Source organism: Vulpes lagopus, chromosome 5 (assembly GCF_018345385.1).
Source record: "Vulpes lagopus strain Blue_001 chromosome 5, ASM1834538v1, whole genome shotgun sequence".
Classification (NCBI taxonomy): domain Eukaryota; kingdom Metazoa; phylum Chordata; class Mammalia; order Carnivora; family Canidae; genus Vulpes; species Vulpes lagopus.
This window is the reverse complement of record NC_054828.1, coordinates 46,283,094-46,354,215: the sequence shown is the minus strand read 5'-3', so window position 1 is coordinate 46,354,215 and position 71,122 is coordinate 46,283,094. Positions and strand designations below refer to the sequence as shown.

At 48.3% G+C, this 71,122-nt stretch overlaps 2 protein-coding genes and 1 long non-coding RNA gene across 3 annotated transcripts in view; 1 reads left to right on the top strand and 2 right to left on the bottom strand.

Annotated features, from left to right (window-relative positions):
• Nucleotides 1-13,155: 13,155 nt before the first annotated feature.
• Nucleotides 13,156-42,822, bottom strand: LOC121490525. Its single transcript, XR_005987706.1, has 4 exons — nt 42,362-42,822; nt 20,383-20,988; nt 14,920-15,054; nt 13,156-14,040 (listed from the first exon to the last, which is right to left on the bottom strand). It is a non-coding gene; the product is annotated as an uncharacterized LOC121490525 (long non-coding RNA).
• Nucleotides 37,482-39,614, top strand: LOC121490521. Its single transcript, XM_041754264.1, has 2 exons — nt 37,482-38,213; nt 39,022-39,614. Exons 1-2 carry the CDS (start codon nt 37,495-37,497, stop codon nt 39,026-39,028), a joined length of 726 nt encoding a protein of 241 aa, XP_041610198.1. The 5' UTR covers nt 37,482-37,494; the 3' UTR covers nt 39,029-39,614.
• Nucleotides 42,823-43,717: 895 nt separating the features above from the next.
• LOC121491764 overlaps nt 43,718-71,122 on the bottom strand; it is a 123,349-nt gene continuing 95,944 nt past the window's right edge. Inside the window, exons 3-4 of the mRNA XM_041756943.1 lie at nt 45,039-45,111; nt 43,718-44,434 (exon numbers count right to left, since the gene is read on the bottom strand). Coding sequence (XP_041612877.1) covers nt 45,040-45,111 — 72 coding nt within the window. The 3' untranslated portion in view covers nt 43,718-44,434; nt 45,039. The remainder of the gene's footprint in view (nt 44,435-45,038; nt 45,112-71,122) is intronic.

The following is a 71,122-nucleotide window of genomic DNA, read 5'->3' as shown; positions in this document are numbered from 1 at the left end:
CAACAGACGAGAGCCCAGCAGCAGGCAGACACCCCTGTCACTGCCCCGGGCCCCTAGGACCATCCCTTGCTGCCAGAGGCCCTGCCACCTGGCCCTTGGGGGTCTGGGAGCCTCTGGGAACGCGTGGCCTCTGTGCTTCTGGGGTGGGGGGGGGCAACGGCCTCTTTCCCCAGCCCCGAGGCATCACAGCCCCACCTGGCCCTGCAGAAAAGAGCACTTCAGCCCCGGGGGACTGAGAGTTTGAGAGGCTCCAGGCGGGCCCTTAAGGAGCCTCAGTCTTGGGATGAGACTAAGCAGAGCAAAGTGAGACAGGACTGCCGGGAACTCTGATCTGCAGTTGGCCCCTGGGGCAGAGGCCCGTTCTGCCTTTGGGAGTCCTTGGCTTGGCACCAGGGTGAGGCTTCCCAGAAGTATTTTGACAAGAATACTCCAGAAGTCTCTATGGTGCTTCCAGGTTCATGTGTCTTCAGAATGTTAAAATAGGAAGAGACCTTTTGTGGGATTTTTGGAAGTCCTTTCTCCTCCATGGGCCAGTTTGCTTATCTGTACCATGAAGGCCTTGGACTGGGCCCAGGGATCTCAACTCCGCGCATGGAACTCCCTGGGGAACGCCAGGATCATGAGCTTGTGCTTTCTGAGTGTGCTTCCAAGTAATCCAGGGCCAGGTGTCGGGGGAGTCGGTGGAGGGAGTGCTGTCCCCAGACTAGCCGAGACTTGTTTAAGTGGGATGAGGGGCAAATGGAAGAGCGGTATTATTCTGTTCACTCAACTGTTTTTCTGAATAAAAAGAAAAAAAAGAAAAGAAAAGAAAAGAAAAGAAAAGAAAAGAAAAGAAAAGAAAAGAAAGAAAAATAAACTACTGGTGCCCCAAAACTACCTATTCCTGATTCTCACCTGGAATCCATTAAGTTGGAATGTCTAGAAGCTGAGGCCCCAGCATTGGGGTTTTAAAAACAAGCCCCCCGGACAGTCCAGTGTGTAGCCAGGATTGAGAGCACGAGCTGGACCCTCGCCGTGGCTCCCGCGTACAGCTGAGTCCCCGAGCCACCCACACCTTCAACCAGACACAGCAAGTCACATTCAGATCTCATCGGCTTTACCTGCTCCCTGCTGGAGCTCCGGCTCTCAGAGGGGACAACATGGGAGGGCCTCAGACAAAGGCCCCCAATCGTACCCAGGTCCATGCTGCCCTGAATGCTGAACCCTCAAACTGGCTGCTTCCTGAGGCCTCCAGGGCCACCTGTGCCAGCTCAAGGGGGATGGGGGGCTGCCCCTCCAGGTGCATCAAGAAGTTCTGGACAGGACTGAGCCCTCTCACCGGCACAGTGAGCTGGAGCCGGAGCCCCATTTTCAGTCTGCTCCTGTGGCCAAGCAGCCAAGCCTCCCACCTCTCTGAACACAGCAAGTCGCATTCCTATTGCAGTTGGGTCGACTTCCCAGCAGACGCTGAATGTTCCTGGACCGCGTCCCAGCATCCTTTCTTTCCCTGTTGCTTTTCAGCATCTGGGACCAAGCAGCAGCAAACAAGCTCGGTTTGGATTTCCCCTCAGGATGCCCGGCTTCCTGGGGCCCCTGAGTGGTTCCCCCTGCTTTTGCTGCCCCCCTCACTCCAGAGCACCAGCTGGAGACCCCTGGGCCTCCCACCCTCTGCGATTGATCGGATCCTACAGGCTGAGTTTTCCCCTCCTCTCTGCCCTGGTACAGACCTTTACATGCCAAACTTAGCAAACTGCTCAGAAGGTTCCCCCGCTGTTGGGCCCTTTGTCCTTTGTTAATGACGATCAGCTCTGCAAGGCAGCCGGGGGCTCCTTTCTAAAACACAGGAACTTCTTAGGTTATATTGCTACTTTTTTACATAGGTACCTCTTCCTGTCTTTTCTGTAGCTGAGGTTGGTTCTCCAGTTTGGCATTTGAGGCCTTTCCTCTCTCATTTCCCACCACTTCTCTACTGGGGGAAAAAAACCTTTTTTTAAGCCTTCTGCTTGGGTCTTTCTGGTCTGCTTCTGTCTCCCAAGTGTTCCTTTACCTTTAGGTTTCTGCTCAGCCTAATCCTCCTGCTTTGCAAAGTGGACTGCCCTTCTCTCTACCTGCCATCCTTAGTATTTGTCAAACCAAATAACAACAATAATAGAGGTTACAACTTCCTGAGCACTGTGCCAACAGTGCTAAGCACCATATACGCATCATCTCATTTATTCCTCATAAATCCTCAGTCACTTCAAAAACAACAACAAAAAGCAAACAAACTTTTGACTTACAGAAAAGCTGCCAAAAATAGTACCGAGAGCTCTGTGTACCCCTCACCTAGCTTGCCCTAATGTCAACATCTTATGCAACCATAGTGCAATTATATTTTTTCTCCCTAAAGCCCCCTTTTTGGTCAAGGATCTCACATTTAATGTAGTGGTTGTGTCTCCTGATTCGCCAATCTATAAACAGTTCCTTCATCTTTCATCATCTTCTGTGACCTTGCCTTTTCGGATGGGTGCTGATTAGTTACTTTGGAGAAAGTCTCTCACTCGGAGTTGGTCTGATGTTCTTCTCACGCATAGTTGAGGTCACGTGTTTGTGGCAAGACTACCCCAGGAGCGATGTTGCGTCCTTCTAAGTGCACCATACTGGGGGGTTTACGATGTTGATTTATCTGCTTACAGGTCACATTAACCTTGAGCGCTTGATGAAACTGCCAGGTTTCTCCACAGAAGGTTCCTCTTTCTCTCTTCCTGATTCCTAAGTACCTTGGGGGAGATACTTTGAGACCACGTGAATATCCGTTTTCTCCTCTGATTCCTGACCACTGAGTTTATACCCATCCATGGATCTTGCCTACAGCAGTTATCACTGTGATGTGAATCTAAAGAGGATTTTGTATTTCACGAGGATCCCTGTTTTACCCCCCTTCATAGAGGACAACACGGTGGCTCAGATCTACAAAGTAACTTGCCCAAAGTCCTAATGCTCCTTACCACAGGGTCAGAACTCATGCCAAAGCTCTGCTTCTGATGCTAAGCTCTTTATTCTCTTCATTGAGGGGTGAGCCATGTGCCGTCCCATGACGCCCCTTGAGGCCACTCAATCTTCCATGAGTGGGCTCCTCCCCTAGACACAATGCTGGTTTCTGGCAGGAACTGTGTCTCCCATCTGATTTCCCCAGGCTGCTTAGGGCAGGGTCTGGGGTCCAGCTAGTACTTGGGGACCAAGAGATCCTGGAAGATTGACGAGGTCATGCGTATCAAGAGGAGGAGATAGAACCAAAAACGTCTGGCTTCTTTCCTTTCCCCAGCCTGGAAGGTACTATGGCTGCACACACTCCCAGGTCTATGAACAAGGAGAGAAGGGTGGGCAGGGTCTCCCGGAGGGGCGCGGGCAGAAGCCTGAGGCCTACCGGGAGGAGGGAGCGGGAGAAAGTTAGAGAGAAGGCAGAGAAAGGAGAAGGGCCCATCTTATCAGGTCCAAACAGCCAATTCCATGTTCTAGGGTTTCACTGGTTACAATCAGACCATCAAGAGCAAAACTACTCAGGAAGTTTACTGAACCTCCGGTAGGAAGTGCAGCCTGGAAGTTCAAGTGTTTTCCGTAATTACTAGTGTCTCTGTGCCTCTGAGTTCACATGTGTCCACAAAGCAACAAATATTTACTGATCGCCCTCTAGGGAGCACCACGGTGCTAGCTACTGGGAATACAACTGGGAGCAGAACCAGGGCAGTGGGAGCGGTGGGTTTTGTCTGACTGGTCTTTCCTGGGCTGTGGGTGGAGCAACCAAGCTAGAAGAGGAAGACGCAGGGACAAACACGCTAAATGATTCTTGAACAGGCCAGAGAAGGTCAGGGGCTTGCCTACGTTCACGCAGAGCTAGAACTCGGGTCTTATGCCAGTTTCCAGGCTTTCCCTGTGCCAACATGAACCCCATTCATCTTTGTTCACTTTTTCAAAGGTTTTATTTTATTTTATTTTATTTGAGGGGGAGGGGCTATGGGGACTCCTTGCTGAGCACGCCGCGGACACAGGACTCGATCTCACCACCCCAAGATCGCGACCGGAGCCGAAATCGCGAGTCAGACACTTGGCAGCCCCAGCCCCGTTCACTCTTCGCCGCAGGGGGCAGGAGGCGGCAGCCGGTCAGGGAGCCCGCAGCACCTGAGGGCGTCTCGGGAGATGTGCGGGCGCACGGGGCCGGGGCCAGGACCGGGCCGGAGCGGGACACGTGGGAGGACGGGGGCTGAAGGGCAGGGGGGCCTGTTCATAAGGAACCACCGGCTGGCAACGCTGAGAAACAGCCTGGTTTCAGGCTCCGGCTTCCAGCTCTGCCCTTACAGCAGCGCCGGCCCCCAGGCCGAATGTCCAGGACCTGGGCTCCCGCCCGGTCTTCACAGTGAGAGGAAAGCGGAGGTGAAAACCAACGGTACTGCACGTGGTGACAAGCGCTGGACCAGGAGGGGTCCTGGGGGGTCTCTTCCTAGCTCAGCCGGAGGGTCTGTCCCAATCCCTTCACCGGTCAGGCGCCAGCCCACTCGTTGGATGCAAAAGGAGGGCGGGCACAGAGGTTTTCAGTCTGAATCACCCAGGGAAACTGAGGCCCAGTAGATGGCAGGCCCATCCCACAGATGGGGCACAGGGGGCCGGGGAGTAGGCTCAGGGACACGCCTGTGCCAAGTACCTGCAAGTAGCTGGGCCATTCTCAGGCCTGGGCCACACTTCAACTAACAGTGCCCATGGTCACCTCTGGGTTCCCTCCCAGCATTTCCCGGAAAAAGCCAGGTTCCCTGGGCCAAGCAGGAAGGCGGCCACATTTTCCAGGTGTCCCCTACCTGTTACGTAGGGTAGGCCAGCAGAAGAGGCTGGGCTTCCGCCACTGACCAGGCAGGGGTGGCCGAGCTGGACACCTGCCTACAGGGAGCGGCACCAGCAGTCAGGTTCCGGGAAGCTCCAGCGGCAGCACCTCCGGATGAGGACACACTCCACTGTCCGTTCACAGCAGAGGTCACGCTCACCTCCATGTCCCCTTCCCTGGCCACTTTACATCCCAACCAGACCAAAGCTCATTTGAACATATTTGTATAACCAGGGAGCAGAGTTCAGGGCCTGAGTCCTCACCGTACTTGGTGTTGCGTCAAACTCCAGGAGATCAACAAGCTGAGGAGACCTACCAGGAGTCCGAGGGCCTCGCCAGAGACCCCAGGGCCCAGTTCCTTTGTGGGACATCACCTACTTACCAACTAATAGCTCTGAATCTCAGTCTGCCCTCAAAAGCTCCATCTTTCAAGGGTTTCTTCTCCTATAAAGCTGTCCCTACACCTCTGGCCATAATTACCTACTTTCTCTTCTACAACTTGGCCAGTCATTTCAGGACCCATCTCCAACACCAGCTGGACAGTCCCATTCCCCCCCTCCCCCCCCTCCCAGAGAGCCTTAGGAGGTGTTCAGCAAATCGACAATAGAATTGAATGAGGCAGGGGTTCCTGGGTGGCTCAGCCGGCTAAGCGTCTGACTCTTGGTTTCGGCTCAGGTCATGATCTTATGGGTGGTGGGATCAGACCCCACACTCAGCAGGGAGAGTCTCGCCCTCTGCCCTTTTCCCCACTTGCTCAAGCTCTCTCACTCTAAAGTCAATACATTAAATTAAAAAAAAAAATTAAGCTGCACAAAGTCACACGATTGCACACACAGCTCGTAATTATGTTGGAAGAATGACCCAAGAATAATGGAGTTCCCCTCGATTCCTAAGGACTCATTTCTCCCACAGAAGACAGAGACCATTCAGAACCTCGATGTGGCAATGCTGGCGCAAGGCAAAACCTGTCCACATCTGGGTGTGAGGTGGCCCCCAGCGGCGAGCGAGGGTTTGAGACACAGAGTTCTGCAAACTGATGGTAGTGCCTCGGGTCAGGGAGACCAGGCAGGGGCAGCTGGAGCCCACATGGAAAAGGCTTATCAAAAATAAATAAATGAAAAAAATCTACTATCAAGAATGTTTATGGGAAGACAACATTTTAAAGATAATGTTACGGGCCTGAGACGCTCAGTGGTTGAGCGTCCGCCTTGGGCTCAGGTCATGATCCCGGGGTCCTGGGATCGAGTCCCGCATCGGTTTCCCGCAGGGGGCCTGCCTCTCTCTGTGTGTCTCAGGAATAAATAAAACTCTTTTAAGAGTGTTACAGTGACATCGGGACTGACTGTGAACGTGTCTTTCCCCCTCTGCTCGAGAGTTTATGCAGACCACATGAAGACGTGCTGTCTGCCTTGTAAGTCTGCTGGTGTGTAAAGCGGTTTTGGCACCGTTGGTGGAAACGAAGCGCTGGCCCTGGCTGGCCGCTTACAGAGGTCCCTCGTTGTGACCGGCTGGAAAAGGAACCAAATGAGAGCGTTTCTGTTCCCCAGGTGACCTGGTCAAGGGAAGAGTCAGGAAGCAGAGCCCCGGGCGTGGCTGAGCCCCGCGGGTCTGCCCCAGGGCCAGTCTGCAGCAGGGCGCTCCCAGAGTCTGAGTCACTGAACCTTCCACGTGCGGACAGTGAGGGGTCCCAAGGCCCTGGAGCCCACACCGACAGAGGCTTCAGCGCTCCACACCGGGGGCTGCCTCTCCACAGCTGCAGGCCTCCTGCAGAGCTGGGGCGCCCCGCCCCACGCGTGATTATTCCCAGCACCCACCCCAACCCCCCAGCCCTGGGCACTCTCCCTGCTGCCACAGCCCACTGAGAGCTCTCGGGAGGCAAAGCTTCCAGTAGCTTAGGATGTTCCGTCAGAAATCCTACAAGTGGGGAAACCACGTGGCCTCAGAGTCACACCCCTAGATGTGGATGAGACGGCTACCACGTTGTACGTGAATGTTCCTAGCAGCTTTAGTTCGCGCCAGGTTGTGCATTTTCTTTAAAGACTAAGGTTAAGGGATGCCTGGGGGGCTCAGCGGTTGGGCATCTGCCTTTGGCCCAGGGTATGATCCCAGAGACCCAGGATCGAGTCCCGCGTCCGGCTCCCTGCATGGAGCCTGCTTCTCCCTCTGCCTGTGTCTCTGCCTCTCTCTCTGTGTGTCTCTCATGAATAAATAAATAAATAAAAATCTTCAAAACGAAAAAAAACAACTAAGGTTAAAAAAAAAAAGAAACAAAAACTAAGGTTAAGTTTACTTTAGAACCAGAAGTTAGTTTCTCTTCAAACCAAACTGCGGGATTCCACGCTGGCAGTGTCTGAAGACCCAGACCTGGGCATGTTGACTTAGCAGTAGGAGAACCTTCTCCAAAAAGGCCCAACTTATCATGGATTTTCAACTCTAAACCTCCTCTGGCCCGAGCAGCACAATCCGAGTGTTCATCCTTCCAGATCATCAGCGCCAGGTTTCTGAGGGCCGGGGGCTGGCCCTGCAGCATCGCACACGTTACCTCTTGATCTGTGTGATGTGACCAGACGGGGGCTATGGGATACCCATTCTGCAGATGAGGAAACCAGTGCCCGCAAGGCGAAGCCACCGGCCCAAGGCTGCACAGCCGGGCCATCGGGGCGGGGACTGAACCCAGGTGCGCCGGTTCCTGCGATAACCGAGGCTGCTCCCGGATGGGCAGAAGGAACCCGGGAGGTGGACGCGCAAGGCAGGCCTGACCCGCACACACCAACGACGCCCTCCGGCTGCCCAGGCCAAGACGGGCTCCGAGCCCGGGGTCCTGACCTCGGCACCTCACAGGCACCGGGGCCCCTCCCGCAGGCCTGGGAGCAGGGGCGGGGGGGGGGGGTGGGGGGGCAGCATCCCCACTCAACAGCCCGGACGCCGAGGCCGCGGGCCGCGCCCCCACCCTCCACCCGGGAAGCGGCCAGGTCAGACCGAGCCCCGTTACAGAGCAAGCCCGGGAGGGGTGAGGGGGGCCAAGGCCTTGGCTCCGTCGCCTCGGCAGGCCCTTGGGGGAGGCCACAGCGACGTGGCAGGGAGGACGGGCCGGAGCAGACTCCGCAGCCCAGCCCGGCACCCGCCGGCCCCGGAGGCCCCCACCGCGGCGCCCAGGAGGCCGGCTGCACGGGGCAGGGGGGGGATGTGCTCCGCGGACCCGAATCCTCCTGCCCGGCGCTGTCGGGCGACCCCCGGGCGCTGTCGGGGCACAAAGACGTGGGCGCCTCCGGCCCCTGCGCCGCCTCTGCAGGCTGTGGTCCCTGCACACCGCGCTCGGCCTCCCTGCCTCCCCCCAGCCTCCCCCCCCCCCCGTGCTTCCTCCCTGCCTCCCCCCCAGCCTCCCCACGCTCCCTGCCTCCTCCCTGCCTCTCCCCTACCTCCTCCCGGCCTCCCAGCCTCCCAGCCTCCCCCCACCCTCCCTGCCTCTCGGCCTCCTCTCAGCCTCTCCCCTACCTCTCCACCCCCCCCCCCGCCTCCCTGCCTCCCTCTGGCCTCCTCCCCAGCCTCCCTCTGCTTCCCCTGCACCTCCCCGCCTCCTCCCCACTTCCCCCCCCCCACCCCCCCTCCCCGTGCTTCCTCCCTGCCTCCCCCCTGCCCTCTCTGCCCCCCCCTCCTCCTGCCCGTCGCGGTCGGGACGCCCTCCTGGGTGCTTTGGGAGCACAAAGACGCGGATGCCTCGGGCCCCTGCGCCGCCTTTGTGGGCTGCGGCCCCTGCACAGCCGGGCGCTCGGCCTCCCTGCCTCCCCCGCCTCCCCCGGCCTCCCCCCTGCCTCCTCCCAGCCTCTCCCTACCTCCCCCAGGCCTCCCTGCCCCCCTTGCCCCCCACTTCCCCCCTCGCCCCCGGCCTCCCCCCGCCCTCCTCCAGGTCCCCCCCGCCCTCCCCCCGGCCCTCCCCCAGGCCCCCCCCCCGGCCTCCCCCCTGCCTGCCCCCGGCCCGGTGGGGAGGACGGCCCGCCCCTCGCAGCCGCCCCGCGGGCCCCGCCCTGGCTGCGCCTTCTCCAAGGCTCCCGCCGGGGCCCCGACGCCGAGGGCCGGTGGCTCCGACCGTGACGCGGCGACGCGTGCGAAACCGGAGGCGCCGGGAAGCCGTGGCGGCCGGACGAGCGTTAGCGCGGGGAATGGCGCCCCCTGCTGGCCGCACGCGGGGACGCAGCCGGCGGCCGCCCTGCCCGGACCGCGACCTGGAGGGCAGGTGCGGGCGGGGGGGGGGGGGCACCCGGGCACCCCTGGGCGTCACCAGCCCCGAGTTCTAATTCGGCCCGAGACCACCTCCCGGCAGTGCGGCTGCCTCAGCCCTTCCCCGCTCTACAAACGCCGTCAACGCTTCCAAAGTTCCAGAAGGTGAGCAGGAGGGGGAGGAGGAGGAGGGAGGGGAGGGAGGAGGAGCAGGGAGAGGAGGCTGCCGGTACGCAGCGGCCCCCCCTCCCGGGCCTACCTGCGCTCCCAGGCGCCTCCGGGCAGGTCCTCTCCGAGCCGCCACCTCCAAGGCCTGCGCCCGGGAGGCGGCGGCCGCCACTCACTCCCCTCAAGGCGGAGGCCTGGGCCCCGGCCAGCCCCTAATCCTTGGAACCTGTGAATGTTCCTTGAAATGGCAAAAGGGATTTTGCAAGTGTGATTAAATTAAGGGGCTTGAGATGGGGAGATAATCCTGGATTATTCAGGTGAGTCTTAAATGCAATCACAGGCATCCTTACAAGAGGGAGGGAGATTTTGCTGCAGAAGAGAAAGAAAAGCGGGAAAAAAAAAAGAGAGAGAAAAACGTATTACAAAGGAACGGGGCCGGGGAGGGATGTAAGAGGCTACTGCCTCCTTTAAGGATGGGTAAGGGGCCAGAGGCCAAAGAACGCAGCTCTAAAAACTGGAAAGGCAGGAAGTGGATGCTTCCCTGGAGGCTCTGTTGATACCTTGATTTTGACCCAGTGAAATCGATTTCAGACTTCGGATTTCCAGAACCATGAGACAATAAACGTGTGTTGTTCTGAACCATCCGGTTTGTAATAAGCAGCGTCAGAAACTGGTGCACGGCCTTCTACCCTCAACTCTCGTGCTGGGCAGTTGAGATTAGGCAGTTAAAAAAACAGAGACCCCCCAGGGAGGTTCATAATCTCCTTCTCTTGGGAGTCTAAGAAGCAACAGCCAAAGAGACATTTCGCCACAGAAGATAAATGAATGACTTATCCGCACATGAAAGATGTTCCATCAGTAGCATTAGGGAGGGCAGGAGATCATTAAAACCACAAGGAGATACCACACACCCAGGATGGCTATAATGGAAGTCACTAACAAGCTTCGGCAAGGATGGGGTGGGGGTCTGCGATCCTCAGACACCGCTGGTCGGTTGGTAAAATGGTGCGACCACTTTGGAAAATAATTTGGCAGTTTCTTTAAAAGTTAAGCAAAAATTACCATATGACTCAGCAATCTCACTCCCAGGAATCTATCCAAGACAAGTGAACATTTATGGGGCGCCTAGGTGGCTCAGTCTGTTCCACTCAGTGTCCAACTCTCGATTTCAGCTCAGGTCACATTCTCGGGGTTGTGAGATCGAGACCAGCATCAGGCTCTATTCTGGACATGGAGCCTGGCTAAGATTCTCTCTCTCCCACTCTCACCCTGCTCACACCCTGTGTGTGCCCTCCCTCTCTAACAAAAAACAAACAAAAAAGGTGAGTGAACATTTATGTCCAAAGGCATGCATGCAGATGTTCACAGCTGCATTATTCATAATAGCCAAAACCTGGAAATAACACGCACGTTCATCAACAGTGAATGAAAATGTGATAAATACAGTGAAATATTGCCAATAAAAAGGCAGATTACAGACATGCTACAATAGAGATGAACCTCCAAAACATTATACTAAGTGAAAGCAGATCCAAAAGACCACATATTCTGTGATTCCATTTATATGACATCTCAAGAGATAAACCCATAGAAATGGGAAGGTTATTGGTTGCTGGGACTGAAGGTGGAAACAGAATGACTACAATATACGTAGAAGGGATCTTTTTGGGATGAGGACAGTGTTGTAAAACTGGATTGTGATGATGGTTGCACAGCTCACTTAAAATAGGTGAATTTTAGGGTATGTAAATTATACCTTAGTAAAATTTATTTAAAAAAGAAGGTGCAGCCCAAGTACATAGGTTGATGAAGGCTCAAACCTCTTAGGAGTGTTTCCATTTTCTTTCTTTAAGAAAGACACAGAGAAAGAGGCAGCCACAGGCAGAGAGAGAAGCAGGCTCCCTGCAGGGAGCCTGATGTGGGACTGGATCCTGGGTCTCCAGGATCACACCCTGGGCCAAAGGTCGTGCTAAACCACTGAGCCACCCAGGCTGCCCAGGAGTGTTTCCATTTTAAAAGAGGCTCATGGGGCACCTGGGTGGCTCAGTGGTTGAGCATCTGCCTTTGGCTCAGGTCATGATCCCAGGGTCCTGGGATCAAGTCCCTCATCGGACTCCCTGCAGGGAGCCTGCTTCTCCTTCTGCCTATGTCTCTGCCTCTGTGTGTCTCTCAAGAATAAAAATAAAATAAAATAATAAATAAATAAACAAACAAACAAACAAACAAATAAATAAATAAAGCAAGCTCATTAAAAGATTTCAAAACCTAGAGTATGGTGGCAGGCCAAGTGACAACTGGCCAGCCTTGTTCAGGTCATGCTGGTAGGCGGCGTCCTGCCACACCAGCAGGTGATCCAGCACTACTGGTGGCCTCCTTTATATTCTGGGGCACAATGAGAACAAAGCTGCACACTTCCCTCTCCCCACCCCTTGGCTAGGGCCCCAGGCAGAAGCTGGTACCTGCCTTACAGAGCCACATTCACGCCACGGCACTCCAGCCCTCATGCCTCCACTTTCTAGAAGGCAGGCATAAAAGCTGCTCCATCCCACCCCCACAGCCAGTTAAGTCCAGCTGCAGCACTTAGAGCTTCCTCCTCTGGGAAGGGCTCCGTACTTCATCCCACCCAGCACTTCTCATGCTCCATACAGCTGACAAGCAAAAGGGAGCATGGTGAGGGCAGGAACCATAATTTAAGACTTCTGGCATCCTCTCCAATGTCTCCTCCACAAAATGCCAAGTGTGGACAAAGAGCTGAGCAATATACAATACAATGACTTATAAGTAATATATATTTGGTCATTCAGATGACCAAAATACATCTCTCAGGTGTATTTGGTCTTCATCAATAGTTCCTGAAAATGCTTCAGGAATGTGAAGGTAAAAGCGGTGTCTTGTTATTAATAAGGTAACTTTCAGACCCCACCCAAGGGCAGGGGTTGGTTGCCAGGAGGACCAACCATGTGATTATGGAGTTTGAATTATCCCACCTCCCAATGCCCCCCTGCCATCGCCCCCTCCTCGGGAGGGAAAAGGGGCTAGAGGTTGAATCAGCCAAAGCCCAATGAGTTAGTCAATCATGACTATGTAATGAAGCCTCTATAAAAACCCATGGGGACACCTTTCGGTCTTTTTTAGAGAGATTCCACACTTGGGAAACCGGAATGCTCCCATGTGCCACCAAGCCAGGCCCCAAGCTCCATGAGGAGAGAAGGTCCTTTGTTCAAGGCCTGGCCCTATGTAACTCTTCATCTGGCTGTTGTTGATTTGTATTCATCACATGCTTTAATAAACTGCCAAATGTAAATAAGACATTTCCTGAGCTCTGTGAGCAGCTCTAGCAAACTAATCAAACCTAAGAAGGAGGTCACTGGAGCCTCCAATCTGTAGCCAGTTGGTCAGGAGCACAGGTCACAACTGGGGCTTTCGACTTGTGTCTGAAGTAGGGGGTGGGGGGGCAGTTTGCAGGACTGAACCTTTAATCTGGGGAGTCGGGTGGCATCTCCAGGTAGGTAGTATCAGAATTCACTGGATTCTCAGATACACTTGGGTGCCTGAGAATTGCTTCGTGTTGTGTATGGGGGAACTCTGGCTTTGGAATTAGGCCTGAGAACCTTTAAAACAAATGGTAACCACCACGTTTTTGAAAGATAAAGAGCCAAACATTAGTGGTAGATTTTAAAAAGATGATCCAGGGCAGCCCAGGTGGCTCAGCGGTTTAGCACCACCTTCAGCCCAGGGCATGATCCTGGAGACCCGGGATCGAGTCCCACGTTGGGCTCCCTGCATGGAGCCTGCTTCTCCCTCTGCCTGTGTCTCTGCCTCTCTCTCTCTCCCCCTGTGTTTCTCATGAATAAATAAATAAAATCTTAAAAAATAAAAATAAAAAGATGATCCAGAGAGCTGTATTTCTTTTAATATACAAAAGGGTTTCTTTTTTATTTAGGGTCAAGCTCTAGGGCTGTAGTAAAACCTGGCACATGTGGTAATGCAAATGGAATAAGAACAGAAGACTCTCTCCATAAAAAAAATTCATAATCTAATTAAAAAAACAACCAGGTATGAAGGAAAAAGAATCAAGAGTTCTCACCCTCTTCTTTTAGGGGAGTTTAACAGTTCCCTAGCCTGTCCATTGATAAACTCATTCAACTTCGTAAGTTGGTACGATGTGCATGGTGCTCCCGTGGACACCTCCTGTGGACCACACTCATCACCTCAAGTGTCTGGGTCACCAGAAGTCTACCTCGGCCCTCTGCTGGGATTATAAGCTGAGTTTTGATACAAACCTCCTCTCCCCCCGCCCCCCAAAAGCACACAGGCCTCCTCCCCAGGGAGAGTCGGGAACCACAACACAGTTGGAATCATAAAAAACAGAAGTGACAGGCAAGATCAGAATCAAGGTAGTTCTTCCTAAATTCATGAGTGTGTGACCTGACAGTGAGGTTTTTACCTCCAAAGGATGACTCCACTCCTGCCCTCCTTTCTAGAGGCAGTAGCTATGCCCAAAGCCTCTCTGATTGCTCTACCCACACCTGCAGTCCCCTGTTTTGAGAAACATTCTTGCCTTGAGCACCATCTGGAACCTTTGCATGGGGCTTAGGCTGGTAGAGGTTGAAGGGAAGGTGTCTGCAGAGGTCCATCAGGTCAAAAGCAGGTGCTATAGGCCGGCGCTCCTGCGGTGCCACATTCTGACCCACAGAATTTTCCTTCTTAATGTAGGTTCTAGTCAAGAGCCACATTGAGGTCAACAGCCAACATGAGCAAGGCTTCAGTGAACACAACAACTCCAACCAGCAAGTCCAGGTAATTAAAGGATAACTCAACTCCTGAAATACAAAGAAACATTAAAAAAAAAAAAAAAAGATAACCAAATGACAGTCCATTATCTAACAGACTCTCAAAAGCACCTTCAGGGATTTATACTCTTATCCCCTGTCCCTAGCATATTGCCTGGCACGTTAGTAGGTACTTATTTTTTGAGAGAATAAACAAAGTAACTGACTGCTAATATTTTAGCAAAGCCAAAGCCAGACTTGTAACAAAATGAATCTGGTAATGTAATGACTTGTCACCAACTTTGGCTGTATACCTCCCTCAAGAATCCTACTCATGTACACAAAGTTAGCTTTGAAAAATGTCCCACATCCTTTTGCAATGTGGAATCTAAATTTCCTATGAGCTAATAACTAAAGGTCTTCCATCTTAGGCATACCAGAAATTAATTTTATCTATTTTTTAAAAGACAGAAACCGTTAAAGTTGAGACCATTCACCAAGAGAAGCACAAGGGCCAGTTGTACTCCAAAATATATCATCATCATGTAACTTACTATAGATCCAAAGAACTATAACTGCTTTGCATACCATCTAGAAACTATCTTTAGGGCAAAATCCACAGATGCCAGATTTCTGAAACTTCAAGGTGGCTGCCTCACAGAACTTATTTCACCTTGACTCTTGTCACTGCAGGCAATGGACTGAATGTTTATGTCCTCTCCAAATCTGTAGATTGAAATCATACCCAAGGTGATGGAATTAGGAGGTGAAAACTTTGGGAGGAGGGGATTAGGTGAAGAGGGTTGAGCCCTCAGTGGATGGGATTAGTATCCTTTTGAAAGAGGCCCAAGAGACAGCCTTGCCCTCCTTCCACCAAGTGAAGACACAGCAAGAAGACGGCTGGCTAAGAACTAGGAAGCAGGTTCTCACCAGACACTGAAGGTGCTGGAGGCTTCATCTTGGACTTCCCAGCCTCCAGAACAATTTCTGTTGTTTATAAGCACCCGGTCTATGGTATTCTGTAACAGCGGACCAAATGGACTGAGACATTGCCTTATCTAGTCACTTGGAGGGCACAGGAAGAGAAAAAACATGGAAAAATTTCAAATTGTTGGTCACAAGTAGATTCCGAGTCATAAGATATTCAGCTAATACATACTAAGCCCGTATTTTGTGCCAAACTGAATCTCCCTTTGAGACATAAAAACTAAGAAACACACACACAAAAAAAAAAAAAACCTAAAGAACTATGCAAACAGCATTGCAAGATCACCCACCTGCCCTTAGAGCCCAATAGCATCTTTGCTGGAGTTTCAACATCTAGCATGCAAAGAGCCAGACAAAACCTTTGATGTCTGGTTGAAGCTTTTGTTCAAGACCCGAGGACCAAGGTCACATAGCAAGTTGGCAAGAGGAGAAAGAGAAATCCTGTCCATCTATCTGCCTGTGATGGCACCAGGCAGTTTATATTAATTCAGAGGTGACCGTACCAAGTGGATCACCATCACCAGCAATAGCTCCTTTAAAAAGCTAAGGGCATCAGCTAGTTCATTACCAACTGCTCTATGGCAAACCGGCTCAGAAGAAGCTCACTTAATCCCGTGCAAGTCCCCGGCCAATTTTATCTTTGGTAAGAAAACGTCTAAAAGCAAGGGCATGACAGACAGAGCCTTGGGGGAGACAACGAGATGTTCAAGTTCAATGCTACATACACCCACTTCTGATCAGGGTCAGGACTGGCATCCTTAGGGAAGTGCTTCAACACCAAAGTTTGCAAAGGAGAAGTCAGCACAGCGAAGATTCTTATAGTAAATGGTTTTATGCCGTGTTCCAAGTTCTAGAACTGATTCTGTACTTTGTATCCTCCCGAGAATGTTTGCTTTTTGGTGTTTTGTGGCCAGAAGCATCAGAATGAGAGCTCAACCCTGATCTGAGGATGGTACAGATCTCACAGGAGATCCCAGCAGCTCGTAAGCGTACAAACAAGAGGGCATCTGGGCAACCAGTGCCTTTGTGAGGAGTGTGCACACACAGCGTGCCAGGCTGCGTGGGGTATGGTCTTCATACTCCTTTTGGCAGCGACATTAGTAAGAGCCAAATCTGTTCACACATTCTGCTCCATTATCACAGAACTCCAGGCCAATTTCACACTCGTTCGCATCTAAAAATAGAAGAATAGACTACTCTGGTTAGTCTCACTCTCTGGTCCCTTCTGCTGTACTATCCTCCAAACTATTCCAAAGACTGATCATCTGCCTTTTCCTACTCTTGCTGGTCTGGTGCTGTTCCTTGAACACATCAGGCCCAACCCTGCCTCATGGCCTCAACACCATCTGGAGGCCGGCCTCCTCCCCCGGCTGGCTAGCTGCATGGCTCTCTCACAGGGGTCTTCCCAACAAGCCTTTCCCTTCCGGCCTTTAAACTACCGTGATGACCACATTTCTCAGTAGAACCTATCAGCTTATCAACTAATGTACTCTAGTCGTCTTGCTTGTCTCTTGGCTAGACCGTAAAGTCCATAGGGAAGGAATTAGTCTTTTAGGTCCACTATTGAACCGTGAGTACCCGGGACAATGCCGATGCATAGTGGGAGTGTAATAAAATATGACATAAATAGATGAACTACTAGCCAACCCTCCCATGGACTGGGAGGCAAGCATAACTTTTCCATGATGAAGACTGAGAAGGGGCCTGCTCTCCACAGGAAAGGACATGGCCTAGCACCAGGGGACTTTTCCTATTGACTCAGCCCTGTCTGAATCATGCTGTAATTTTCCAAGCATAGTAAATACCGACTACCACCAGCTGCCAAGAAACCCCTCCATCCCCTCAAGAAAAGGGCCTCTTTTCTCCATCTCATGGGTTCCTAGAGCATCCTTGATGAGGGTCCTTAGCTGGTAAGATAGAGAACCAGGCACACTCGTTGCTTGAGATCTTAAGTGTAACCAGAAAATGTGTGTGATGTCCACAGCATCTTTCCTGAGAATGTTTTGGGAGAGAAGAAAACACAATCCAGATACCCTTGGTAGAGGAATATTCCTTTCTGAAGAACGTTCAATTTAGACAATATAGTCATAAAACTGTATCGTAGATGGTCGAATTCATCAATTTAGTTCCTTATCCAAATTCTGGTCTTTTCCATGAAGTCACAAGCCTTAGTTCTTGTCTGTAGAAGAGTTTCTCTCTCTCAAGAAAATTTAGCCTGAGGAAGTGGTTTTTTAAATCACGCTCTCCCTAGGATGTTAGCTGCTCCAGTTTATTTTATTTTTTCATTTGTTTTTATTTAAGTTCAATTTTGCTCGTTGTATTTTACTAAATTGTTCTCCCATTTACAACAAGGCAAGGGAAAGTCGTGTCAAGACCTTGTCTAACACTCTAGTTGTTTTGGTTTTTTTTTAGGATTTTATTTTTAAGTAATCTCTACACCCAGCCAGGTGTCCTCTGACACTCTAGTTTTAACACTTGATAGGATTTCCCCTTTTTATTTCAGGTACTTGGACTATATATAAATGATTTAGGCTTTCCCCCGCCCCCCTGAAATGGAATAACCACATATTAACACATCTTGAATAAACAGCTAAACCTCCAGCACATGTGCTTTTCCATTCTAGAGCCAGCCTGCTCTCAGCATTTTGGGATGAACAGTAGTCCTTTCCTCCTAAGCTCGGTAAGCAAAAGCAGAGATCGTATGAGACCACCCTTGCTCTTTATGACAGCTGGTCAGCACTCAACACATCCCTACCAACTGATTATGGAGGCTGCCTTCAGCCCCCAAACGCAAGGGAGTATTGCCCCCATCCCCACCCCTGCCACCAAAAAGGGCTGGTGCACCACAGCCCTAGGTAGATAGCCGTGGCTTATCTCTAAGTCTTTTTCTGAATACATTTTAAGAACAGAAGCTAAAGGCAACGTAATTCTAGAAAAGAACCGCTAAGTGACAATCCTTGTTAAAGTCAAGTCTTCCTGAGAAAAGGAAAGAAACTTATGTTCTCATGAGTGGCACCTGCTACAGATCTCTTCCCTTTCGAAAGACAAACGAAAACCCACAATGCTACATGGCCCACACACATCAGTGTGTGCGCTCCCATTCGTGCTGTAGGCACACAGGCTTGTGTATTTTCAGAAATTTGTATCGCTATAGTCTTTGAGTGGCTAGAAAGGAGCCACGTGGAGAGTACTGGAATTTATTTGATCTTCTTCATCCCTCGTATTTCTGACTTTTGTCATAATAATCCTGTGATAAACACAGTGCTATGTGAGTTGTCCAAGTTCTATCTTTCCGATTTCTAGAAGGGGGATATGTGAGCCTGAGAACCATTTGTTTCAAGCTCTTGATATATCTGTTAACCTGTTTTCCAGAAGGTGCAAGATAATCCATAGCCCTGTAAGCAATGTCTCCTACCCACTCACACTTGCTAGACTATATTACATGCCATCCACTGTTCTAAGCTCTTCGCATGAACAATCTTGGAAGTAAGTACTATTATTCCCGTTTTCTAGAAGAGGAAACTGAGGCATAGACACTATCCCTGATCTTATTTTACAGGAAGAAAGCTAGTTTGAGGAAGAATCATATTGTCAACCCAGGGTGAACACAGGGGAAGCAGAGTTAGGGCACTTAGCGATGCTTCCTAACAGCCTAAGATTGTATCCATCTGAACTCTGAGGACATAGGGGTGAGGGATGGGTGCTCCTCTGTACCATTTAAGTAGCTATGGTCCTTCCCCTGAACAGCTCAGCAGCCAATTCAGAGATCCAGCAATCATGCAACTGGTAGTAGCATCCCCGCCAATTAGGTCTCAGTAAGTTAGAAACTTCTAGAACTAGAACCTTCATTAAACTCACGTGTGGACTTCATAAAGCTAAGATAAGAAAACAGATTTGGAATGGGGACTTTGTCCAAAACTCTATGAGGGACTCAGCAGGGACTAGAGCCTAACCACCTAAACCCCAGTCTGTCTGACATCCCTCGCTCATGCCCATTGTCCCTCATTTGTGTTCCCTGGCTGCAGCCAGAAGGTAGACCAGCAAGTCCGGGGGAAGGAGGACAGTTTCCCACCTGGGTGAGGGCCAATAGCCAGGAGAGGGAGGAGAAGGAGGAGGGAGAGGGAGGGCGGTGGAGAGGAAGAGAAAATGCGGGTGTGCAGCGGTGGGGATCCCCAGCAAGGACTGCTGACCTCATCACTAGAACAGGAAGGGCCTGTGGGCACACGGGTACGTAGCCCAATCCTCAGCTTCCCACCTGCTTAGCTTCTCTCACCACGATGTGAACCCTTTGAGAGAGCCCCCCATTCAAAGACTCTTTGAGGTGGTCTGACTCAACCATCACTGAACTAAGACACCTGCCAGAGACAGGCGAGAAGAGACCCCTGTCAACGAAGCACACCAACAAGGCTTTCGTCTCACATGCCTCTTTGGGCTTTTACCACCCCCGCCCCCACCCCTGCCACCAACCCCCTCCGACCTGAAGCATGCTCTTGTGGCTTGCACGTACGTCTGTGTTTACATCAGACTTGGGAATAGATTCTCTGACAAGGGCCCCAGGGCCATACTTCTCTTCAGGTCAGGCCTAGGAAATACAAAACCATAGACACCATACCCTAAAAAGGTACTGAGTTTGAGTACTTGTAAGGTTGGGGAGGCACATAGCTTGAAATTCTCGATCAGAAAGGCTAATTTCTGGTCCATTTCCTGATGTGCCGAGTGCAAACCATACTTTGTGAATATGCCCAACTACACAGCCCCCTTCTGCTATTGGCTTATACGACGGCTGTAGAGGATTTGGGTCTGTAACCGTGATTAGTGGGTTTAGAATACATCTAGCACTCTCCAATTATGAAATCTCACCTCTTGGGTTATGCTGAAATGCTAGAAAAGAGCCATTTCCAGAGAGTAAGTAAGGTATTGTTATATCTTCACGAGTCACAGGAGAAAGAGAGAAATTCAGTTTTGCTCTCCTGTTTATAGGAGTTAAATTCCTATAGTGTTTCGCACTTAATGCAGACATTGATAGTGGTTTAAGGAGTAGATGAAACATATTCAGCTCACATTCTGTGCCAGGGTGCTGATGTTCAATACGTTCTGTATAATTCAACCACTTGATCCTCAGGATCCCTGGGCGGCTCAGTTGGTTGAGCGTCGAACTCTTGGTTTCAACTCAGGTCGTGATCTCAGGGTCGTGAGATCAGCAGCACATCGGGCTCCGTGCTCAGTGGGGGAACTGCTTCCTCCTTCTCCCTCTCCCTCTGCCCTTCTCCTCTGCTTGTGCACATGTATTCTCTCTCTCTCAAATAAATAAGCAAAATCTTTTTTAAAAAGTCAGTTAATCCTCACAACCCTGAGGTACTATCATTTCCATTTTACAGAGTATGAAACAGAGGTTGAGTGACTTACCCCAGGTCACACGGCTAGAAGGCCACAGAGCCAGAATTTAAAACCAAGCCGTCTGGCTCCAGACTCTGCATGTAGAGCAAAACCCCTTGTGAGACTGTATGTGGGTTTGACTTCCTTCTCCTATCACCGGTGTCGAGGTGCTTGGGGTACCAGCCGCAGAGGATTAGGGACAGCAGCATTTTATATAGTGGAGTCTCAACTGGCCTTCACTCTTTCTTCCATGACCAAAGACTTATTTTTTATTTCTGAGAGAAAAAAAAAAAGAGTCAGAAATAATCATGACAGAGTTGGAAGGGACCCGAGAACCTGCCTGCTTCCATGACCCTTCCTCCCTTGTTTGGAGAGTCAAACTCTGTTCTCTGTGTCTTTGGGCACTTAGAGCAGTGAGCATGCTGCTCACGATGCAGTCTAATCCATCTCAGAATAAGGAGGTAGCTTTCTCAATAGTAAAAAGGAAAACTTCTGACAGCATTTCAAATCCAGCAGCTGCCAAGTTATCCTTTTCAATAATCTTCAAGACTCCCCTCTCTCCTGATAACTCTGCCTGGGTTCCAGCTTGACAAAGCTTGTCAAAGTCGCCTTCAAAGTATGTTTTTCAGAACAGAGCTGTAAAAAAAAAAAAAACAAAAAAAAAAAGAATAGAGCTGTGTCAGCCAGGGTAGAAGTACAGCAAATAAAGGAGGATTATCACCTCCCTTGATCTACATCATCTACTTCTATTAATATGGCCCAAGTGTCTGTTCTCCAAACAGTTCTGAAATAGCCCTACCTGTGATACCCCATCTCACCTCCTAATCCCAATTACCCTCCAACTTCTAAATTTGCCTCTTGATGCTAACTGACCAAAAAGAGGCTTTTGAGGAAGGAAACACAGTGATAACCCTCTAGGCCAGAGCAGAACATGATCTTGAAACCACGGTTTTGTGGCCTTCAAACCCAATAAGTGATCAAAATAATCACAAGTCAAAGTCTCAAAGCTTCAAGGTTTGAACTGTTTTCAGTTCAAACTGAAAGTCTAACTCCATCAACTCCTGTTGCCAACCCTGAGGCTGCTCTGTGTTTCCGGCTCTTCCCACCTTCAGACTCTACAGGATCCTTCTTCCCAACCCTCCTGCATTTGGGCATGCTTGAGCGTCACTCCTGGACCACAGCATTTAACTGCTATGCAAACACAGACCTTCCAGAACTCTTCCTCTCTGGTGAGGCACACAGGAGCTTTGGGCTGGCTCCCTGGGGCCTGTGGCGAGCAGAGCCCGCCTGCCCCACGTGACGCCCGATAGCCTGAGTGAAAAAAACATCTTCCTTTATTCCAAGCCACTGAGATGAGATGTTAGGGGTATTTGTTACCACGGTATATAACCTAATGTGTCCGACTCCATTATTAAATTCCTGAAAGGAAAACAAAAACAAAAAGAAAGAAAGAAAGAAAGAAAGAAAGAAAGAAAGAAAGAAAGAAAGAAAGAAAGAAAGAAAGAAAGAAAGAAAGAAAGAAAGAAAGAAAGAAAGAAAGAAAGAGAAAGAAAGAAAGAAAGAAAGAAAGAAAGAAAGAAATAAAGAAAGAAAAGAAAAGAGAAGAGAAGAGAAAGAAGAGAAGAGAAGAGAAGAGAAGAGAAGAGAAGAGAAGAAGAAAAGAAAAAAGAAATTCCTGAAAGGAATGGAGTTTCCACCCAACATTTCCTAGATCCTTCTTTTTTTTTTTAATTTTATTTATTTATTCATGAGGGACACAGAGAGGCAGAGACACAGACAAAGGAGAAGCAGGCTCCCTGCGGGGAAGCAGGACTCGATCCCAGGACCCCAGGATCATGCCCTGAGCTGAAGGCAGATGCCCAACCGCTGAGCCCCCCAGGTGCCCTCCCCAGATCCTTATTATACCACCTAGTATCTCCTGAGAGCTGACCCTCTCCCGATACTTTTCCTTCTTTTTCCCAATTGGGCTTAAAAATTCTCTTTGCAGTGAAAATGCTTAGGATCATAGAAGCCCACCTGCTACTGACAAACCAGAAAGACCATCTCATCCTAAAGCCTGACACAACAGCTCCTTCTAGAATCTATAGCATCAACAGAGACCCTTACCACCCTCAGGGCGGCCCTGCCCTCCAGCTGCAGAGATGAAGCCCTCCTCGATGTGCAGGAGCCCAGAGCAGGGGGGGTGGGGGTGGAGGGGGTGCTGAGGAAAGGGAGGGTGAGGCCATCAGGACAGACTGCGGTTCTGTGTGGCCGCAGGTGTTGGAGTCAAGCTCCCCCTAGGAACAGCTCTCTGTGGGGGGCAACGGCTTCACTGCAGGGGGAGTCAACCCAGAAAATGAGAAATTTTGTAAACGGCCTCTGGGCAGAAGCCCTTCCAGCCACGGATGTGAGATGTGACGTGGGCCGTGACGGAAACCAGGAGGGCCTACTCCCCTAAAGAGGTACCAAGTTGCTGCAATTTTGTTTTCTGCTCGGCAGGGTCCCCAGATACCCAAGTGCCAGGCCTTGGGGGGGCGGGGGGGCTTGCCTTCCGGTCCATTAGGTACCTCATGGCACTTAGGGGGGGCCCAGGGTATGCAGCGCCTACTCACCTAGAGTAGGATCAGCTTCCTGAGCTCCCCCTCACCCCCCAACTCCCCAACTCCAAACCATGGGATCTGAGGAAGACAAGTCTAAGCAGCCTGATAGGACTCTAAAACCTAATATTTTGTTGGCAGAGTAGGGTGGGGGGTAGTGGAAAGATATGGGGGGGGGTGGAGAGAAGTACATATTTTCCTGTGAGGACTTGGGAGGGAATACCTGGCACTCATGAACTCGTTGGATCTCCCTTGATGGAAATAAGGAAAGCATCCAGAACTGAGAACATGACTTCAGAGCATTTTTTAAAGCCACTTCCCCTCACTCTAAGCCCTTCCTCACCAGGATTCCATAAAGCCTCGTCATAAGCTCTTATTCTGTTGGATTTATCATTGGATTTCCTGAAGTCCCTAAAACGATACTCCGAGGAGAGGTGACATTCATCTGACATTCATCAGCTGTGTGCCAAGAACTTTCTGGGCCCCACAGTAGATACCAGCGAACACATCAGGTGACCTGTCCTCGCGCCACTCACATTCCAATGAGACATGCCGTAAACAAGAAAACTGCTGATGGCGATGAGTGCCCTGAAAACTAAACAGGGTGATGTGACATCGACTGCTGGTGGCATCGGAGCTGAGACCTAGAGGGACGAAAAGCAGTCGGGCAGGTCAAGGGCTACTGTTGCTCTGGAAGTCAGAAAGTCAGGCTCAGTGAGGGACACAGCCCAGGTGAGTTTCCAGGAAGGGAAGGGAAAGGGGGGGGGAGGGAGGGGGGGGGAGGCAAACCTCAGACTAGTCCTCTTAGGCCTGCCCCACTGCAAAGCAGCACTTAAAACAACCCAACTTGAGGTTTCAACGCTTGAGGAGCCCCTCCACCATCCGCCACAACAAGATGGCAGCCCCTCGTTGCCTGTCCTTCCCACGTGCTGCTGTCCGTAACCAAGGTTGCGATGGCAAGGCCATCAGTGGTAGAAGTCTTCACCACTCAGCAAGGGAAGGAAGCACTGGGGGCTTGGGGCCTTGTGTCCTGGCCTTGTTGGGGACAAGGGTGCGGTCCCCCACAGGACAGCTGAGGGGTCACCTGTGGCCCCACAGAGCAGGCCATGGGGCTGGGTGACCACCTGGTATTTCTCACCCCTCCACCCTGAAGGTGCAGCCTGGCTGTGGCCAGTGGGTGGAAGGTCCTGGACGGTGTGGTGCTCAATCCTGGCTTCCGCAGCACTTCCCCAAACCGGGGGCCCCTCTGGGAGGGATCTGCTCTGCCAGTGGTCAGGCGAGGAGTCTAGGCTCTCTGCCCTGGTCACCCTGTACAACATCTGAGCCATTTCTCTAGATTTCTCTTTTCAGGGGCAGTTGCAGACCCGACGCTGTCTTCTCCTTGCCTGGAAAGAACCGTGAGGACTTGGAGGGCCATTCTGAGGGGGCTGGCAGTGGACAGTCCACCAAACCATCCAATACAGGTTTACCCTGCAATTTGGGCTTTCAGAAACCAGTAGTGAGTGAGTAGGGCTTTTGTTAGACCCCTTCCCCCATCCCATGCCTCGCTTAGCTGTAGCCCTTGGGCTATGAAGATTTCACCTCTGAAGAAAGGATCTTCTTCCCACCAGGTATAAGGGTAAGGGAGTACAGATGCCCTCTAGCCCCCGTGGCTTCCTCAACCTCTGCCCTTCTGCGTCCCAGACCCACGTGGGTGACACTCAGGTCTGAGATGGTTTCTAGCTGCCACTTTGGGGCCAGGCCAATGAGGCTGCTCATTACTAGGGGATTCTCTGCTCACAGGGGACTCTCTCTGGGGCTTGGCAAAGACATAGTACTGGCCTCAGAATACACTTCTGGGGGGTCGGGAGGTCAGTCTCACAGAAAGTAGCATCACGTGGGCAGCCAGTGCCCGTGTGCCAAACATCAGACTCCCAAGGTGTCTGCACACACGACAGGCCTTCATTTCCACTGTGGAGGAGGCTCCCCAGACAATGACCTCATCCTGGCTCTCAGGAGTCCTCATGGCCACAACCCATGGATACAAATGACAACACACCTGTCAGGCCTGGGCCAGATGGTCCAGCTGCACCAGATGTTTAGCAGCTGGCTGGACAGATTCTGTGACAACAAAAACCCCCCAAATGGGTCCCTCAAAACCACATGGCACCTTTGGATTGAAACATATACTACCCTGATGCTTTGCCTTACCTCTGTGGAAAAAGGAATGAGGGGAAAGGGAGTAGGAAGGATGAAGAAGGAAACAGGCTGTGGAAGACCCAGCTAACAAGTCAGAAGAACACTATAGATACAACCCTACTCCTCCCCAACTAAGACAGAAGGCTCACCTTGGGCTGTGCTTAAGGGACAAAGCTACTGACTTCTCAGAAGGCACTCAGCTCATGGGTCACCACCTCCAGAAACTTCCCGCCTACTTCCCCAGAACTCCTCCTTGGGAGGAGTTGGCCACAGTACCCTGAAAGTCCTTGCACCCTGACAGTAGTCAGACAGAGCATTTGTCATGGGGCATCTGGCCAGCAGCAGTTTGTCCCTAACACCCCACTGTGAGCCACCAATGCTAGAAGCTGGCCGCCTCCCAGTGGCTACTGCCCAACAGCACACTCAAGTGCCTGCTGGATGCAGTGTGGAGTTGCCATGTCCACAGCCTCTGCTCCTGAACAGAGAGGCAGACATCACAGGGGCTGAGGGTACACTTGTTTCCCACCCTGACCCAGACCTGGGAAAGCGATGAGGGAAGCAAACTGTCCAATCCGCGGTTTATCAGCAAGTAAGGCAATGGTGACACTTGGAATATCCCCCTGCGAGGTCTCTTAAGAGGGCCTTCGTGGGCCTTCTACCACCCGCGGCAGGTGCTCACAGCTGGGTTGCATGTGAGTCACCTACCATTGGCCTCTTCCTTCCGGCTGCCCTGAAGTCTCTCGCCATGGCCTCGGTTCTCAGAAGCCATGGCTACTAACTTGGGCAGCGAGCAGCTTTGAGAGAATAGGCAAAGCCCAACATCTAGGCCCTGTGAGAGCCCCTCTCTGCCCTGCAGTGAACCAGGTCTAAGCGCTCCGGGAAGGGATCCCCAGGCAGCCAGGTAGCACTGATGTGGAACACCCTGAGGAAAGCTGCCTACAGCCTTAGCTCCCTGAAGAGACTGGGAGTTTTATCCAATTCTGCAAAGTTAGAACTGCCACATTTAAGCAGACATGGCAAGAAAATACCATGACAAAATACCTGCGTCTGGCACTCCAGGTGACTGGGAGCTCTCCAGGACGCTCCCCTTACAGAATCATATCATGAATTTCGTGCATACACACAATTTTTCATTTGCAAGGAGGAGGGCTCTATGTACTCCTTCCCTGCCTTACTCTCCAGAGAAAACCAGGAGGGAGTTAGAACAGTGAGAACTTGCTAGAGACATGTTGACCTGAGGGTGGTTAGGGACACTAAGGCCCAGGGCTGGCAGCATGATGAGGTCAGGAGTCTGGGACTGGTGCCCTGAGGAGAGCCCTGGAGGAGCTGGTGTGCTTCCAGATTGGTGCATGTCAGCCTACAAACAAAAGCGCATCCTCTTTGAAAGAAAGCATTCCAGTTTAGGCCTCGAGCAGGGGTCCATAAACTATAGCCCACAGGACAAGTCCGGCAGCTGCCTGCTTTTATAAATAAAGTTCTACTTGACAACAGCCAGGTCCATTCATTTATATGAATGTTGGAAGTATTCTATAACCTGTTCCGCCCTGGGAATAACTCAGAAGCAAAAGCAGTAGCTACTCGATACATGTGGCCACTGTGAACATGAAATGTGGCTTATGTGACCAAAGAACTGAACTTTCAACTTTAAGTTTAATTAATTTTAATATAAATAGCCACATGTGGCTATTAGCTATCATTAGTGCAGCATAGATTAAGATCAAGCCCTTTTAGCAAGATGACAAGAACCAATTCACACTCAAAGATTTCTTAGAATTATCAGTTAAAGATAATTATATGAAACAATGTTTAAAGAAATAAAGGACATAATCATGGGGCGCCTGAGTGGCTCAGTCAGTTAAGCATCTGACTCTTGATTACACTTGGGTCATGATCTCAGGGTTGTGAGGTCAAGCTCTGCTTCAGGCTCTGTGCTGGGCATGGAGCCTGCTCAAGATTCTCTCTCTCCCTCTTCCTCTGCCCCTCACTCTGCCAAAAAAAGAAAGAGAAAGAAGGAGAGAATCAAAGCAAAAAGATATGTTGGGAGGGGCCCCTGGGTGGCTCAGTTGGTTAAGCGGCCGACTCTTGATTTTGGCTCAGGTCATGATCTCGGGATCATGAGATGGAGCCCCAAGTCAGGCTCTGTATTCAGCGGGGAGTCTGCTTGAGGTTCTCTTCCTCTGCCCCTCCCCCTACTCTCTCTCTTTCTCTCTCTAAAGTAAAAAAACTAAATCTTAAAAAAAAAAGACATATTGGGAATAAACAGATTGTAAAATAAGTGAGTTTATAGAAATGAATAACTGAACTAAAATTTCATGACTACCGATGTCTACAATATACTTGAAATTCATCCAAATAATAAGATGAATAGATGGGTGGATTGACAGTTGGATGGATAGACAGATATGATAAAGTATGGTAAAATGTCAATAGCAGAAGGCAGGTAGTGGGTATATGGCTATTTGTTGCAAAGGTCTTTTAATTTGGTCATGTTTAAAAAATAATAAAATGTCAGAAAAAAAAAACTAGTCATGAATCAAATAAAGCACCCAAATGCAGCACAGAGAGACATGTATATGAAAATATGAGAGAAGTTAAGAGAGTCTTAGATATTTAGGGGTACCTGGCTGGCTCAGAAGAGCATGCAACTCTTGCTCTTGGGGTCATGAGTTCAAGCCTACGTAGGGTATAGAGATTAGTTTTTAAAAGAGAGAGAGAGACTTAGATATCTAATTGGAGCTCCAGAAGAAACAGAGAATAGAGGGAAAAAAATATCTGAGGAAATGGTTGCAAGTTTCTTTGAGCAGATGAAAAACATGCACCCACAAATCCAGGATGCATAGTGTAGCAACTCAAGATGGCCGTAAAAATCTTGCCTCTCCACTCATTGAAAGGTAGAGTCTAACCCTTATCCCCCTTGAACCTGGGTTGGCTGGGGTGACTTGCTTACGTAATAGGCCACAGTCAAAGTCAAGCTGTATGATCCCCAGGCTAGTCAGAAGCAGATTTTCAGCTCCCACCTTGGTCTCTTGGAAACCTCAGGAAAGCCAGCTACCTTACAAAAAAAATCTGACTAGAGAGGTCTCAAAACTACATAAAGAAAGTGGGACGTATCTGCACCCAGCCTCCCGGATGTCCCCACCAACATTCATGTTATAAATGCACATGGAAGTCATTCTGGACCCCGCAGACCAGTACAGTTATCAGCTACATATCACCAAGGGACTTCAGTCCATCCCATGTGGAGTGGGAGGACGGCTCTGCTGCGATCTGCCTAAATTTCTGACCCACAAAAGTAAGAGATTGAAAAAACATTGCTTCTTTAAGCCATTAAGTTTTGGGGCAGTCTGTTACACAACTAGCTAGAAGACAGCATTCCCAAGCAAAATTTAAAATAACAAAAGGAATACAGACAGACATAATAAAATAGGAAAACATTAAAGACAAAGAGAAGATCTTAAAATAAGTCCAAGAAACAGGATTGATCAACTTCAAGAAATGTCACTGAGCAGACTTTTCTGTGGAAGCAATGGAAACCACGAGACCAGGGAGTCATTTCTTAAAGATTCTCTTGAAAAAAGTAACTGTCAACTTAGACTCATGTACCCAGCACAACTATGATGAAAGAACTTGGAAGACGTTAGATAAATAAGAGTTTATCTCCAATGCCTCGAAAGAAATTTCTTAAGTTCATCTAGAGAAAGATGGTTTGAAATACAGAGAAGGATGTGAATAAAATGCTAAGTACTTACTAAAGTTGTTCTGGAGTAGCTCAGGCTCCAGAAAGAGTACACCCTCTTCCTTGGGAGACAGAGGGGACATAACAGTAGGCGTCCCTACTGCTTGGGCTCATTTCCCAGAAGGGGAGCCTGGAAAGCTAAGGACAGACACTGGCATGTCCCAGGCGAAGTCTCTCCACACCTGCCCCAGGAGATGGTAGACTGCCAGGGCTTAGCTTCCTATAAAGTGAGCCCCTTGGAGGGCTGGAAAGCCATTTCAGCGTGTTCCTCAAGGGTCTCCCCAGAGGAGGCCACTGCACAGCTGGTTTGCTGCTCTGAGGCCAACTAAGCAACTATAGAAGCAAATGCCTTTGGCCCTGAGGGAGCTGCATTTCCAGGGGAAGGACCAGAGGATGTGAAAGCCAGAACCTGGGAATAACTCAGAAGCAAAAGGATACCGGTGTTCTTCCGTCCAGTCTTCTTCCCTCAAGCAGGTTTGTTATTCTGTGCTCTCTCTGCCACAGGAGAAGATGGGAAATAAGTTCCCACTTCACCTTACGTAGTGAGGACCAGGCACTGAAACACTGGAAACTCTGTCCTCGGGCTCAGGTCAGGAAGTACTCACTAAACTTTTAGAATCTAGCTCTGCTCCAGTCAGATTTGGAAAGAGAGGGCAGCCCGAGTGGCTCAGCGGTTTAGCGCCGCCTTCAGCCCAGGGTGTGATCCTGGAGACCCGGGATCGAGTCCTGTGTCGGGCTCCCTGCATGGATCCTGCTTCTCCCTCTGCTATGTCTCTTCTCTCTCTCTCTCTCTCTCTCTCTCTCTGTGTGTGTGTGTGTGTGTGTGTGTGTGTGTGTGTGTCTCATGAGTAAATAAAATCGTTAAAAAAAGAAAAAGATTTGGAAAGAGAGCCAGACCAGCCAGCAAGCTCTGCAGAATTGGATTGCAGGTCTGGGGAGTTCAGCAGAGAGCCCAGCAGCCACTCTGCTCTTTCCATGACTGGTTAAACCCTGGGAAATGGCTGGACTTGGGGGGCCAGAGGAAGGGCCCACCTCCTAACTCATCTCCCTGCTTCTACTCTATGGAATGGTCCATTCTGCAGAGCAATTTCTGTTCAGACATACCACACCATTTATATCTCAAAACTCTCCAGAAGCCTGCCCTCACTCAGGCTTCAGTCCCCAGAGGACGCAGCAATGAAAAAATCAGAGTCTTCTATGCAGAGTTCTTCTATGCAGCTTATGTCCTAGTGGGTGTGATGATCCCTTCATTAAGATCTAAGTTCTAGGAAGAAAAACCTAAGAAAGTGGTGGGGAGGGGACTATTTTTGACTGTGATTAGAGATGATTTTGCCGCATCCCTGGGGCTTAGAATAAAGCAGTGGTAGCTGGTCACCGAATGCAGGCTGACGATGTGACTAAGGGTCTGTCAATGATCTGATGCTGTGTCACTTGGCCGGGACATAAAGACAGTAATCATAAGACCAGCAGAGGGACCTACAGGGAGAGGTCACAACGTAGGTTACACAAACCTCAGACCACACAGCTCCTCTGTCTCTGTGGGTAATAACCAGAGTCCACTGTGTAGACACGGATGCGGAGTAGGACAGTGGCCTTCAAACTCGAGTGAGCATCAGAACCACCACGTGGCGGGCTTGTCAAAGATTCCTGGGCCATGTCTCCAAGCTTTGATTTAGTAGGTCTGAGCTGGGGCCTGAGTGTTTGCATGTCTGATAAGTTTCCAGGTGATCATGATTCTGGTCTGGGTACCTCACTTTGAGAACCATCAATGTAGGTCAAACTACATAATCACCTTGGTTCATCTCTGCCCAGGAGGAGAAGAAAGCCAGCATGCCTGCAGTTCCTTACACCACATGGGTGGTGATAGCTGGTCTTTGCTCATCATGTGCCATCCCTCCTCTCCATGTCTTTGCTACCCTTCACGGAAGGGACCCCTTCACCTCCTAGCTAAACGCTGCCAAACTCAAGTCTCACCTCTGTGGAGCTCCCCGTGGCTACACTGACTCATGATACCCTCCCCTCTCCTCCCACCTGTGCAACTGCTCTTGGGGTTTAGCCACTAGATCATCTTTCTAATCACTAACTTTCCTAAGTACTACGCGCTTGCCTCCCGTCATCTCAGACCAGGAGCAGAAGGGCAAGCCCAGGCTGCAAATGTTCCCTACGTGGGCTCAGAACCATGGCTGGCACGAGATTCCACAGAGCCTGCTGCTGTGTTGCTCCCACTACCCGGAGATGACGCCCAGCCTGAGGAACTCGCAGCTCTCTAAGTAGCCCCCAGGGGTACCTGGTCCCAGGACAGGACTTCATTCTGGGTCAGCTGGAGACAGAAGAAGGAAATGACAGTGGAAAGTTCACTCTTTCCCTCCAAAGCTTCTAAATCTAGGCTTGCCAAATATACACAAGCAGCCTTCTCTTTAGACCCTTCTCCTAAAGCCAACACAACAGGCGTCAAAGGCAGAATGTGTTCCGGAAGACATGCTGTTGAGGGTCAGCCCCCCACGGCGTCACCAGGTGGCCGAGCAGGTGTTCCTGCGGTGGTTCTCAGCACTGGCTGCAACTTAGAATCTCCCGGGAAGCGTGTAACATCCAAATGCCCAGGCCCCCAACTAAGTCAGGGTCTCTGGGCATGGGATCCAGGCCTTGGTATTTTTAAAACTCCCCAGGTAATTCTCATGTTTAGCCAAAGTTGAGAAAAGCTTCTGCATTCTCTCTTAACTTCGGGCCCTCAGAAGTGTCAGTGTAGAGAGTTCTCCATCTTACCTGGATCGTTCATTTGGATGGTGGTCCTAGTGCCTGACTACCCCGGGTTGCTCCTCTCTGAGACCCAACTCCACACAGGGATGGGAACACTTAAAGAAAGATCAACTACCAGGCCAATGGGCTTCCCCCGAGGACCCAACCTTAAGATTTTATCTCTGCATTGGAAAGTGTGGTCAGGTTTGAGTTTCTAAGAAGGCCAAGAACCTGCCCCCAGGCCTGGTTCCTGTGCCCGAGTTTGGTTAGAGAACGAGGTGCAGAAGCTGGTGGAAGCTCCTCTGGGGACGGGACTAGCTTAGTAGGGCTCTCATTTTAGTTCCTCATGATTTCCTGAAGTTTGGGAGTAAAGATAGAAGCTGAAGACACCAGAATCAAAGACTTAATTCTGGTCTTAGAAGCATCATGGATGACCACCTCCTTGCTCATTTCCTCAAGGGCCAAGGTCCCAAACTGTTGATGACAACATAGACTTTATCCCCATTCTGCGAACACACCCGACCAGTTTGTGTGCCTACAGCGTCACCCACCTGTTAAGAGCTCTTCTGCCTGATGTGGTGGCCTAGCCTCTCCCACAGACGACAGGCGTCCTGGGGTCAGCGACTGAGCCTTACCAGGCCCTAAGCCAGCCTCCTGCAGCCAGAACCCTGCAGGGTCTCCAGGCACACTGATGAGTTGGTAAAAAAAAAAAAAAAATACAGGCAGCAATGTTTGGAGAAGAGGAAGGCTGTCATTCCCCCTCTAGGGGCTTTCCTGAGAAGTAAACTTGATTAAGGGCACAGCGGGTGACGTGCAGCAAGGACGCCGCGTGGAGTAGGTGTTACGAGGGTCACTCACCACGGTCCAGGGGCCCGAAGTCTGCGGGAGACATGCCTCCTGGTGGGAACGGGAAGCGCTCGTTCTCCACAGAGGCCTGCCCTCAGGCCCCACTGCCTCGGGGCTCCCCAGGAACCCAGCCCTCTGCTTCACCCCCTCGTGGGGCGGGGGGGGGGGGCGCCGAGGGGCTCTGAACAGCTGTTGATCTGCCCTTTGGGGGTCTGAGGCCAGCCCCAGCCCACTCGGGCACAGCTGTGCCAGCCACTCCGGGATGGCCCCTTCAACCAGGCTCCCTAAGAGGTGGCAGGTGGCAGGTGGCAGGCGGGCCCTCCCCCCCCAGGGACCGGCTGGTCCCCACATATGCGCCACCTTCTCCTAGGGCCCGAGAGCCAGGCCAGGTGTGGGGCTGGACCCGAACCCCGACTGCAGATGTGGGCCTACTGAGGCTCCCATTCCGCAGTAGGCCGCCAAGGGCAGGTGATCCTCCACGGGGGCCACAGTCGGGATGGGGGCAGGTTTGTCAAGAGCCACTGCGGACGGTGCCAGGGCCACGGGGGGAGTCACTTCATCCCCGCCCACACTGCCAGCCTCCCCAGAGGCTGAAAGCAGAGGAAACAAGCCCACAGACTCCTCCTCACTGACTTCTCAGCAATCCCCGCACCCAGACTGGGCAGGACCAAGACTGGGGATTCCTCTGGAGTGAAAGCAAGATGGATCTGGAACTTTTTTAAAATAAATCTGGATTTGTTGATTGATTATTGATTTATTCATGAGACACAGAGAGAGAGAGAGGCAGAGACATAAGCAGAGGGAGAAGCAGGCTCCCCATGGAGAGTCTGAGGCAGGGACTCGATCCCAGGACCCCTGGATCACAACCTGAGCCAAAGGCAGATGCTCAACCACCGAGCCACCCAGGTGCCAGATGGATCCGCAAAGTGACCAGAGAGTCCCCTGTGCCCCTTCCTCCCTGTCCAGGGCCCCCTCATCCATGAGCTCTCCTCTGAGACATCTGTATGCTCTCCTCGCCCACAGGCACCTGCTGGCAGGAAACCAGGGCATCGGTGGTTGGCACCTTTGTGTCATTTCAGTCAGGGCCTCTGGTTGGTACAGCAAAGCCTCAGGGCCACACTTTTCCTGAGTTGAAATACTCCAGGCATGGCGAGACTCTGCAGGAAAGATGGGATGGGAACGGGATGGGGGCTGCAAAGGCATCCTAGGGCCCTGAAACTGCATCATCTACGTGGGTCTGGCCAGCTCAGGCTCTGCCCCAATGAAAGCGTTGGCACCCCTCAGAGTTATGTCCTTGGTCAAGGCCGCTCCTCCCTCCACGCTCCTCTCGGGGTCATCTCTACAGCATCTAGCACTTCCACCGCCATCCAGGCCCCATATTCTCAAATCCTTACCTCCACCCTGAGGTCCCTGAATACCATGCCTGAGTATCAGGCTGCTTTCCACCTGACACATAGATCTCCTTCCCCACACCTCTGCTCTTTCCCCCAGAGCTCCATCAATAGTACCCCCATCCACCCTGGTCTCACCAAGCCCAACATCATGAGCCATCCTGGCCTCCTGGGACTCTCTCCCTTGCTTTCCACAGCTGCTCTATCTGCATGACCCCTGCTGTCTACACCCCCATCCTCTGCATCCTTCTGTCATTGCCTTAGTTGGAGCCCTGGAACCCTCACTTGCCTATTGGGGCATATTATATCGGGCATATTATATGTTCGATGTGGCTTTGGGGAACTGGTGTGCATGGTTTTTCTGCTTAGAAAGGATTAAAAAAATAACTTTGGTTTTAGAAATCAATATAACCTTTATTCTTCATTTTAATGAAGAATATAAACAATCAGTAACTATTGTTGACTATCACCAAGAATTCTCATTCTGAGAAACTCTATTGGGCAACATTTACAGCAAGGAGAGCTTTTAAAGTCCAAGGGCCTGGCACTCTCAAGCACCATTTGATACATATATATTCTATCTTAAGTGTCACGTCGTTCACTCAGGGGCATTAAGTACATTCACCTTGTTGTGCAACCACCAGCACACCCATCCACAGAATTCTTTTCATCTTGCAAAGCTGAAACTCTGTACCCCTGAAACACTGATTTCCTCCTCGTCTCTGCCCCCGGCACCCTCCCTCTACTTGTTGTCTCTAGGAATTTGACTGCCTTAGGTACTTTCCATGAGTGGACTCGCCTGAAGCCTGCTTGAACATCTCGAGCCTTTGCCCTTGAGCTCTCTTTTGCCTGCAATGCCCTCTCCTGACTTTCAGACTCCCACCCACCCTTTAAGACCCATGTGTCTCCTTCCTCTGAAGCATTCTTTGCCTATTAAAGTCAAGTTCATAACCTCCCTCCCACCCCATCGCATTCCCCCCCTGACCCAGCAAATACTTCAGTTTGCACATATCTGCAATGATTTACCTACACAGACAGCTCCCTGAGGCCAGGGACCCTGCACCTTTTGTTCATCACCAAGGCCTCAACACCCTGCAGAGCCAGACTCATTAGCTGCAAGATGTCCCGTCTCTCCCTCAGCTCCATCCATCAAAGACCAACAGATGTCCTGGGATCCCCCTGTTCCACCAAGGACCTCTCTACTTCCCTGGGCTCCAAACCTTTGTTTTTCATTTCATTAGGTTGGGAAAGAACAGTTCAGCTTTTTCCCAGGAATCCCAGCAATGTGCCCTAGTGGCCTAGGCGGCCCCTTCCCCAACAAGTGTGACTGGTGACCTCTGTGCGGCCACCGGCCAAGATCTTTGTTCTACAGGGGAAGTGCAGACAGGGTGCCCACGAGCAACGGGTCCCGCCAAAGATGTGCAGCGCTGATTGCCTCTCCCCAGCCCGGCCAAGACGGAGGGAGGGCAAAAGGCCTGAGTGAGGCCTAGAGCGGCTCTGGTGCCCGCACCTGCTGCTCTCCGGGTCGTGACCCCGCCCTGTGGTCTGCTGGTGTCAGGCGGGTGGCCGAGCCACCTCACGTGTCGGCAGCAGGCCTCCACCCCGTCTTCAGCTTTCCGTACGGAAACGCAGCGGTGGCCACTAAACCACACTGGACAGAGGCAAGTTTCAGATTACCCGTTCTGGAGGCTGAGCTTTCTCTCTGAGGAACGGTCCTTGCCAGAACTTTAGGCCCCAGTGAAGATTTCTGCTCGGGCGCAGGGGACAGGCCTCCACTGACTGTCTGGCTAAGAGAAACGCTTGGAGGTTGATGGCATTTCGGGTCAAGCGCCCCCGTGCTGGCTGGGGCAGGGGCTGATCTTGGCTACAGGAGTAGCCAGAGATAGTCCGCATCACACTTGCTGGGCGGAGAGGAGTCTGTTTGCTAACAGATTCCTGGGTCCTACCTGGATAATCCGATTAGCTGGTTCTGAACCTCTGGGAGGGGGGGTGGGGGGTCCATAAATCTCCCTAATTAATAAGCCCCCACTCTGCCCCCAGGGAATTCTTGTGCTCACTAAATCTTGCAAAGCTTTGCCTGTCGGGTCCAATAGGAACAAATCCAACAGGAAGAGAAAACTCACTTCCGTCCCAGGGTCCAGATATGAGCAAAGCAAAAGAGTCACAATCATTAAACCACCACCACCCGAGGGCCATGGTCGTGTATTTGTCTCCAGAAACCCAATGCCTGGGCAGAGGGTGGTCTTGGCCCTTCGAGGAGGTTATAGAGGAAGGAAATGAGAAAAGAAGGGGGTCTCCGGTGGGGCTATTGTACAAAGACATCAGCCTGTGGGGTCATAGCAAAGATGAAGATGGACGAGGGGCCCGACAGCAACGTAAAATCACATGCCAGGGATGGATCTCAAAAATGTGACAGTGAAAGAAAGCATCACAGAAGGATAATACAGTAAGTTCCATTTATATGAATTTTTAAAAACCGATGGAAGCAAAGAGCATATTGCACAGGCACGCAGACGTCAGCCCTAAGTCTGTAAAAAGCAGTGAAGGAATGATGGCTCTGGAATCCAGATGGGTCCCTTGCACTATCCCAGTGGGAGAGGGGACCACAGGGGACTTCAAAGGTACTGATTCAAAAAAAAAAAAATGGTACCGATTCATTTCTAGTTCTTGAACGGGGGTGGGCGGACACTCAGATGTGGGTGCGTGTACCATCTTGCACAGATGATGTATGAAGGCTTCTAAACCTACAGATGAAACAACGAGCAGCATGAGTATGACCATGGCTTGTTTGTCAAATTCTGAAATACTGGAAAAGGCAGGCCCTTCTAGAATTTGTGGCAGGTATGGCTTGAGTGAGTAAGAGGAAGTCCCATGGCCCACGGGGACTGGGGATGATTGGCACTTGTTACTACTTGAGCTCACCTTGGGGACAGGGATGGGCAGGTGAGTGAGGTGCTGGAGAGCTGACTGGGAGAGAAGTTATAGTGTCCAGGCCACAGGCCTTGGGCTGAGAGCCATGTCGCAGAGCTGGGTTCTGGAGAGAAGGGGGACATGCCAGGGTCAGCAAATCCAAAAGGGCCATGATGGGAAGGAGGAATTCAGACTGGAAGTCAAGCAAGTGGGACAAGAGGAGGGTACATGAGATGGGGCGTGATCTGAAGGAGCCAGCCCATAGGAATTCTCTGAGCTGGATTCGGGCCCCATCTGGTCTGTGGCAAACTTCTGGAAATAGACCTGACATGAAGGAGAATGTCAGCCCCAGAGGGGATGCCAGTGGACAGAGCCACAGGTGGCCAAGAGCAGCCCCCGTGAGGCAGAACCCAAGGTGGCCCCATGAACCATGACCCCCCCCCTCCCCAGGTACATAAGCAGCCTTAGAAGGAACCTGTCTACTTTCTGGCTCAATGTAGAAATCCCTTCTCCATCCTGTCACAAATTCCCAAGCTCGGACCATTCTAGAGGCACAGGACCTCTGGAGGGTTCTGTCCTATGGTAAATAGTCACGCCTTCTTATGGAATCTTTTGTTCTGAGCTGCATTTCAGCCTCCTTGGCATCTTCCCCCGGTCGTGTCCCCTGTGCTTTCAGGAGCTATGCAAAATTAGCCAAGTCCCTCTTGCACCCTGGGTTAGCAGGACTGTGGGTCCTGGCCAGTAAGCAGAGCGAGGTCCCACTAGGGGAATGGTGCAGTTGATGCAGGGATGTGCCAACCTGACTGCCTCTCAGAGCAGGACCTGCTGTGGTCAGCACACAGCCTCCAGCTCTCTGGGGTTGGCTGAGAGCTGCCTCACCACCAAAACGACTGATCACGGGCAGGTGTCTAAATGCTGGCTACTGCGTCCCCCACCGGCCACTTCAATGGGCCACATATGCCCGTGGGCTCAGCTTTGTGGGGCCTGCATCACAGTGTCAGCACCCTCCGTGCGCACCCTGCTTCCACTCCCTGACCCTCCACTCCCTGACCTGCTTGCCAAACTCCAGCTCAGCACCTGTTTCCAGAAAGCCCTATCTGCCACAGAAAGGGAGTCTTTACAACAGACGGAACCAAAGAGGAGGTGGTGTTGGATGCTCGAGCAAAGGAAAAAAAGATGGTCTTTCCATTTTCAGATACCTGATTCTCTGCAGCCTTTGCTAAGAGTCTGGGGGTTCCCTAAGAGCTCCTTCAAAGCACACAGGAAAGGATTTTCTTCAGGAGAGAATCCTCTGCACCTCTCCAACCTGAGCGGGCTCCAGTGGATAGTTCAGAATGGGCCAGACTGCAAACATCTCAGCTCCCTGCCCCTGGGCAGGACTGGAAGAGCCATCACCCTCTATTTGTTGACGCCAGGACGGGATTTGCTAGCCCAAACCAGCAGAACCACCTGGCAGTTTCCACTCACTTGGAGAGGGTTTCCTTTCAAGTTCAGTTCCTTCCCCAGCCCTGGAATTCCCAAAAGCAGCAGCTTCCTGGTTCTCCCTCCTCTGGATCCCATAGTACTGAGTGTTCTTGCCCTATTATATGCAATTAATTAGGCACCGCTGTAGGACCATTCCCAGGCTCCCGGCTGCTCAGCTCATTGACTTAACCCTATGAATTAGTATTTTCTACTGAAAAATAGCAACCAGCTAGGAGCTCCTTATCCAGGTTTGGGTTTTTTTGTTTGTTTGTTTTTTGTTTTTTGTTTTGTAGAAAGACGACTATGCCAGACTTCCTCCTAGCATGGCTACTGGGTTAAATTACAGGGAATGATTTCCAATCTTTTCCTTTTAAGTGACTTTTACTATCATCGTCACTTGTTTTTATTATTAAAACAAGAGAAAGTCATTGTATTGGTTTCCTGTTGCTGCAGTAACCAATTACTACAACCTCAGCGGCTTAAAACAATCCAAATTCTTCATCTTATAGTTCGAAGGTCAGAAGTCCAAAGTGGCTCTCACGGGGCTAAAATCAAGGTGTTGGGAAGGCTCCCTTTCCTTTTTTGGAGGCCCTAGGACAGAACCCCCTTCTTACCCCTTCCAGCACTTCTGGGGGCCTGGCCCCCTGCCATTGGCACTGGCAGGTGGAGTCTCTCTCTTAGGGCACCATTCTTCTGTGCCTGCCCTGCCCCCATGTAAAGACGCCTGTGATTACACTGCGTCCCCTGGATTATCTAGGATAATCTCCCTTTTAGCTGATTAGCAACATCAACCTCACCTTAATTCCCTTTTGTCATGTAATCTTGCATACAGGCTCTGAGGATTAGGACGGGGACATCTTTGGAAGGTCATTATTCTGCCTACAACATACATGCTCATTGTAGAAAATTGAGAAATACAAAGTATAAAGGAGAATATATAAACCACTTGCCATGCCGCTGCCCAGAGATAACCAACAGGTACAGGTCAGTGGATCTCCATCCAGTCCTTTGTTCAGAGCATGGTTTTTTGCTTAGCAAACTAGATTTAGGTAATACTATAGGGTCTAGTAACTTTCCTTAATGGTACGCATGTATTCCCATGCTATTTAGTATTTTGCTACATTTCATCTTTTAATGGCTTTCTAGGATTCTACTATGTGGATGTACAATTTATTTAACTTAGCTAATCCTCTGTTGTAAGGCACATACTTTATCTCTAAGTTTTCTTTATGCCTAGGAGCCCGGTGGTAAACATCCCTAAAGCTACATCTTTATATACGTTCTTAGGCTACAGATCCTAAAGGTACCCCAGGGACTGGGTACCAGCCATAATATTTGTCCTGTAAAGTGGGATGTTTTTGAGACTGAAAAGGGGGAATCTTAAAAGTTAACAGTAACTAATAACTAAGAATAAGCCAGGACTGATGTGGGCATGACACATGTGGTCCACCTGGCCTCCCGAAACGTGGCAATGATTCACATTCCCACCAGCAGCCCCCAAGTATCCTAGCTGTAAGCCCTTGCCGAAATTGCCAGCCCCCCTTCCTGCCCCCAGTCGCGTCTTCCTAAAACTGAAAACCACACAGAGGCAAATGCCATTCTAACTCTCAGGGGAGAGGTGGCAGTGGAGGCCCGTTTCTGGAGGCAGGGAGAGGACGGCTAGGCCATGGCTGGCCCTCGTTGCCAATGATTTTACTTTAGGTGAGTCTATCGTGGCTTCTGATCCAGGTACAGGCTGGATTAGCTTCAAGGCAGTGGTGACCCCCCCCCCTGCCCACACACACACACAAGGATGCAGGGACAGGTTCCCTGGATCCTGGAAGAGGCACCTTCCCACAGAGCCCTCCTCAGGCCCAGGCAGCTGTCCCCGGGGAGTCCGACAACAAGACAGTATAACCTGAGCAAATTCACCTGACAAACAGCTGAGCAGGAGGTGCTGACCCTGCAGAGCCAAGGGTGAGAGCTTGAAGCTGCAGCCAATTCCCCACACAATGTTTCGGGGACCAAGTTACACTTTCTCATCAGAGAACCTCCTTTTGGATAGAACCCTCTGAAACCATCAACTGTTAAGAACACACTCAAATAGGGGTGCCTGGGTGGCTCAGGTCATGATCCCAGGGTCTTGGGATGGAGCCCTGCACTGGGCTCCTTGCTCAGCGGGGAGCCTGCTTCTCCTTCTCCCTCTGCCAGCTGCTCCCCCTGCTGTGCTCTCCTCTGTCTGACAAATAAATAGGATCTAAAAAAAAAAAAAAAAAATAGAACACACCCAAGTAAGGCAGCTGAAACCACAAAAACTAAAAGACTAAATTGAAAGATGTTTCCTAACATTCACATGGGGATTTTTTTTTTTAATATTTGCTTATTTGTTTTTAATTTTGGTAGAGGTTATTGGAATCTGGCCACCAAGACTACAAAATGCTCGTGGGGCAAAGACCCAGGCCCATGCAGCAGGCTGCCTCACCCGGCTTCTGGAGATATAAAACAGGCATCATGAATGCGAGCACCGAGAAAAGACATCAAGTCCTTCTTGCCGCAGACATTCCTGACCTTCCGCGTCCAGTAACCCAGAGGCCACTCAGCAGACGTTTGACTCATTGTTGTTGACTCATGTGCTGGAAAAGCAAACCCAAATGAGCCCCGATAGCAATCTAGTTTGGGAGCAGTTTCACTTGTTAGCAACTGGCTATCGGCCTATAGAGAACGTAACCCTTCAGAAATGGAAAAGAAAAAAAAAAAAAAAAGTTCCAGGTGATATTTTGTAGGCACACCTGTAAACTGTGCTCTGTTAACCTGGAAAATGAGCAGAACACACCTGGAAACGGTGCTCTGTTTGTTAAATGAGCAAGAGGCGCGCGGGCTGGCCTCGACAGGAACCGGCCAGGAACTGGAGGTCTCACGCTCGGGCTCTCTCTGGAAGAGTCACTCTTTTTAAATTTCGGCTTTGATGCCTTAGTGCGGAGGTTCACTTGGACATCTAGGCTATTTGATCTAAGCAAAGGCAGAGTTGTAGGATCGCCATCACCCGCAAAAGGGAGCCCAACAATCTGGAGAGAGAAAACCCTGGCCCAGGCGGCGAAGCGTGTTGGATTCCTCACATCGGAGATTGGCTTCTGCGTCCAGGAGGAGGGAGCCACAAGGTCCTGAATCCAGACCTAGGGCATGGCCTCCCCCACGCTCTGTGGGTCTTTGCCAGGGGGATTTCTTGGTTTCTCTTTTTTAAGATTGATTGATTATTAGAGAGAGAAAGAGTAGGTGTGTGGGCACAAGCGCAAGGAGGGAGGGAGAGGGGGAGAGAGAGAGGATGTCAAGCAGACTCTGGGCTGACCAGGAAGCCTGACTTGGGGCTCAATCCTGCGACCCTGAGATCATGACCTGAGCTGAAATTAAGAGTCAGTCGCCTAACCAACTGGGCCACCCAGGGGCCCCTGCCGGGGGGTTTCTACAAAGATATCTTTGGAAGCTAAAGCCAGGACTAGATAGAGAGGGGAGAAACGTTTGATCCATTCTTTGATATCGGCCCTAGACCCCTAGGTTACCCTGCCGTGAAGACCCACACGGCCGGCTTCAGGCCTTTGCCATCCTTTGCATCTGCAACTCCTTGCCCCCCTCGGATACCCACTGGCTCACTCCCACTCAGGCCTCTGCACAAATGTCACCTGCCCATACAAGTTTTGCCTGATGGACGATCCTATCAGAAATAGCCCCCCACCCTGGTTTCCCTTCGTCACACTTACCACTACTCTCCATTGTAGGGGTACACTTAAGGGCCTCATTACCTATCTCCTCCCGTTAAAATGCCAGGTGCTGGGGGATCCCTGGGTGGCTCAGCAATTTAGAGCCTGCCTTCAGCCCAGGGTGTGATCCTAGGGTCCCGGGATCGAGTCCCACGTCAGGCTCCCCGTGGGGAGCCTGCTTCTCCCTCTGCCTGTGTCTCTGCCTCTCTCTGTGTATGTCTCTTGTGAATAAACAAATAAAATCTTTAAAAAGAAAAAATAATGCCAGGTGCAGGATGGTGACATTTGCATTTACAGCCCAGGCCCCAAGTCTTAGGCCAGCGCCTGGCACGTCGTAAGAACGCAATAAATACTTGTTGAAGGAGTGAATGAATCCTAAAGTTAGTGTTGAGGCAAACACGGAACAGCCGGCCTTTCACCGGGCAGATGGGGACTCACCTGAGTGGTATGTGGGAGCCAGGCGACGTCTCGAGGGGCTCTGGGGATAAGCTGGGTGGAGAGAGAGCCACGATGTGTGGCCTGCGGCCCTGTGGTTGCAGACACCATGGGGGGGAGGGGGACACGGCCAGGGGCTCCCTCCTGGTTTGACAGCCGCTCTCGTCAAGCACTGGCCTGGTAAAACTGGAAAAGTCTAGAAGCATCATTTGACTGATGGGAAACTGAGGTCCAGAGAGACTTAAGTGGCAGAGCTGGGGTTCACACTCAGGTCTATCTGACACCCCGTCGACTCTTCTTTCTATAATGCACCACCGCCCCCCAGCAGTGGGAGGAGGGAGTCTCTGGGCAAAACTGCTCTGGAAAACTTTGACCAGCTGCTCCTCTGATGGTAGCAGGACAGACTCCAAACAATATTTCCTCTGAATTTTTACAAAAAACGTCTCTATCAAATGACAACGCTGGACTTTGTATAACGGCGTTGTTCTGCAGAACTTTCTACTATAATGGAAATATTTCTATTTCTGCGCCGTCCCATACGGTAACCCCGAGTCACACGGGGCTGGTGGGCCTCTGTGGCTAGTGGGGCTGAGGAAGTGACTCCTAAATTTTAAATGTGATGTCACTCAGTCAACTTACATTTACGTGTGAATGGCCGTCTGTGGCTAGCGGCTACCGCTTCCGGACAGCACCATTCTAGAAACTTGTATAGAGAGGCCTTACTCTGGAATACGAAGAGGAGGGGCAGGTGGGAGGGAGAGATGGGCGGGAGGAGAGAGCTGGGGGGGGGAGATGGAGAGAGACATGCAGAGGGGGGGGGGAGGGGAGAGAGGGAGACAGAGAGAGGGGGAGAGGGGGAGGGAGAGAAGGGGCGAGGGGGAGAGGGGGTGAGAAGGAGAGGGGGTAAGGGGGAGAGGGAGAGAAGGGGAGAAGGAGAGAGAGGGGTGAGGAGGTGAGGGAATGAGGGGGAGAGGGGGCGAGGGGGCAAGGGAGATAGGGAGAGAGGGGGTGAGGGGGAGAGGGGTGAAGGAATGAGGAGGAGAGGGTGACAGGGAGAGAGAGGGGGAGAGGGAGAGGGGGACAGGGGAGAGGGTGAGGGGGGAAGAGGAGGAGGGGGGCGAGGGGGAGAGGGAGAGAAGGGGAGAGGGAGAGAGAGGGGTGAGGAGGGGAGGGAATGAGGGGGAGAGGGGGCGAGGGGGCAAGGGAGATAGGGAGAGAGGGGGTGAGGAGGAGAGGGGGTAAGGGAATGAGGGGGAGAGGGGTGAAGGAATGAGGGGGAGAGGGTGACAGGGAGAGAGAGGGAGAGAGGGAGAGGGGGACAGGGGGAGAGGGCGAGGGGGAGAGGGAGAGAAGGGGAGAGGGAGAGAGAGGGGTGAGGAGGGGAGGGAATGAGGGGGAGAGGGGGTGAGCGGGAGACGCGAGCGCGCGGCCTGGCCGTAGTTCCCCGCCGCGGCCACGAGATGGCGCCCCTGCTCGCAGGCCGCAGGTTGGGGACGCGGCCGGCGCCCCGTGGCCCCCGCGGCGCCGCCTGCACCTTCGCGGCTCGCTCTTCCCACCTGCCCCCGCCCCCGACTCCGCCCGCCTGGAGCCGGAGGCCCGGGGAGGACGTCGTGTGAGGCGGCCGCGGGGTCCGGGGCGCCCCCGAGGGCTCTGAGCCCGCCGAGCTGGTCTCGCCCGAGGCCGGGGGGGGGGGGTACCCGGGGCCGCTCCGCAAGCCCCCGCGGGGGCGCTCACAGCTCGGGGCCGGCCGAGCCGCCGGGGGAGGGCAGCGTCGCGGGGCGCCCTCGTGCGGCGGCGGCGCGCACCTGCCCTGCACCCTCCCGAGCAGCTCGGTGGGGGGGGACCCCAGGGGCCCGAGTGGGGTCCGGGCCACCTGTGCTCGCATGAGAGCCGAGCCCGGACGCAGGAAGGCGCCCACCGCAGCCCTGGCCCCCGAACCTGGTCCCTTCGGACGCAGCCCCTTGGCAGCCGTGATGCGAATCGCTACGGCCCCGAGGTCATCCGAGGTCAACCGAGGCAATAACCAGGAGCATCATTAATTCCTGCGGCCTCAGTGGCTCATGTATCTCTGGTACGCTGGGGATCAAAGGAGGGTATTTATAGCTTGGAAACAAGCCTCCCATTCTTCCCCTGCTGTGATAAATAATAAAAAGCGCCCAGGCTCCTTCCTGGGCCATCTCTTTCCTGCTGGTCCCAACTGTCCCCCGACAAAAGCCAGCCCAGCGCTCCCCTCTCTCTACTCCTGCTCTTCCCTCCTGAAGGACGGGGCAGGTCCAGCTGCCGTCTGCTCAGCTCCAGAGACACATGGCTGCAAGTGCCCTGTGGGGCCAGCCGCACGGGTCCCTCGGTCCCCAGGGCACCCGGGAGGCCTCTGACCCTGCTGACCTCGGGCGCCAGGATGGGCATGGGGGGGGTCTCCTTGGAAACTGGCCGCCTTTCCTCGCCGCTGTAGATACATCAGTGCTGGAACCAGAGCGCCGGGGCAGGCCACAAGCCCGGCCCTGCCACTTACTGGCTGTGTGACTAGGGCAAGTGACTCAACCTTAACCTAGGCCTCAGTTTCCAGCTCTGTGAAATAAGGCTGATAAGAGCATCTAAGGCTGGCCTGTGAGAACTACACCACCCAAAATGCTCAGCACAGAGCCTGGCACAAAGTAATGCCAGCGGCCTTCGTCAGTACCTCAAAATCCGTATTTCAGCCTCCAGGACTTGTAGCTGGTGTGCACCCTGAATGTTTCACGTTCCGCGGTGGCCTGTAAGAGATGAAGTGAGGACGCATGGAGCCCCCACTGGAACCCGGGACTGCCCAGCTGTACCAGGAATCGGATCATTGTAGGTCTGTATGCAGGGGAGGTGGCCGGGGGCAGGGGGGGTCGGGGGGTGGGGGGGGAATCTTCAGCCTTAAGGAGGCTGTGAGCTGGGCCCAGGTCAGTTCGTCAACCTCTGCACTCTTGACATTTTGGTCCAGGTGACGCTTTGTCGGGAGGTGTCATCCTGTGCGTTTCAGAGTGTTTAGCAGCATCTCAGGCCTCCACTCACTAGGTGCCAGTAGCAGCCTGCTAGTCGTGACAGTCAAAACTGTCTCTGGACATCCCCGCATGTCCCCTGGGAGGCAGAAGTGCCCTGGGTCGAGAACCTTTGGTCTTGGCAGATGGGGGGAGTGCGAGACCTCCCCGCAGGTACCTGGTAGAGCTAAGGTGACGAGGCAAGAACGAGCGTGGAGAAGAGACTCTCCTGCCAGACCCTCGGGGTTGAGCACGAGGTTAGCCCTCCAAGAGGAACACCCGCCACCGCCTTCCCCAGGAAGACTGTGCCCTGCTTGGATGTGCACCTCTGGGTGGCCCCCGGCCACAGGTCAAACACATAACCCTGCCCGGCCCAGGTGCCCTGGCCGAGGAACAGTGCCCCGGACCCCCACGGGGCAGACCTCGGGTCAACACTCATCTTCCGGCCAAGCGCCCCCCAAATGCAGATCCCTGCGCTGCTCCTCACTCACGGGGCGACCTCTCTGGGCCTTAGGATCAGCATCTGTTAAATAAAGGCCGTAAGAGCATTTACCTCTTAGGGTCATTATGAGGATTCAGTGACTTAACATATGTAAAGTGCTTAGCACAGAGTCTGGCACATGGCAAGTAGGAAGTAAGTATTCGTTAAATAAGTCAAAACCCAAAAGGCAGAGGCCACAGACCAGGGGACACAGGCTTCTTTAAGTCAGAAGTTGCCCCGCTGTGACCTCGGCCCAGAAGGTGTGTTTCCGCGGGCCCCTGGCGCCAGGGGTTGGGGCTGCGTGTGCGCGTGCATGCGGATCTCCGGGGATCCCCCTACAGAGCTGGTTGCTCTTAAAGTCAACCTCCTTGGCCCAGACAGAAAATTCAGCGCAGGGGGCTTCGGAACTTCCCATTCGACAGCCCCTGGGGACTTCTTTGATTTCAGTGTGTTGGGAGGAAAGCCTTTCCCTGTACCAACTTAGGTCTGAGGGGTGGGAGTAGAGACCAGATTAGTAGGACAAAAGGCCAAGTGCATCGCACACTGGTGCGGGAGCACCGAGTAATGGGTAACTCACTGGAAAACCAGAGGTAGAGGTGTACATGCCAGTGTAACCAAAGGAGGGGCCGGTGGTTAGGGCTTCAAGGGATGGAAGGTTCTGATGAGGAATGTATACACAGCTTCTCCAGGAATGTCCCTGTGCCCCATATCACTGCCTCCCTGACGGAGGCCTCCCTGGAGGGCTGGGGGTAGGGTGGGCAGCTGGTCTCCTAAAGCTCTATGCTAAGGGGAGTCCAGACGAGGCTTCTATGCATCTGCTGTTGGGTTGTGGGTCCTTTCCTGGGAAGTACCTGTGGAGGGAGAAGGCGTGAGGGAAGGAATCGGGGTGAGTGGATGTGGCCTTTTGGGAGCCCTAACACTTCTGCTTAGCAGGAGAGGCAAAGCCCAAGTCAGGAGGCCTCCCCGAACACAAGCAGGACAAGCACCCAGCGTTGCCAACTGCGGTGTGCTGGTTACCCATGGCTGTGTCACAAACTACCCTAAAACATCTATCTCGGCTTAAACAATAAACATTCATCATCTCTAACAGTATCTAAGAGTCAGGAACTTGGAAGCAGCTAAGCTGGGTGGTTCTGGCTCAAGGCCTCTCACGAGGTCGCAATCGATGTGTTGAATGGGGTTGCCGTCAGCCGAAGGCTTGACTGGGGCTGTAGGATCCGCATCTGAGAGGCCTCCTCTCACAGCTGTTGGCGGGAAACCTCAGTTACCACGGCACGGACTGTGATAGGGCGGCTTGTGTGACTTTATGAGGTGGCACTAGCTTCCTCCAGAGTGAGCAGCCCAAGACAGAAGCTAATGCAGAAGTCATAATGTCTTTACTGGGCGAGGCTTAAAGGCGTGTACGGTCACTGCCATTGTCTTGATGCCCATACAGGTCAGCCCTGATATAATGTGGGACACTACACGAGGCCATGAAAACCAGGAGGTGGGGGGCATTGGGCACCATCTTGGAGGCTCTCTGAAACACTGTCCCAGAAGAATGTTCACCTGGGCGCTGGCCCAGGTGTCAGCCCAGCTCAGGTACACCCTTGTAGAAGACTCTCAGACAAAAATCCATCCCTCTGGAGTGGGATTTGGGGCTCCTACCCACTGCCCCAAGCATACCCACTCAGAATTGGGTCATGAGTCGTCCCCATGAGTCATCCCCATGACAAAGGCTACATGCAAGGCACCAGGTGGAAGAAGCACAGGGTTCATGGGCCCTTCTCTCAGTCAAAACCAAGAAATAAAACCTTCATACAAAAATAATAATTAAAAAAACAATAACAACAGCAGCAACAGTAATAGGGAAACATGCAATTTTTTAACTATAAGATATTGGCCCAAGATTATAGAGGAACAGACATAATGGGGCTGAGGCAGTTCTGCAGGCTTCAGGGAGAGGTAGGACATGAGTTAAGTCCTATCACCCAAGACCCTTCCTGAGTTCCAAGTCCAGATATGGGAAACTACCGTTAGCTTCGCGCCTTTCCTGCTGTCTCGTGCCTCCCAGCCATTGCATATGCTCTTCCCTCCGGCAGGAATACCTTTCCCTCAACTTCCTCTTCTTGGTAACTGTTTATCCTTTCAGGCCCGGCTCAAGGAGCACTGCCTCCAGTGAGCCATTCCCAACCCCTCATCTGATGAAGCTGTCCTCTTCTGTGGTCTCAAAGCATCCTCACCTCCCACAGATCTCTACCGTGTTTGACCCCACTCACCGCTTGCTCCCCCACTAGACTTGAATCTTCTCGAGGGCAAGGCAACAGTGTCAGATTCCTATTGTATGGTGCCCAGCCCAGTGCCTGGTGCATACTCCCACTAACTATATGTTTGTAAAAGGAAAGGAGGGTGGGCAAGAGGGAGAGGAGGAGGATAGGCTCAGGAGACAGCAATAATGCATCACCTTTCTTTCTCCCCTTCATTCCCAAGAGTGGGGCTTCAAGCAAAACCAACCACTGTCCTCTGCCCCTCCACAGCCCAACCACAGTACACTGGAGAGTTCCAGTCTCTATCATACAACACACTGTTTGAGAAATAGCTTTCAGTATTGAAAGTGCTCAAAAAAAGGGGGGGGGGAGGAGCTGCAGGAGTATTTGTCCTCAGGATATCTTGACTTTACTAGAGGAGTGTGGGGCTATCCACAGGTTGAAACCACTCCATGGTGACAATCTCTGTGACCCAGCGGGTTCCCTGAGAGCAGCCAACAGTGCTGACCAGAGGTGAACGTCTGTGATTAAGTGACTCAAGGCCATACAGGGTGACTCTAGAATGAGATCAGCTGTTGGAGAGAATTACAGGGGACTGAAGGTTTGGGGACACGTGACGTCCCTTGGAGTAGCCCACGGCCACTGTCTGGGCCCATTCTGCCTAGATCCCTAAGTGAGAGCTCTCCCTGCCACCTCTGGGCATGCGTTAGCCTTAGGTTATTCATAGCTACTCACTCACATGCTGTTTCCACATGCATCAAGTTAATATTTTAAATATTAACTGTTTTGGTTTTCTGTTTTCTGAAACCTCATGTACTGAGAATGAATTAGCCATACTTCTTGGTTCAAGGCACATCAACTTTATTAGCATATGCAGGTCTCACTTTTATTTTACTTTTTCCCCCTTCCCCTCTGTCCCACCCCCAGCCTCATTTTCTTCCTCTTAACCATTGCTAAGATTCTGTGTGTCCTGCTAATCCGTATTCCTATTTGCGTCCAGATCCAGTATTGGTATTATTTTGTACATATTTTTAAAAAATAAGCTGAAGTGGTCAGCATGTATGATATATATATATATATATATATATATCATTCTCTTCTTACTCTTGTCCGGTCAAGATGATGAGATTTTGAGATGGCTCCAAGTTGATATGAGTCAAGATGGACCAGAGCATTTCTTTCATCTGCTGAATAGTACTCATTTCATATAACATTTTATTTATCTGCTTTCCTATTTTTTTTTTTAATTTTATTTATTTATGATAGTCATACAGAGAGAGAGAGAGAGGCAGAGACACAGGCAGAGGGAGAAGCAGGCTCCATGCACCGGGAGCCTGATGTGGGACTCGATCCCGGGTCTCCAGGATCGCGCCCCGGGCCAAAGGCAGGCGCCAAACCGCTGCGCCACCCAGGGATCCCCTATCCGCTTTCCTATTAATGAACTTCTAGGTGTTTCCAAATCCTATTACATATTCACATGTGTCTCTCTGGGGGCTTGGGCAAGAGTTTCTTTAGGCTCAGCATCCAGGAGAGCTGGGTTGTAGGATCTACCTGTAGTGTTTCACTTAACGCTTCCAAACTGTTTCCCAGAAAGTCACAGCAGTTAACATTCCCATGAGACTTTGTTGTCCTCCATCTTTGGCAGCACTTGGTATTATCCAACTTTTTAAAATTTGACAATCTGATGTGTATAAGGCCTATATCTACATCTTAACCAGATTTTCCCTTTCCATCCCCATCTGTTGTGTCCACCATTCAGTGTCAGGCTGTTCTGTTCTCACTTCCTCAGAAAGGGATGTAATGGCCAAAAGCAGAAGATGGGGAGGAGGGACAAGTGTTTGCTTCTGGCTTTTGAGTTTCAAAATCCTAGACTCTTGGGGGGCCAGAAAGGATTCACAGCACAGAAAAGTGATTTCAGGGAAAAACATCACAAAAGGGAGAGGAAAAGAAGGTACCCCCTTTGGCCCAGCCCCACTTGAACAACAGGGGGTGAGAGGGGTGAGGAGTGTTGAAAGGCAAGTTCCTACCACTTGCAGACCGGAACACTGATAGCTGAGACAGGTACCCTAAACACAGGACGTGAGCCAGATTTCAGGACAACAGCGCATGGCAAGGACTGTTTCCCTGGATGCCACCTTCTTCCAACACTTCTCAACTCTGGCTGCAATATGGAGGTCTATCCTCATGCTGCCAGGTCTTTCCATTTTTTCAAGAGAATCTAAAATCAGATTTTTTGTGTGGAAGCTCCCCTTTAAAAAAAAAATGTTACTATAGAAAACTTCAAACATATTTAAAAATAAACAAAATAGTTTAATGAACTTCCTTGTACTCACCACCGAGTTTCCCTAATTATGGACTCACGGACAATTTTGTTTCATCTATAACCCCACCCACTTCCCCCTATCTTCAATTATTTTGAAGTAAATCCCAGACACACCATTTTCTTTGTAAAGATAAGGACTCATTTCTAAATAGAACACGGTATCATAACTAAACAAACCCCGATAATTTCAGATCAAGTAGCCTGTCAGTGTTAAATTTTACTTTTCTCGTGAGCGTCATGTTTATTTTATATTACTTTATTTTCTACAGTTTGTTAGAAACAGGATCCAAAGTACATGCATTGCAAGCAATTGGTGCTTTTAAGTTTCTTTTAATCTACAGGTTGATCCCCATCTTTTTGTCCCTTGCAACGCATTTGTTAAAGAAGCCAGATCTTTTGTCATATGATTTCCTACAGTCTGGATTTTCCTGGTGTCATTTAACATGCTTCTCTGTTTTCTGCATTTGCTGGTAACTGGTAGTTGGATCTAAAAGCTAAAGCTCTACTTCAAAAAAAAAAAATGTTCACAATCTTTTCAAAAGAATCTTTAAATACCCTCTGAGCCAGACAAAAAATACCTGCTGGACTGGATTTGACCTGCATGCTACTAATTTGCTTCCTCTGGCTTAGATGTTAATGATCATGAACAAAAGGATTCAGGGACCTCTATCCTGAGCTGAGCCCCAAGGAAAGAGCAAAATCTCAAATTAACGTGTAGGATCTGAGAGCAAGAGGCCCTGTGCCTCATTTTCCAGAGAGAATCCAAGTCAGGGAGGTAGTAAAACTCAGGAGAAGGGAGGAGCGAGTACAGCTTGAGGCCTGGCAGAGGGATTTTGCAGGCACTCAAGAGCAGCCCAGAGGTAGAGAGATGCCCAGTCCTGAGGGACCCTGCATCTCCATAGCAATCAAGGAGCATCTGCCCTGCTCCACCCCCATGCCACAGGAAGTCCTCACAGTCCCAGAACCACACAACCCAAAGGGGGGCAGGAGGCAGATTCCAAATAGCTAGGTTGAAGATCAGGACTCCTTGATTGGAATGGGAGCCTGTATTAGACGTCCAGTTGTATTAAGGAAAACAGAAGTTTAGGTTTGTCACTTGCATTTGCCGACTGAGATTTGTACCCACTAAACGTGGGAGTCTCTGGGGACCTGTTGAAAACCCCCTTGCAAAAAAAAAATCCCCCTTGCAGCACACCACAGAGCCGCGCATTTGGGGGTGGGTGGGCTCTTTCCTGAGAATTGGACAGAGAAGAAGAACCCTCAGAGGGCATTATTGATTCTGGAAAGCTTCTTTTCCTTCTGTTGGATTTTGATGGAAATATTCATCTAACTTTCTGGATTTTGTCTTTTTTTAAAAAAAACATTTGAGTGCACTTCATAATTAATTTACTAATGGATTGTATTTTTCAGTCTGAACTGAGGTTCTTGTTTTTAGTAGAAGAATTATGACTCCATTCACTTACCATTATGTTTAGTCATTTCCTGGGTTCATATTTTGTTTCAATTTTTATATTTCCTTGCCTCTTTTCCATTATGTCTTTTGCTTATTTGTACCTTGCAAGTAAGTAAGTATGGTAAGTCATATTTTTTTTCAGCAGTAATGGGCAATTAACTTAATAAAAAAAAATCAAACTTGAGATCAGATTCGCAGTTACCAGAGGTTGGGGTGCAGGGAGGGGGGGATTTGGAGGAAGGTGGTCAAAAGGTACAAACTTCCAGTCATAAGAGAAATAAGTACTAGGGATGTAATGTACAACACGATGACTAGAGCTAACAATGCCGTAAGGTATATAAGAAAGTTGTTAGAGGGTAAATCCCAAGAGTTCTCATTGCCAGGAGAAAATGGTTTTCCTTTTTTTCTTCTTTTCTTTTTATTGTATTTATATGAGAGGATGGATGTTAGCTGAACCTATTGTGGCAATCATTTGAATATGCCCATCAAACCATCATGCTACATACCTTAAGTTTATAGTGATGTATGTCAATTATTTCTCAATAAAACTGGAGGAAAAAAGACATGAGAAAGATTTCCATTCCTTTATGGCTATTTTTTAAAAATTTTTTTAAAAATTTAAAAAAGATTTTATTTATTCATGAGACACACAGAGAGAGAGGCAGAGACAGAGGGAGAAGCAGGATTCATGTAGGGAGCTTGATGTGGGACTTGATCCAGGGACCGCGGGATCATGCCCTGAGCCAAAGGCAGACACCCAACCGCTGAGCCACGCAGGCATCCCATGGCTACTTTTTTTAAAAAACAGATTTTATTTGAGAGAGAGCAGGAGGGAGACAGTGAGGGAGAGAATCTGAAGCAGACTCCATGCTGAGCATAGAGCCCTATGTGGGGCTCAATCCCACAATTGTGAGATCATGACCTAAGCTGAAACCAAGAGTCAGATGCTTATCCCACTGAGCCACCCAGGAGCTCCCTTAAGTTAGTTGACTGATGTGTGTTTTGACCATTACTTAGAGTGCTTTATCATGCACTTTTCCAGTGTATGTATATCTTTTCCTCATAGTAACTAATCTCTCTCAAGGCCAGTTAATTAAATGTCGGAAGATTTGTGGCAGATTAAGTTTGGATCCAGGATCATAGGAAGTTCGTACATCACAGGTAGATAAAGACGTGAAGTTAAAAGTTTTGTTTCCCAGAAATCTATGTTCTCCAGATCTATCTAGGAAATCAGATGAATATGCATTAAATTACATGATCATATGGTTTACATTCTTCCATCTGGTCCAAAGAATGGTGTCTGTCCAATCTCTTGCTAAAACATGATACATCGTATTTTGCTATTCTCTAGATCTACTAATTTAGCAATTCTGTTAAAATGAAAAATTTGGCTAGTTGGGTATCCATTCATTTATTTCTTCATCCAATTATAATTTCTAAAGATAACCAATAAGAAAAACAAAAACCACTTTCTTTTCCATATTTAGTCCTAACAACCCTCAGAATTTTTAACTCTCTTCTGTGAGGGTTTTTGTTTTTTGTTGTTGGTTTTGTCTTGGCTTTGGTTTTCTGCTTTTTACCACCTACCAAATAAAAGCAAAAAATACTCAAAAGAATGAGAAAGATCATCAGAAAGACCATCATATAATGGAAAGGATATGCTTAATAGTAAAGTGCTAGGGACAGTGAGCATATATGACCTCAATGTATAGTTACAAAATAAGCAAAAATGGGCATAAAAACAAGGAAATTTCATTCCAGGAAACACCATTGTCCTAAGAGATTTTGCTGTCCTATCCTCAGTTAGGCTTGAATTCAATTGCACAATAATAGAAATGTAAACATGGCAGCTGAAGACAATGGAATATTTCCCCCAAGTAACAAGATGTCTGGCACAAAATCTCCAGGGCCAATGCAAAGCCTGTGGAAGTTATCAAGTATCCAGGCTCCTCCTAACTTCATGCTTTGCTGCAGTGTGCTGTTCTTGACCTTGAAGTGTAGAGAAAGATTATTTTCAGCTAAAGGCAATTAAGAAGTAAATACAAGAAACGTCCTCTGCACCACTCTACTTAAAATGAATCCAGACTTAACTTTCTAAACCACCCAGTCTAAGTCAATAGCCGTTTACAAAAGGCCCACAGTGTGCCTGGAATTGGAAAAGTCCGGGTAGACCAGGCATGGTTTCCACTTTGGGGAATGTGGCAGAGACCGCTAGCTGCCCACCCACTATCTAGTCTCCCCTAGTCTTCCCTAGTAAACAGATGGTTTTGATTTCGTTCGGGGTAGTAATGCACTCAGCTAAAGGATGGCATTTCCCAGCTTTCCTTGTAGTTAGGACTGGTCATATGACCTTTGGCCAAAGAAATGGAAATGGAAATGCAGAGCTTCCAGGAAGATTTTTTTTCCAGGAAGATTTCCACAGAGTGTTGCTTCAGCTGGAGGTGAGGTTTCATCCTTTTCCCTTTTTAATTCCTGTTCCAGGAATACAGATATGGTAGCTGAGCTCCAGCAGTCAATTCTGAGACTGGCAGAGAAGAAAGAGTGAAGGAATGGGAGTGCCTGATGACTGTGAAGCCACGATTCCAGCCCTGGACTGCCAGATGTCTTAGAATCCTTAGCTATTTAAATTACTGTTATTAGAATTTTCTGCTGTGGGAAACCAACCCAAATCCTACATATAATAAGGATGTTCAATGAGATCCATCTGTCTCTCTCTTTCTACTCCCTCTTTGACTTCTCTGCTTGCTTACAGTTGGACCTCTACCTCGTTGTGTAGGTGACATACCATTTCTCCATATCTCTGGCCTGTCATACCAGCTATTATCTTACCTATTTCAGTAACTTGTAAGTTGGTTGAGTGGTACCCTGCTAAGCTCTGCCTGGAACCCTAGTAACTATATCCATGGATGTTCCTCAGCCCTTAGTTTGGACCTCAAGGCTGTCCCAGCTGAGAAAAAGTATCTTGAGATAGAATCAACGGACAACTTGTACCAGGTCGGATTTCCAACTGCCCACATCAATTGCCCATATGGTCTCATATATCACATATCAGGCCACAAACATCCTCCCAACTAGTTCAAAAAGATCGGAAGTGTACATGCTAAGTTCTCTGGCTACAATAAAATGAAATATAAAGCAACTACCAAAACAAATAAAAAATAAACCAACTACTTGGAAATGTAAAAATTCATACTAAATCAATAATTGAATTGGAAAGGAGCTCAAGAACACAAAAGGAGTTTATTCAGAAAACGATAATGATTGAAATAGGCCACAGTAATCTCTGTGGAGTGTGTCCAACAGCAGTACTTTCAGGAAATTTTATGATTTAAAGTGTTCTCTGTTTTGGTGGTTGATAAAAAGAGAACATTTTATAAATAATTCAACTGGAGATATTAGAAAAGAATAGGAAGACAAGCCCAACTAAAGAGGAAAAAGAATAGGGGCCCCTGGGCGATTCAGTCAGTTAAGTGTCTGACTCTTAGTTTTGGCTCAGGTCAGGATCTCAGGGTCTTGGGAAGGAGCCCTGCACTGGCCCCCAGTTGGGCCTCCACCTCAGCCTCCAGCTCTGCACTTAGTGCAGTCTGCTTGGGATTTTCTCCCTCTCCTTCTGCCTCCCTCTCCACTCCCATGCATGCTCTATCTCTCTAAGATAAATAAACAAAAATCTTTAAAAAAAAATAAAGAGGAAAAAATATGATAAAAATAGAAGGAGATAATTCTGAAAGTGGAAAATAATTTCATAGGCTCAATAAATAAAACCAAAAGCCAAGTATTTAAAAGTCAAGTCATAATTCAATGACATTTGATGTGCAAAAGGAGACACCAACCACTATCTAAAAATTTAAATAGAAATTAGAACATAAAAATATATGCTAAAATAAATAAAAAAGAAAAATATATATGCTAACATTTGAACATACAAATAAAAATAATTTTTTAAATATAAAACTCCAAACTTCATCTAATATATATTAAAATAATAATGTAAGAAGAGGGAAGACATGTGGAAAGTTATTCAACTAGGAGTGTCCGGGTGTGTGTGTGTGTGTGTATGTTAGTTTTTTATTGCTGTGTAATCATCACAAACTCAGTGGCTTAAAACAATCCAAATTTATTATCTTATAGTTTCCCTGACTCAGGAGTCTGGCTTAGTTGGGCCATATGGCCCATGGCTCAGAGTTTCACAGGTGACGCTCAAGGTGTTGGCTGCACCATGTTCTCATCTCAAGGCTTGACTGAGGAAAAATCTACTTCCAAGCTCACTGGTTGTTGGTAGAATTCATTTCCCAGTAGCTGTATGACTGAGGGCCCTGCTTCTTACGGACTGTGGGCTATCCTCAGGTCCTAAGGCCACCTGCAGTTCCTTCCCGTGTGGCTCTCCCATAGGTAGCTCACAGCATGGCAATTTGCTTCTTCAAGGCCAACAACAGAATCTTTCCAGTCTACTTAGACAGTCTTACGTGATGAATGAAACCAAATACTGACATCTCATCACCTTAGCGATGGTATGTTAGTTAGAAGAAGAATCACGGGTTCCACTGGCATTTGATAGGAGGGGATTGATTATACAGGAACATTACTCATTGGAAGTCACCTTAGGTGCATCTACCACAATATGGGTGCATCCTAAACCCTCCCAAATTTTCAAAGGCTCATTACCTACCTTGAAAAGTGGCAAACAGGAGTTCCGTCTCCAAGACTGAAGATCCAAAAGAGGCACATGTGGCGGGCAAAATAAACCTTTAAGAACAAAGCCTCCAACTCTCATCCTTATGTGCCTTAATATCCATTGTTATATACCAATCTACAGCTCAGCTTGCAACTCCAACCTCTGCCCTCCACTTCTTTTCCTCAATTTAAACCCAGCTACTATGCTCCCAATCCTTGGCTTTACTTTCTTGGTTTGACAAGGAGCTGTCTCAATGGAATCTTGCTGTCCCTGGCTGTCATGCTCTCCCGCTAAGGCCGTATGTGCAATACCTTCAGCTTCGGGGCTCTAGAGACTTTGTAGGCCCTTGCCCTTTGGTCTCCTCTCCTGTCTTATAACCTGCCCTTGCAAAACCATTATAGATATTCTGAGTCATACACTAAAGGGCCTGTCTATGATTGATGCTGTGAAGAAAGGGATCGTGGGCTACACCTGATGAAGTCTTGCTTGGTGAGAGCTCTCTAGAGATGGATTAAACTGGAATTGGAAAGCTCTGAGGCTGATTTTGTTAGTGATGACAAAGATCAAATGTAATTCTTGGTCTGTTTTTATAGGATGGTCAGGGAGGAGCTGAAAAACAGACTTGGTCTTTACTAAAATGTATTGGCCTTAAAGTGTCTCTGCTATATCTCATTTCTGAACCTTGAAAAATATGGCCTTTTGCATAGGTCGCACCAAGACGTAAACCTCCATATGGCTTAATCCTGAAATCTAATAAACGTAATGCAGGAATAAAGAATAGACTTGAGTGGCCATGTGTTCTAAGGGCAGTGATATCCCCATGCATTCCAACGGAGCAATTTGGTTCTGGAGGGGGCTAAAAAAAGTCCTCTCTTTAATGTAGAAAGTGCAGATATACATATAACATATATAGGTACTGATATATAGCTTATATGTGCAATTGAAATTACATGGAGGCACAGTTAAGGGAAAAAAAATGCTTAAGAGTTCTCCCTAAGGTGCAAAATAATAAGAAAAAGTTTCAGAAGCACTGCTATAAGAAACACTCCCCGATAGATACAAGCCATCCACAAATCTTACATAAAAATATACAAGACATCTTATCAAGGGCATTATGGTCAGTGAAATACAACAGACAGAGAAAGACAAATACCATATGATCTCTCTTATACGTAGAATCAATCAATAATCAAACTCGCAGATACAGAGAAGAGATCAGTGGTTGCCAGAAGCAGGGAGAGAAGGTAGGGAAAAGGGGTAAACTGTTTTTGTTTAAATAAATTCAATTTTGGGATCCCTGGGTGGCGCAGCGGTTTGGCGCCTGCCTTTGGCCCAGGGCGCGATCCTGGAGACCCGGGATCGAATCCCACATCAGGCTCCCAGTGCATGGAGCCTGCTTCTCCCTCTGCCTGTGTCTCTGCCTCTCTCTCTCTCTCTCTCTCTCTCTGTGTGTGACTGTCATAAATAAAAATTTAAAAAAATAAAATTAAATAAATAAATAAATAAATAAATTCAATTTTAAAAATATGTGTGTGTGTGTGTGTGTGTATATATATATATATATATATATATATATATAAAATGGTATTCACTAGGATATTATGGGAAACACTACACCATGACCGAAGAGCCTTTATCCCAAGAATGATAGAAATGCTTGACACAGAGGCAAGTATTAACAGTAATCCACCTACATCACTGGATTAAACAATGAAAAATACAATGATTTCAGCAAATGCTGAAACAGCATTTGATAAAATTCACTAGGTATTTCTCATTTTTGAAAAAGAGGGAAATAGGAATGTATTACAATAACAAAATACAGACCTTTTAAAAACAGAGCTGATTTTACTTTTAATACAAAGCAGAAGCATTGTTATTCAACATAGGAACAAAGCAGAAGCTTTGACCCCAGCCACTGGAAATGATCACTGGCCACAAGGCGGCTTCATCCTACCTACAAGTCAGTCTGTAGCTAGCCAGCTACTGTCCTTTGTCCAGAGTGGCTGCAGGGCAACATTAACCTCCATACTAGGAATATTTTCTGATGGAAGTCGCCTGAATCTCTGGCACGTAGGCGTAACTACCTTGCTGGGCCCTTGAATCCTTGGGAAGTCTGACTTCTCTTGCTATCTTCCTACCCATCTCATTGTTTTCATCCCTACTTAGCTTAGATCATCATCCAGTTTCCTTGAAATTACGTATCTCCGCACCAGGCCTCGGACAGATGTCAACCCTGATCAGGACTTCGGTTCCCCCCCAACCCCTTTGTTCCCCTTTGTTATAGATTTTTCACTCCCTCCTGGACATCAGCAAGATAGCACTACCCTTGAAGATTGTTCATTCTGACTCATTCCCTTCTACCCTCTGTTTATTTGCGCATACTTTCACAGCTGGGGATTTGCCAACACCCTTTGGGAGCTTGTACTAGTCATGGATCTTAGTTGCAAACAACAAAAAGGAACTTAAGCAGAAACAAAATTTACATAGGACATTGTAGTAGTTTGCTAGGGCTGTCATAACAAAGTATCACAAACTAGCTTAAGCAACAGAAACTGTCTCAGTCTGAAGGCTAGAAGTTGGAAATTAGGGTGTTGGCACGGTTGTTTTCTTTGGAAGGCCAAGGCCGCAGGAGAATTTGTTCCATGCCTCTCCCCCAGCTTCCAACGGTCTGCTAGCAATTTTCGTATTCCTTGGGTTGTAGATCTTTGCCTTCATCTTCATATGGCCCTCCCTCTGTGTATGTATCTGTGTCCAAATTTCCTCTTCTTATAAGGACAGCAATCATATTGGATCAGAGGCCTACTTGACTCCAATAGGACCTCACCTCAACTAATTACTTCCACAACAACCCCATCTCCAAGTAAGATCATAATCTTAGGTACTGGGGTTAGGACTTCAACATATGAATTTCTGGGGTCACAACTTAACTCTTAACAGATATACTGTCAGTAGCTCATTGTATCAGCACCAGGACCAGAGTATCAGGTTTATACAGGAACCAAAGAAAGAAGACGGTCAAGATGGTGCATCAGGAGCCGACAGCCTAGAACTCTGGGGCTCACCAATGGGGCACATATTCCACAACCACTGCTGACCCCACCACAGCAGGTCATTACAGCAGCTCTGCTGGGTCTGGTCCTTAGGGCCCCTGCTGGGGCCTCAGGCTCTAGATTCCTACACAGCCCTTCACAATGCAAGTCCAAGTGAGGCATCTGACTTGTGGCCAAGTCTGGGGCACAGGCTAATACTCTAATTGCTAGGGGGCAAGAAAAGCACACTGTGCCCTCTCTGTGATGGGAAGCAGTCTTGACTCCATCGTATATCGAGATTCTATCACAGTTACAAGGGTGTTGGGGTGCTGGACAGATGTGTTAGTCTTGGTTCTGCAGAGAACTAGAACCAAATAGAGGATAGATGATGATAGACTGATTAGACAGATAAATGGAAGAGGAGGTTTATTGTAGGAATTGGTTCACACAATTATGGGGGCCAAGAAGTCCTACAGTCTGCCATCTGCAAGCTAGAAAATGAGGGAAGCCAATGATGTAATTCAGTCTGAGTCTGAAGGCCTGAGAACCAGTGGAGTTGATAATATAAGTCTGAATCCAAAAGCCCAAGAATGGGAGGGCCAGTAGATAAGTCCGAGTCTAAACCCAAAGGCCTGAGGACCAGGAGTACCAATGTCTGAGGGCAGGAGATGTCCTAGCTTAAGCAAAGAGAACAAATCTACTCTCCCTCTACCTTTTAGTCCTATTCTGTCTCTCAATGGATTGAAAGACCTCACTGGTCTTTACTCATCTACAGAGTCACCTGTTAATCTCTTCCAGAAACACCCTCATAGGCACACCCAGAAATCACGTGTTAACAACCATCGGGGCATCGCTTGCCTAACCAAGCTAATACATACAACTAACCATCATGGCAAACAAAATGACAAATGTCACTACAAAACTGTTTGCCAAATCCTATACATAATGGTCTTCAACGTGTGGAACTCCAGCTACAAGGATCTCCTGGGAGCATCTCAGAAATGTAAATTCTTGGGATCCCTGGGTGGCGCAGTGGTTTAGCACCTGCCTTTGGCCTAGGGTGCGATCCTGGAGATCCGGGATCAAATCCCACGTCGGGCTCCCGGTGCATGGAGCCTGCTTCTCCCTCTGCCTGTGTCTCTGCCTCTCTCTCTCTCTGTGACTATCATAAATAAATAAAAAAAAATTTTTTTTTAAATACCTATAAAAAAAAAGAAATGTAAATTCTTGGCCCTATGCCAGATATACTGAATTAGAAATGCTAGGGTGGGGCCCAGCAAACTTTTCAAGAAAAGTCCTTTTCTTCCTTTTTATTTTATTTTATTTTTACAGCTTAATTGAGGTGTAATTGACATACAATGTTACATATAAAGTTCACACTTTTATGAATTTAATATAGGTATAAATCCATAAAACGGGGATCCCTGGGTGGCTCAGCGGTTTGGCACCTGCCTTTGGCCCAGGGTGTGATCCTGGAGTTCTGGGATCAAGTCCCACATCGGGCTCCCCCTTTCTGTAAATCTAAACTTATATCAAAATAAAGTTTCTTAAAAATTTAGGGATGGTTGGGTGGCTCTGCATCTCCCTTCGGCTCAGGCTGTGATCCCAGGGTTCGGGGTTTGGGGCTCCCCTGTAGGGAGCTTGCTTCTCCCTCTGCCTATGTCTCTACCTCTCTCTGTGTCTCTCATGAATAAATAAATAAAATATTAAAAAATAACTTTAAATGGATCATATAGATCTAAATTTAAAAGCTAAAATTTCTGGAGGAGAATTTAGTAGAAAATTTTAGTAGGCTTGGGTTTAGCAAGATTTCTTAAATATGACACAAAAGGTACAAACTGTAAAAGAAAAATATTGATACATTAGATTTCCTCAAAATTTGAGATTTTGCTCTTCAAAAGACACTGTTATCAAAGGAAAAAAACAAAAGACAAGCCACAGACTGGGAGAAAATATCTGCAAAATATTACTTGACAAAAGACATGTATCTAGACTATATGAAGAACTCTTGTAACTCAGTGAGGTAAATAATCCAATAAAAATGAGTGAAAGATTTGAACAGATATTTCACCAAAAAAGATAAACAGATGGCAAATAAGCACATGAAGATGCTTAACATCCTTAGGTATTAGGAAAATACAAATACAGACTACAATGAGATACCACTACACACTTTTCAGAATGGCTAAAAATTTTTTAAAAGACTGATGACCTTACCAAGTGTTGATAAGGATATGAAGGTACTGGAAGCTCATACACTGCTGGTGGGAATGCAAAATAGAACAATATTTTTGGAAAAATGTTTGGCAGTTTTTTTTAAACGATAAAACATACAACTACCATATAATCCAGCCATTCCACTTCTAGATATTTACCCAAAAGAAATGAAAGTGTATGTCCATAGGACTCTCACATGAATGTTCATAGTGGCTTTATTTATAATGGCCCTAAACTGGAATCAATCCAAACCCGTTTATGAACGGGTTAATGGATAAACAAACGTATCCACATAATGAAACACTACTCATCACAGAAAAGAATGGAATCTTGACACATAATGTGACATGGATGAATGTAAAATTTGTTATGCTGAATAAAAGAAGACAAAGAAGGGGCACATGGCTGGCTCAGTAGATAGTGTGTGTGACTCTTGATCTTGGGGTTGTGAGTCTGAATCCCATATTGGATGTAGTGATTACTTAAATAAATTTTTAAAAAGCAACGAATAATACTGTGATTGTGTATATGTAAAGTTCTAAACATTGCAAACTAACCTAGAGCAACACAAGATCAATTGTTGCCTCAGGATGTTGGGAGTGTGTGTGGAAAGAAGGAGGGAGAGATGACAACGGGGTTGAAGAAACATTAAGGGTGATGCGTATGTGTATTATCTTGATTTTGGTGATGGTTTTATGGGTTTATTTATTAAAAGATTTTATTTATTTATTCATGAGACACACACACACAGAGAGAGAGAGAGAGACAGAGACAGAGACATAGGCAGAGGGAGAAGCAGGCTCCCTGCAACGAACACAATGTGAGTGTCAATCCCAGATCCCGCGACCACGCCCTGAGCCAAAGGTAGACATTCAACCAATGAGCCACCCAGGCATCCCTCCAGATGAATTTTATTTTTTTTTCTTTTTTTCTTTTTATTTTTTTTTTATTTTTTTTTTCAGATGAATTTTAGAACCAGTTTTTAAATCTCTACAAAGAGCCCTGGAATTTTGATTGGGATCGCATCAAATACACAGATCAATTTGGGGAGAATTGACATGTATTGCTATTGAGCCTTCCAATCCATGAATTTAGAATTTCTCTCCACTTATCTAGGTCTTCATTAATTTCTGTCAGTAATATTTTATAGTCTTCAGATTCTGTAGTGTACAGATCTTGAACATCTTTTGCCAAATTTATCCCTAATAAACATTCCAGGTGAATCTGATGTAAAGTCTTAGAATCACTTCTCTACATCAGCACTGTTAACTGAAACATAATTTTGGAAAAAATAAGTATTAGAACAGAATATGCAAAAAACTGATAGAGTATGCAAATATAAATGGGAACTTAGGAAAGTCAGGGGTTATAATTCATATGAATTGATAAAACAGTTGAATAAAGTAGATGAATGTAAGATACACTATATACTCAAAATACAACATAATTTCTTTGACCTGATTAGATATTTTAATTAAAAATGAGATCCCATTCTCAATAGTAACAAAAAATAGCAAGTGAAAATTTTAATTGTATTTAATATAATTTATGTTTTAAAAAAATCATGTACGGTGATGCCTGGGTGGCTCAGCGGTTGGGCATCTGCCTTTGGCTCAGGGTGTGATCCTGGGTCCGGGGATCGAGTCTCACCCACATCTGGCTCCCTGCAAGGAGCCTGCTTCTCCCTCTGCCTAGGTCTCTGCCTCTCTCTCTCATGAATAAATAAATAAATCTAAAAATAAATTAAAAATAATGTATGTTCATATGTTAATATATGTAAATGAATAAAGAAAGGCCTGGAAATCTGAGACAAGTGCTTTCCCTAGGAAGATGTATAGAAAGTAAGAAAGGGTTGTCTACTTCCTTTGAATTTCTTCCAATGATAAGATATTAACACAGTACTTGTAATTGTTAAAAACTTTCCTAAACAGCATATAGGATTTCATTTTGTCAACTGCAGATACATTTGTGAACACATTTGGGTCTCAAAAGATGATTATACAAACTTAATAGCAGTTATGTATAGATAGTAGAATTTCAGATGATTTTCACTGTGATTTTTTTTTTTTTTTTTAGTGTTTAAGGCTTTACAATAAGCATGTACTATTTTTATAATGAAAAGCAATAAAGGTATCTTCATTTTGGAAAGAAACATAATCTAAAGAGTGCTGTTCATGACACACACAGGACACTTAAAAACTAAGAAAAACATAAACAAACAGAAAAACAGATCAGTTCCTATTTCTTTTTCTTTTTTTAAAAGTAGGCTCCACACCCAGCATGGACCCCAACACTAGGCCTGAATCTACAACCTGGAGACCAAGACCTGAGCTGAGATCAAGAGTCACTCAACTAACTGAGCCACCCAGGTGCCCCAGATCATGTTCCTATTTCTAATTTATAGTATATTCACATATAAATATAATAGAGACAAATCTTCCCAAGCTATAAACAGCTTTATTATCATACTGATTAGCATTTTAACATAAGAAACTTCCTGTTAAAATATTTATTCCACTCTCCTTTTATAAAACCCACTGAATATAGCAAAAAGAAATGAAATATAGAGGGAGGGAGGCCTACATTTTCAATGAGGCAAGGAAGCACCAAAGCAGAAACCATAAGGCAAACCAGCTGGTCACTGTGGGACCAAAACTAGAATAGGAAAGAGATGCCTCCTTGAACCCACAGTAGGACCCAGATCACAAAAGGTACATGGTAGAAGTTTAGCTGATGACACCTTTATCCCATGTATAAGGTGTGATAGTATGGGCTGACTGTAGAAACTGGGGAATATCCCATAGAGAGCAGGACTCACAGTGCAGAATGGCCTGGGTGGTGGGGCTGCAGGAACCATCTTACCAAACTCACCTCTGGAAAGGGAGATATGTGGGGATGATGCAAGGGGAAGGAGGAAGTGGAGGCAGGAACCACCAGATTGCACCACAGGGAGCCTAGGAGTCTGAGTCACTGGATTTCTAGAACACCAAAATTTGAGGGAAGATGGTCCCCAAAGAAAAGGAAATAACTGAAAGGGTGGTTTGAGACAACAAAACCCAGGAAAATTTAAGGCTCCTAGATACTCTCCAATCTCACCAACTTCTTCACTTATCATACCATTATTCAGCCAGTAGTGGCCCCCATTCAAACCATAATGGGATTCACACATGGAAATTATAGGAGAAGGGAATATTACACAAAAAGATGAGTTAGAAAGAAAGAAAGAAAGAAAGAAAGAAAGAAAGAAAGAAAGAAAGAAAGAAAGAAAGAAAGAAAGAAGAAAAAAACACAAGAGGAATTACCTAAGGCGTGGTATTACCCAAAGAGGTTTAGATAAAGTTTCCATATTCTCAGAGAAATTTCAGACAACACAATCTAGAAAAAGACTCCAAAGACATAAGAATTCAAAAAGAGATTTAAAAAATGAAAAAAGAAGAGTAAAAGTAAACTAGTAGATTCTAGATGAAAATGGAACCATAAACCATGACAGAAATGGAATCTACAACAGAAGCGACAAAAAAATAGGATACAAATAACTATGTAATTAAGACCACAGTGGAAAGATTCTAGGAAATCACATGAAATGAACAACAAAACTCAAGATTTTTACGTAATTCTAGAGAAAATTGCTATTGTTATAGAAGACCAATAATAGAATCCTTGGCATTTATAAAGGAGAATGGTAATTTCTGAAGGAGAATAAAAGGAATTAAAAATACATTATTTTCAAAAACAGAAGAGGATTTTTGTTGAAGTAAGGATGATCTAAATCTACAGATTAAAAGGACATATAAAGGCAGCCCGGGTGGCTCAGCGGTTTAGCGTGGTCTTCAGCCCAGGGCCTGATCCTGGGGACCTGGGATCGAGTCCCGGGTCGGGCTCCCTGCATGGAGACTGCTTCTCCCTCAGCCTGTGTCTCTGCCTCTCTGTCTCATGAATAAATAAAATCTTTAAAAGATAAATAAATAAATAAATAAATAAATAATAAGTAAAATGACATACACACATAGACTGTTCAACATCAAGATATATCTTAGTGAAGCTATACAACACCAAAGATAAGAAAATCTCACATGGATGGCCATGTAGTTAATAAACCATGTGCAGAGAGAAAAATTAAGTTTCTTTGGGCTTCATCTCAATGCCAAAAGATAGCAAACCAACATCTAAAAAGATGTGAAGGAAAGAAAACATGATTCAAGGATTGTTCAAGCATAAAGGCAATGGACAAGCATTCTCAGGCATGTGAAACTATAGGGAACAAGGCACCCAGGAAATCTTCTCAAAAAACAACTTCTAAATGAAATCTATCCAACCAAGGGATGAGTCAATATAAATTCTAGAATAGAAAACCTAAGTGGAAGAAAAAAAAAGAAAAAAAAAAAGGAAAACCTACATGTATCAGTTTCCTAGAGCCGCCATAACAGGGTTCCACAAACCAGATGGCTTAGAACAATAGGAATTCATTGTATTACAATTTTTGAGTCTAGAAGTCTGAAATCAAGGTGTCAGTAGAGCTATGTTCCCTCTGAAAGAGCTAGAGACAGATCCTTCCAATCCTTTTCCAGCTTTTTAAAGCCCTACACATTCATTCACCAGTAGCAGCAAAACTCCAATTTTCACATCATGCATTGTCAACATCCAGATTTCCCCTTTGTAAAGACACCAGTAGTCTTGGATTAAGGCCCACTCTAATGACCTCATTTTTAATTTGATTACCTCTGTAAACACTCTCTTTCCAAATAAGGTCACATTCTGAGGAACTAGGAATTATGACTCCAACATACATTTTTTGGGGGGGAGGATACAATTGAATCCATAACACGGCGGTAATACAAAGGGTTGAGCACTAAGTCAATTAGAGATCGAGCTCAAACTAAACAACGGTAAGAAATGTGGTTAGAGGACAAAATGAAGGGAGGTAAATATTGATGATAGAACATAATAAAAACCAAGAGAGTGGGGGAGCGGGATAAATTGTGAGGGATTCCTTACTGTTAGCAGGAAGTCCAGACATGCCACTTAAAACTGAAACTTGTTTTTTAAGCTTAAATTTTATTAAAAAAAATGTTTTGAGCATCATTGACACACAAACTCGGTTCTTTTTTCTTTTTTTAAGCATAGCAAATTTAATCTCTTAATGTTTGTCATTATTTTTGCTTAATTCTGAAAGAATTAATCTTTTGAAAACTTGTGAAGAAACAAGTCATTTCTAAGTTTGTCTTTAGTTTTTCTGACAAACTCAACTACATCAATATTAAGTTTTTTTCATCTAAAATAGTCTGCAGAATGAGATCCCATCTCATAAAATTATATAGTTGTTCTATCTCTCCACGTACCTAAAGAGTCTTTAAGGATGTTTTATAGAAGTTGGTAATGGTTATCTCTGAGCAGTAGGATGTATAGGGAGATTTTTTTTGTTTAACTTTGTTTATTGTATTAACTGAATTTTTATAATAGATGTTATTTTGAAAAAAAACAGTGAATTTTTTTTTTTCTAAAAGCTTTCTTTGAAGGTATTGGGGGTGGGCCTCAACTCCAGATTCTAGGAGGCAGTGGGCCCAGGGAGTACAAAGTGGGGACCGAGGGTGCTGTGACAGCCAACACAAGGTGCCTGGGCTGTTAGGGGCCCCTTCCACAGCTGGGGGTCCTGTTTTGCAGCTGCTGTGACAGGAATCTCCCCAAGTGCAAATGCCACCACATGTATTAAGGACTTTCCATGGTCAGGCCCAGCCCTCAAAACAGCCACATGTCCTCGAAGATCAGCAAATTGAGTCAGAGCTGCCCTCTAACTCTTAAGACCCAGCATTTGCTTTACTGTGACATCAAAGAAGCCAATGCTCCCAGAAACCAAACTGGAGGTTGGCTCTGTCCTTCTCGACCGCCAGGCATCAGAGTTGCCTGTGCCATGGTCCTGAGCTCACAGCTGTGAGATCAAGTTCCCCACTCCACCTGCAAGCTGCACTTTTTCAACAGGAAAGGCATCTGGGCACATAACCGTCATCATCATGTTCATATTTTATTGTTCCTCTTCTTGTATCTGGTTGCCCCCAAATGCTTGGCAGGAAGTTTATCTTTTATTATTTCTCTTCCTGTATTTTAATGGAAATGCTGGAGGTTTCTGTGGATACAGTACGCAGGCAGCTGGGCTTTGTAAGGCTGAGCACATCACAAAAGGGTCATGGGCTTTTGGCCTTACCTCCTGAAAGTTGGTGCTGGCCTTCACATTTGATCTATCTAGCCTATAAGATGTGACAGGTGTCCCACCAGGAGATACCAGCTCAGCAGCAGTGGGTGCCGGGACAAGCAGGAGGGCAGTGGCACGAAGTCTATGGCACGAACAGGGTCTCAGCTTGGGCCAGCACCCCTTGTGGGGCCTGAGACCCAGAGAGTGCCACTGAAACCTGAATGCTGGCCTCAGGGAGTGTGGCACGTAGGGTCTGCATACTGGACTCTGCCAAAAGGCTAAAGATCTCATGTAGCCGGGGTCTCCAAGGGACAGGATCCCCAGACAGCTTGTCCCAGTATCACGGCTATGAAGGCACGTGGAAGGCTCCAGGGAATGCTGAGCACCGAGCACCTGCCAGCAGCCCAGGAAACTTCTTGGAAAATGTGGTCTCTAGTCACTTTTTTTTTTTTTAAGTTAGAGAGATTATTATTAAACACAGAAATTTGTTTGTTTCAACATACAGGAAATCAATGTATTTCAAACAGCCTAACAGGACAAGTTCTTCCTACGTTCTCTGTTGTTCTGAATCTAGGCCCTAGACTTGTCTGTCGGATCTATCCATTTCCTCTTTGCGCTCTAGGTGCATCTAAGGCTAGTGGCAACTATTCCGAGGGGCTGAGTGTCTCAGAGCTTATATCCATTTAGACAAGGCGGCAGAGACCGTCTTATCACCCGCCACCCTGACCTCTGCAGCCGCTGTATCTCCTCCCACACCCTTTTCCCTGGAGTTGATTCATGAGCAGCTTCTCCTGTGCGTCACTGCGCCTGGCAAGGCTCTCCCTCCTCTGATACTTGTCATTCCGGCAGATGGCTTCTGCTCCACTTACCTCTGCTCACTTAGTTGCATTTTCTCCACAAAGTTTACATCTCTAGAGAGCTACCTCGGTTTATTAAAAATATAAATTCTAGTCATTCACAGAAAGCAGATTATGAACCAGCAGCACAATGAATCCGCTTTCACCACAGCCTTCCCACAGCCTTTTAGACCATTGCCGCGGTGGGAGCTGATGCCTCTGCACTATCTGATGTCAGATCTCGTGGGACTATGTTTAGCCACTTTCTTGTGGGCCACTCCTTCAACTCACTCACGCCTCAGCCTGCTTGATCAGGCTTCTGGCCCCCCACCCCCACCCCTGCTCTATGGATAATGCTCTTTCCTAGACCACCAGTGAGTCCCTACTCATACCAAAAAGGAGGGACATATTTCACCTCCCATTTGCCCCATCCCTCTGCTCATGTGAAATGTTTTCTCCATCTTTAAACTCCAGTGGCCACTGGTTCCGCTCCCATCTTTCTCTCCCAGTTCTTCCTGCAGGCCATTTGAGAGTTCCTCTCCCTCTTTAATGGCCATCTCTTCCTCCTCTCCCCACAAGTGTTCAGGTTTCTATATTCAGCGAGCAAGCTCTTCCATCCTCATGTTTTGACTACCAGATGTCTCCAAACCCAGCCCTCTCCAGGTTTCCATTCCCATTTAACGAGCTTTAATAGGTGGTCTTAATTTACCCTGCATTGGGACGTGATCATGCCCCAAACTCTCTCTCTTCCTGGGTTACACTTCCTGTATTACATTATGTTTCTGCAGCCCATGCTCATAAATGGAAGTAAGAGCCATTCTCATGTCCCCAAAGCAGAAGTCACTCTGAGAACTTCAATTATGGTCTTTGGTTTCATCAGAAAGCACGGCCTCGAGGGATTTAGCAGATACTGAGCTCAGAGGGGAAGTTTGACTGCTCTTCCTCCTGTATCTGTGTCCCCTTGGAACTCTTTATCCCCCCAGGTGGAAAATGTGGAGGAATAACTAGGCATCTCCATGGCTTGCACTGGTAATGTCAACCTTGAGATGCCATACGTGAAAACAAGGATGGAGGATGAATCAAGTGGACGAAGTGGATGAAGAATGAGTACAGTAGCGTTTCCCCAAATGCTCCAATGTGTTCTGAGAATACAAATCAAGCCAACTCCCCCAGCTCTGAACGCTGGAGCTTTAATCTTTCAAGAACACATTTCCTTCCTGTACTTCTAGTTATTACTGTTTCTGGCTTTTCTGGAAATCCCTCCAGTCATCCTGACTCTCTCCTCCCAAAGAATTGAGTCATTAAAATAGAACCCTGAGAAGTTAATTTGACTCCTTTGCTCTTTGAAATGTGCTGGGTGGAAAGAGCCTGGGGAAATGGGCTGAGAACTTGGGGGGGTGGGGTTCTTCAACTGGTTCTTCCATCTCAGGAAAAAGAAACTGAAGAAAAGAATCCTTGTTTTAAGTTAGTCATCCACAGAAAAGTGATTTTGTGGGGAAAAAATTCATGCTTGGACTATTTTAGTATTTACAGAGCCTTGAACCTGAAATCCACAAATGGGCTTTATCAAAATATATGATCCTCCAGAAACTGTGAGCAATGCGTTTTCGCGTCTGTATATTTTTCTGAGACAGGATCCATAGCTTTTAACAGATTCTCAAAAGGGTTGAGAATACCCCAAGGGTCCCTGATACTCCAAAAGGTAAGAGCTACTCACTTAGAGGTTAACTTTATCTATTGCTATAAAACTTAACAGTTTTACCAGAACTTAACAGTGTAATGTAGCTAACATTATCTCACAGGTTGTATGGGGCAGGAATTGAGGAGTGGCTTAGCTGAGGGACTCTAGGGGTCTCTTGATGCTGTAGTCAAGAAGTCTGCTGAGGTGGCTATCATGTGACAGCTTGACAGGAGAATCTACTTCCAAGATGGTTTGTTTACATGGCTGTTGGCAGAAGGCCTCAGTTCCTCACTGGCTGTTAGCAGGAGGCACCACTCCTCGCCACATGGACCTCTCCACTTGGCTGTCTGAATGTCCTCACAACACGGCGGTGGGCTTCCCCCAGAGTGCGTGACTGAGGGCGAGGGGAAAGTCATAGTTTCTTTTAGGACTTAATCTCAGGAGTCCTATGTCGTCATTTCTGCCACAAGACCTCAGCACAAGCAAGACCTCAGGGTACCTTACTCTCAGGGTAAGGTAATTGGGTTCCATTTTTTGAAGGGAGGAGTATCAAAGAATTTGTAAATATATGTTTAAACTACCAAACTAGTAAAGAGGTTTTGTTGAAAAGCATTTCTCGCTCCCCTTCATA

Bases quoted from the DNA above. Each gene is read 5' to 3' on its own strand.
- LOC121490521 (XM_041754264.1), top strand. From the start codon at position 37,495: ATGGTGCAGTTGATGCAGGGATGTGCCAACCTGACTGCCTCTCAGAGC.